Source organism: Panthera pardus, unplaced genomic scaffold (genome assembly GCF_024362965.1).
Source record: "Panthera pardus isolate Hobbes unplaced genomic scaffold, ASM2436296v1 HiC_scaffold_6, whole genome shotgun sequence".
NCBI classification, from domain to species: Eukaryota; Metazoa; Chordata; class Mammalia; order Carnivora; family Felidae; genus Panthera; species Panthera pardus.
Genome location: NW_026526991.1, coordinates 132,708,363 through 132,780,451, shown reverse-complemented (window position 1 = coordinate 132,780,451; position 72,089 = coordinate 132,708,363).

The window sequence follows — 72,089 nt, the reverse complement described above, 5'->3', positions numbered from 1 at the left end:
TCTGCCCCCACCCCTGCTCTCTCTCTCTCTCTCTTTCTGTAAAATTAAAAAAAAGAAAGAATGAAAGAAAATGTATTGTTATCTTAGCTGCCTTGACATTGCATATTGGGTGCTTGCATGCACTTTCCTAGGATCTCACATAAAAAAAAATATATGTTATTTAGTATGGTTGTCCTTTACACTGCAAATTACTTCAATGATTCAAAAAACAATGCAATATAACATGGCAGAAATGATGTCTCCTTAGAACTTCAGTCCATGTAATGCCATGAACAGACATGTTATCCATAAACAGAAATGTTCCCCATACTCCAACCCCATTGTTATGATACAGGTTTGTGTCTAAAGCCAGCTTTCTTTTAATTAGATCAATGATAGTGTGCCCAGGAATCTGATATGTTCAGTAAACTGATTCTGGATTAGAACATACATGTACTAACACTATTTGATAATAAATTGCTAGATTGCCATAGAAAACATGGAATGTGTTTGGAAAATCGGAGTTCGATCACCTGGAAAAACTCAGGAAGTCTGAATGCTTTGATCTATATACTACAGTCACTTTTCCTTCAAAGACCTAATTAATTTTATTATTTAATTGAAGGACTAAGTTGTTAATAAAGAAATGTGATAATGTTAACTGTATACTATCAAGCTAGAATCTATAGAGGACTATTTTTTTTTTACCCCACCATTTGGATTTAAGTTGCTTTTACTTGAGGATACGTCCCACACATGAATTCCTGGCTCTTTTAAACTGGTGGTCAGTCTGAGAAATCTCAGTGAAATATTGTAAAACTTTGCATGCATAAAGTGCTTTTTCTGTAAGTCCACACTCTTAAATCATAACTTCTCAGAATAGGAAGGAAAAGGAAGTTACAAGGAATAGTGTTAGAGAGTAGACAGAAGGGCCAAGAGGAGAGAACAGACTCCCTGAATTGTAAAACAGTGGAAGGTCTGGGGACCCCTTGTGTGACAGAATTTGCCCCCATGACTCGGCCAGGATTGCAAGGCAGTAGCCAGAAGGTGTAGCCAGAAGAATACGAGATCATAAATTGTCTCTCTGAAGTGACCTTGACTTCTGAGAGAAACAGTGAACGAAAGCTTTTCTCAGAATTAAAGGGGATGGCCCGTAGGGGACTACTGGGCTCACGGAGGGCAGGCCTCTCCAGAGGAGCGATTTTCTATTATTGAAGAGAATGCTTTCTCTGCTTTTCACTCTCATTTCCCTCATTTGTTATTCAAGATCCAGTATCTTGTTGATATGTGGGTTTGAGGTAAGGTTCCCAGAGTGGTGGTCACACAGCGGAATCATATTACCACAGGAGAGATAAGGATCTCTCGAAGCCTGTGTGTCAGCTTCTGTAGTTCTGTTATCTTTTTAACTGTGGAAAGGTGTGTTAGACCCACACAAATAGAGTCAACGAGAAAAAAAAATCATTTAATGTTAGGAATTTGCCAACTCTCGGGATCGCTCAAGTGGAATAAGCAAAAGATTATAGTCCTAATTCAAATTCTCCCTGCAGTTTAATAAAATAAATAAATAAAAAAACTTGTATGTAGGGAAATACACATGTGGGAAGGTATTAGAAATTTTCAGAGTTTCACTTCATTTTCTGATAGAAGAATTAAGATTTTGAATTCCACTTTCATGAAGACCTCCTCTTGACCTAGGGAAAGTCACTTAAATTCTTGTTGCTTTAGGACTACCAGTTCTAAATTAGACATTATAAGGATTCAGACATTAAAATAATGAATTATGTGAAACCTGCATAGTAACAGATGCATAGTCACAGTTGAACGTAGAAATAAATGCATAGTAACAGTTTTATAAACTACTGTGTCCAAGAGTATAGACTCTGGCAGTCAGAATTCATAATGCAGGCTGGTAATAAACCCAAACTTGTCTGATGCATATGCCCATCATAATTTACTTCTCCAAGACAACAGACCACACAGTATGCAAAATCTCATTGACAGAGAGGAAAAGTGGGGGTTGGGTACAGGAAACCTCTTTTTTCCTTCCTACTTGACCTTATAATTTAACAGAAAGGGCTTTGAATCAGCATAGTTATAAAGCATATAACTATGCCTTACTAACTCAGAGATTAGGGAGTTTATACAAATTAATTACTTTGACCTGATCAGTATTATCATTAAAAAAGAAAAGAAAAGGGGTGCCTGGGTGGCTTAGTCAGCTAAGCATCTGACTCTTGGTTTCGGCTCAGCTCATGATCCCATGGTTTGTGAGGTGGAGCCCCACATCGGGCTCTGTGCTGACAGTGGAGGCTGCTTGGGATTCTCTCTCTCCTCTCTGTCCCTCCCTGGCTCATGCATGCGCGCTCTCTCTCTCTCTCTCTCTCTCAGAATAGATAATAAACATTAACAAAACAAGAAAAGAAAAAAAAGAGGAAAAAAATTAAAAGATATGGATAGATATTCAATAAAGAATAAAACTTATGCAGCGAGAAGTAGGAATTACTTTCTTGGGTTTTTAGCAAGTATTTCCTCTGTGTTTTGGCACTTCTTGCAATTTATTATAACTATTTCCTCCTGTGTACTATCTAGCAGACTGGAGGCCAGCAGCATATTCTTTTCGGCACTCCTGTCACCTTGCATGGTATCTAGTATATAATAGACACTCATTTAACACTGAATGGGTGAAGAGATAAAATAAGAAATAAAGAACAAGCCCACTTAAGTCGTTTTCTTCTGATTCTTAAATAATGCCAAACTGTCAGTTAAGGAAAAAAACATATTTCTACATGTCAGTGACTTCCTAGTTTCAGAAGTAGATATATCAAGATACTAGGTGAAAGGCCATTCTCAGAGTAAATTCTGCTTTGTGCATGTCAGAAAGGAAATAACAATCTTCCAGAGAGCCTGCTCTATCAAGATTTCTAAGCTAACTTGTAGGGCAAAGTGGCTGGGTGTATTTAGATAAATCTTTGGCAGGCATACCAACTACTGGAGGTTTGACCTGACAATTGTTGTTTAAGGCTGTGTGCTAGCTAGCACTGGGCTCGGTATCCTTAAGATCCCCAACACTTTAGCCACATCACTGGAGGAAGGTCAGAGTTATTGGACCCCAAGTGTATGAGTGCTCTGTGCAAACCCCATGGAAGGGAAAAAAATTATAGTTTTACCCTTGAAGAAGCAGGTAGCTCCACAGAGTCAGCAGAAGCACCCAGAGTTAACCCTTAGCTATTTGCTGAGCTATTTGCTTCAAATAAATCCAGATTTCTTATCTTCATACTCAAGAAGTTTTAGAATCTCACCCATTCTGAGTTACCCCATGCTATCCCCTTACTCTCCCTTTACTAAGACCTAATCCTCAAAACAAATTATTTGCTGTTCTGGTAGCTAAATGTCTAAGCTTAGGGCTACTTCTGCTTTATCTGTTTGACACCTGATTTTTAAATATTTCTATATGACCAAATTCTTGTTCTTCTCTATCAGATTATAAGTCAAAGCCACTTATATCCTGCTTACCTCAACACAAGGAATTGTATTCCCTTCTGAATATACAGAATATTTCATATATTCCTCTACGTTAGCATAAACCTAGTCCATATTGTATTATTACCTTCCTAATCCAGACTGTGTGTCTTCCTCCACAGGCAGTAACACTCTGAGGTGATAGTAGCTATTTCTGAATCATCCCATTGCCTCCCAAAGTGGGGTGTTTTATGTATGTGGGTAATGAATGGAAGTATTATTAGAGATGCCAGAAATATTCATGGAATACAAGAATGAACTTACATTAAAAATTAAGATGGAATGATAAAATTATAGGATTTAAAACTGTATGTAAAACATTAAAAGTCCAGATATATAATTTTTGGTGTGTGTCAACAGAAATATATATAAGTTACAAAATGAAGATGCTAATAAGTAAATATCAGGAAAGGATTATTCATCATATATCTGGGGATGAATATAAGTGTTCAGAAGGTCTTTAGGGAAGAGATAATTCTTCAGTGACTTTGAAAGCAGACAAGTATCATGTTTCATATATATACAGTACTCACCATCATCAGAGTTTTTACAAACTTCTAGAACACTCTAAGTAGATATTAGATTACTGACAGTTTTATCACACAAAGGACTAAACTGATTGGCAGATTAAAATTTTTAGTATAATTAGCTTTTCTAAAGACAGAATATTACTTGTTCTTGTTCTTGCATTTGGTCCCTGATACCTGCTGAGAATTACAGACTTCTCATTACATACCATTCCTTAAGTATTGGTACCTTAATGTATATAGTTTTGTGATACTTACCTTTTTTTTTTTATTATAATGTACTCAATATTCATGGCACTAAAATTAACCAGATTTTTTTAGAGAGAAAAAAAACAATGTAAAATAGTTGTATGATATTTTTATAGCTATGCTTTATGCCAAATCACTAAGATAAATTAAGTTTTTTGAAGGGAGGTGAGATTATAAGATAGCAAACAAGAAAAGTCAACAACTTATAAATGGTTTCTCAGTTATAGAAAATTCAAGTCTCTTTAGCTAACGTTATAGGGGTTACAGAAGAAATTCCAGTTATGTACTAAGGTTTACATACTTTCAAATGTAAAGTAAAGATGAATGCTATTAATAAATGTACTTTATCTTGTACCATCAGAAAGAAAATAAATGTCTTATCATAGAAACCATGTTAAAAACTCGTAAAATGTTATGCTTTTTTTTTTTTTTTCACAATATTCAGCTAGGTCACAATTAACAAAAAAAACCACAAAGCTTTAAGGTTTGTCTTTTAAAAAGATGCAGATTGGTAATTTGCTCAAACAATTTAATTCTTAGTTTTCCAGAAAATAATGATATATTTAATCATGTTCATCGGAAATCATTAAGCAATCTCAACTATGTAAATCTGGTGCCACACAAATATTACTATGTCTGTTACGTATAAATCTACATGAAGCAAAAAATAAAGTGGAAGTGGACCATCATGTAGGAAATATCGATAATAGGTGGTCAGCTTACTTCGTATGTAAAAATCTACGAAAACTGACTCAGCAGTTGCATGTTTTCCAAACACCTGTCCGATACTTAAACAGTGCACTTTGTTTAATTTTTTTGTTTTATTTATTATTTAAGTGGAGTCGACACACAATGTAACGTTAGTTTCAGGTACACAACATAAACAAGCTTGTATGTTATGCCATGCTCTCTGCAAAAGCAGCTTCGCCATTCGCCACCATGCGAGGCTATCACAGTATCGTTGACTACACTCCCTATGCTGTGTCTTGTATTCCCATGACTTACTCATTCCGCCTGTATCTTCCACTCCCCTCTCTTCTGGCAACCATCGGTTTGTTCTCTATATTCATGGGTCTGTTTCTGCTCTTGGTTTGTTTATTCGTTTTTTTAAAAATCCCACATATAGATGTGATCATATGGTATTTGTCTTTCCTGTCTATACCTATATGTCTTTAATGTATATACCATGTTGTTTTTTTTTTTAAATTTTTATCCATGCGTTTATCGATGGACACTTGGGTTGTTTCCATACCTTGGCTACTGTAAATACTGCTGCTGTAACATAAGGGTGCATATATCTTTTCAAATTACTGTTTCTGTTTTCTTTGGATAAATACCTAATAGCGGAATTACTGGATCATATGGTATATCTATTGAATTTTTTGAGGAACCTCCATACTGTTTTTCAAAGTGGCTGCACCGATTTGCATTCCCACCAACAGCACACCCTTTCCACAACCTCGCCAACACTTGTTATTTCTTGTCTTCTGTATTCTCACCATTCTGAGGCGATACTTCATTTGCATGTTGTTTTGAATTGTCTTTCCCTGGTGATGAGAGATGATGAGTATGTTTCCGTGTATCTGTTGGCCATCTGTATGTCTTCTATGGAGAAATATCTATTCAGGTCCTCTGCCCACTTTAATCAGATGACGATGATGATGATGGTCTTTGGTGTTGAGTTGTATAAGTTCTTTATATATTTTTATATTCACCCTTTATGGGATGTCATTTGCAAATATCTTCTCCCATTCCATAGGTTGCCTTTTTGTTTTCTTGATGGTTTCCTTCTCTGTGCAAAACCTTGTTATTTTGGTGTGGTCCCAATGGTTTACTTTTGCTTTTGTTTGCCTTGCTCCAGGAGACATACCTAGGAAAAATGTTTCCACAGCTGATGTGAAAGAAACCATTGCCTATATTTTCTTCTAGAAGTTTTATGGTGTCACGTTTTACATTTAGCTCTTCAATCCACCTTGAGTTTATTTTTATGTGTGGTGTGAGAAATTGGTCCAGTTTCCTTCTTTTGCATGTAGCTGTTTCATTTTCTCTGCATCATTTATTGAAGAGACTGTTTTTCCCCATTGTATATTCTTCATCATAAATCAACTGACCATATAATTTTGGTTTATTTCTGGGCATTTAAAAATATATTTAAATAATGGCCTACGGGTCCAGTTTGAAGTCAGGTATATGAAAATATAAGAATTGTATTTACTTATGGCTTTGTTCATTCCTGCCATAGCAGACTCCTTTGTATATAAATAGTTACCCCTTAAGAAAGCTTAAGAAACCCAGGGGGAACCTGGGTGGCTCAGTCTGTTAAGCATCCGACTTTGGTTCAGGTCATGTTTTCATAGTTTATGGGTTCAAGCCCCATGTGGGGCTCTGTGATGACAGCTCAGGGCCCAGATCCTGGTTCGGATTCTGTGCTTTGTTTCCCTCTGTCTCTCAAAAGTAAATAGACGTTAACAAAAAAAGAAAGCTAAAAGTTAGGAAGTTGATAATGGAATTCATCAAAGCCTCTTAAGATGTCCTAATGGAATGAACTTTAAAATTAGTAATTGCAGGGGTGCCTGGGTGGCTCAGTCAGTTAAGTGTCCGACTTTAGCTCAGGTCATGATCTCCTGGTTTGTGAGTTTGAACCCTGCTTGGGATTCTCTGTCTCCCTCTCTCTCTGGCCCTCCCCCAGTTGCTCTTTCTCTTTCTCTCTCTCTCTCTCTCAAAATAAATAAGTTAACTTAAAAAAAATTAGTAATTGCAGTTGATAAGTAACACCTGAAATGTTTTTCTTCATGCCTTTGGCCTAATAAATCTGTAATCTCTGATTAAAGATAGCAGTTTCTTTGGATTATTTTGAAAACATACAACAGAATCTTACTTACAAAGAAAAAGAGAGGAGAGTGGGATGGAGAGTCCAGTGGGTGACATGTGGGGTTTATACTACATCACAAGGCCATGACATGCTGCAGGCATTTGAATAGCAGACACACTGACTCACCCAGAATATTTGCCTCAAATTAAAATCTATATGGTGAATTTTGAAAAATATTCTATGCTATTAGTAGGTAGGAAATAATTTTCCTTAAATTCCACATCTGAAATATGTGACAGAGTTAAAGAAAGAAGAGACGCAACTCTTTAAGTGATATAAAAATTATTTGCCTCAATGGGGTTTAGTAGAGGAGTGAAACATGAGAGCCAAGGGGACATCGCATGTTCCTGAATTTGCGGGATTTAGATTGTGTTTCAAACAGAAAACTAGACTCTCGTGTTTCCGGGGTGAATTCAGAGTTTCTGTGAAGTTTGCAATGTGGAATAGTAATTGAAGTAAATCATACAGGGAGAAAAATGGACTAGGTTGAGACATGGGGTTGCTCATTGCCTTAGCTTTTACTTCTCTGACCCATGGAAACCATGAGAGTGTGCATTAAAGCAGTCATGTGAGAATGTAGGAACAACAGAAGCACACACCTAACATGAGCCACAGTCATACTGTCTAGAAATCTTTGTGCATCTTTCTCCATCTTTCCATATTGTACATATTCAAATTTCTCTCCATCCATCCATGTATCCAAGAACTATCTCTGCCACAATAAAAGGTCACAGGGAAGCACGCCTTTAAAACTCTGGGATATTAGGCCAATTTTCCTCTTTGTGGGAAATCTCTTGGAACTGTGAGGAAAGATATTTTCAACACTGAATGGGAATGCAAAGAATACCAACAGTATTGGAGATATATCCTAAGTGGGCAGAGAAATCACCTTGAGTTGGAATTAAATACAAAACTGTTTAACGGCTGGATAAGAGGGAAGCTTTTTATTGAGCGCGACTCACCCACTGGGCACTTTGTCGTTAGTATCATGTGGATAGTAATTCCTAGCTGCAGTAGAATTGTTACCATTAGAAGAGATGGTGTGTGTAGAATATATGAGATCAGCAAACACAAGGCCAGAGGGCAAAGTGAAGAGTCAAACTCTGCTGGACGAAGGTCCTCAGTGGAATATGTTATCTTGGGACTCCCCACCCCTTTTGTCCTCCGAAACCCTGTACTTACTCCTAAGATCTTCACAGTGCATTTTCACGTAAAAGCATCGCTGTATGTGGCTATCTGAGTCTACATTTGGCCACATAAGATTTAACATATATTGATGACACATCAATTATATTTCAAGCTGGGAAGATTTCAAAGACGGATGAATGCAACATAGTTTCTGCCCTCCCAAAAGGACACACTCAGAGTCTGTTCTGTAGATGCGTAGACTGGAGAGGGGATGGGTGTGCCGGGACAGCCAAGAGGGAAGGAAGGTGGGGGAGACAAGCAGTGCGACTTGTTTACACAGATAAAATTGATATCTCTAGGCTGCTATTGACTGAAACACAAAGGTCTAACACACTCTGTAAGCAACGTGCTCTTTCTAAATGTACTCGCTTATTTTAGGACACAATTTCTGCAGAGATAGACATGATGGTGGCCTTATTGTGTTCTTACAACTCCCAGGGAAGAAAATCCTCTCACCATCCTCATCACTGGGCTTTGCCTACGAATGAAAAAAAATGAAATGATATCCAAGTGAATTACATAGCTCTGAGAAAAGCCACTTAGCCATTCCAGACATAGAGTTAGAATTATCTGGTAAATGACTAAATTGCCCCCATCTCTGGCGCCAAAATTCCCCTTTTCTTGCTCTCTCTCTCTCCCCTCTCTCTCCTGCACACACACACCAACAGGTAAACTGTCTCTCTTTTCATATATATACATACATGAATACCTATATGTGGGTCTATGAATGGATGAATGGTTATTTATGTCAAAGCAAGAACTGGAAAAACATAACTCCTCTAAAGTCTCTAAAGAGAACCCATGGGGCTCAAGTATAAAGCTGGGGAAAGAGAGAGATGTAAGTGATTTCATTTGACTATTGACCTTGAACAAGATTGTTTCCTAGGATATGTAAACATGTGAGTACCATTTAGTTTTTTCAAGTTATTTATTTACTTACTTATTTATTTATTTATTTATTTATTTATTTATTTATTTATTTATTTATTTATTTTAGAGAGAGAGAGACAGCATGAGTGGGACAGGGCAGAGAGGGAGAAAAAGAATCCCAAACAGGTTCTGCACTGTCAGCATAGAGACCGATGCGGGGCTCAAACCCACAAAACCGTGAGATCATGACCTGAGCTGAAACCAAGAAACCAAAAGTCGGACACTTAACTGACTGAGCCACCCAGGTGTCCCTATTTTTTTTTTTTTTATGGCATGAGGAGAAAAGGACAAAAGTTCAGAACTAACCTGAAGACATATATGGCAAGTGGATGGGGCTGGGATGTAGGAGAACAGCAATTAACAGGGAGTGCCACAGTTAACGGGGTGGCTTAGGATGAAGACTGTCACAGGATCTGAGCCACTGATTAAGACCACAGTCACTATACACTGGTTTTTCTTCTCTAATTTCTGCAAGAAGAGGAAGAGGCAAGAACTCAAATCTACACATCTGGCCAGTGTTTCCTTTATTTTAGACAAGAAGCTTGGGGGGGGGGGACATTCCTTGCACTTTGGCCTTCTGAAGTCTTACAGAAATTTGCTATTTGCTGATTTGGTCGTGACTCGGTGTTACTGAAGGTAGTCCAAATGCCTCCCTCTGACTCTCTTTCTTTCCCACTCAGTTCTTCCTTCTATTATTTCAGATACATTAAATTTGTCTCTTCAAATAACTTACAAACACTCTGAAACTCAGGGTCATATCTTAAATACCTGTTTTTACAATGCAGTTTGGCAACTTACTGAATGGATACTCATGGAGTAGTCTTGTAATTGGTGCTCTAGCAAAGAGCACAAGATAAGAAAGACATTGCTGTTTCCCCATAAGGCCTAGCATATTGATTCTCTATTGTTTGTTATTCTGCAAATGGATTGGAGAGAAATATTTGGCTAATTGGTAGGGCACCTTTCTGATGGTTCAATAATCAATCTTTGATGGGCCATAATAAAATACACTCTGAAGAAGCTTCCCAAGATAAGTGATAATGATACGAGTGACCTTAACTCTCAAGATATTCTTGAATGTCTTGAATCTAATAGGAGTATCTGCAGGGTACATTAGGAAATTAATATAGATTAGCCTCATGGTTCCAGATTTGTGTCTATACAACTAAGAGGGCCCTGTTTCTAAGCATACGAGTAATTGCTGTTATATTTTGTATGAAGCATTTTCCTCTTTACAACAGTATTTTCTGCACAAATTAAACTATGGGTTTTCCAAGCTTCTGTTTTATTTTTCTAAGTACAGGTAAAGATTCTGATATCATGTATAGATTCATCAGAAACAAAATTATTAATCTTTAAGTTAGTAACCAAGTTAGGAAATCCATCTTCATATTAAAGATGGTCTTAAGCATCCAATTAATGAGTGGTGAGATGCAAACAAAAAAGCCATTCAACGTTAGCCAGAACTGTTTTCTTGGAAAGCAGTTAAACCGTGTTTCTATCCAACAAGTGTGTGTCTATCTTCTCTGAAAAATTGATACTAGCTAATACCTACATGTTAAAAGGATCTACCTATGTGTCAAGGCATAGAAGAAAGATTATATAGTGTTCTGGATAACAGCAAGGAATGGTAGCCAGATAGTTTGGGTTTAAATCCAGACTGTCACTTACTTGCTGTGTGACACTGAGAAGACTGTTTAACCTCTCTGTCTCATCTTGCCTCACTTGTAAGAAACTTCAGGAAGATTAAATTAATAAATGTGCATAGAATGCTCACAACTGTGCCCGGCTCATAGTAAGTGCTACAAAAGCATTTACTATTATTATTGTCATTAACGTATTTATTAAAGTGTTTTCCTGATATAGATTATTAACAGAGCTTCTCAAGGAAGCTGCCGAGGAAGTAGATTTGCCTTGACCTCAAGTGTAGAAATTCACAACCTATTTGTTGACTAGCCGCCTATCACATACTGGTTTACAATATGTCTGATTTTCAGTGATGAGCAACTCATTACTTTGTCAGTAACTCAGTCAGCAGGACGATACGCTTGCTATGTGATCTCCCAAGCCTACTGAGTTTCTTATACAGGATAGAGCTAAACTGATGATTTTGGGATCCCTCAAAGGAAGCACTTCTTTATGCTCTTGCACAGGCTTTAAAATTTTTCAAAACAAACCTAAGAATGTAAGAATGATATTAGCTGATTGACATTGATAGAACCTGTTTTGATATTTGCATGAACATATAAGTGTGGTTAAACCATGTAATTATGTCTCTGGAGGGTAAACCAGATTCTTAAGAGTGACATACAAATGTTCTTGCAATGTAGCATAGCTCCAATTTTATATACATGCATACACGTGTGTGTGTTTGTAAGCTGCTACCTACATAAATACATATATATTTCTTCCACAAAACACAACATTGCTGACACTAATTAATAGTACATCTAGAGCAAATATGTCTTTTTCTTAAATCTTACTTCCTGAGCCAAAGTTTCCCAGGTAAATATAGGCATTAATACATTAGGGGGCTGTTATATAAATCAGTAATGTCTGCCTTATGCACATGAAAATGACCCTGACTTGTTATGGACACAGCTGTAGCCTCTTAATTGTACTAAGGTCTATACATTCCCTGACATTTACATATATCTTATCACTTACTCCTTTGTGTCTCCATGGCCTACATATGTTAGATAAGGTGTGAAATCTTTAAGTATCACGAATAATGAGAAAACAGATTGTAGTTTCTCTAGCATGCAAGCTGACGCTGATGAGTTTGGCCTCACTTGCTCGTATTTATAATGTATTATCTCATTTCTATGTGTGTGTTGGTGTGTATGTTACATGTAGTTAAATGCATTTTTTTCAGCTGTACTCTTAATTGACTATATTCTCTGCGTGTTTGTCTTCACATTTCTTGAAATTCTAGGACATGTGCTCTTAACCTTCACTAGAACAATATGACATTGAGATTAAATAATGTGTTCACGGTCATATGCGCAGGTAAGTAATGGGCAGAACTATGAAAAAAAAATCCACTTCAACAGGGTTTCAGGTCTTATTAAAAGGAGCCGGTCCACATCTTTCACCTGTGCCACTAGGAAATCTATACTAGGTGAGTCATAAAGAATAGAATTTTGCTTTACTCATTGATAATGCTAGTAGAGTAGGTAACAGAGAATTTAAGTTGCTATAAATTTATAGCACATTTAAACATATTTAACGTGAAATTTTATCTCATTTCAAAATACATACTTTATCCAATTAAAAAATATATATATTTGTTGATTCAACAGTTAAATATTTATATAAAAGATGTTCATTTTAGTTTTGATCTTGAGTAAAAAGTTATATAGCTATTTTAAAAACTGAAATAGATCTATAGGTCATGACATATAAATGCATAAATTATAAACAGAAATTATATTTGCAGACCAGCATGCACAATACTACTTTATTATTTTATTAGAAGAAAAGGTATATAAATCATACATGAATATTTATACATTCGTGTGCGCACTCACGCATGTGTGTGTGAAGGATTCATGCCAAACCTTTAACAGTAAACATCTAGGAGTCAATTACTGGTAGAAGATGGAGGAAGGAGAAAACCAGTAATTTTCGGCTTATGTATTTTAAACTTCGGATTTTCACAAATATCATGCAGTAATTTTAATGCAAACAGAAATCAAAATTCAAGTGCATAAAAATGTTGGATGTATTGGTCAACATGTGGTCTTTAGGGTTGTAATAATCTCTCAGAGTGACTTTTCTCATGTGAGTATCCAGCTTACTATACGAAGGCAGCTCTGACCAGCATAGGCTAAAATACTACAACTGATGAAAACAAATATTACATTCCACAGACAAGGTGAAAAAGGAAGTCAGAGCATTTAGGAAATAACGCCAAATCTCACCAATCACCCAAACCCAGGTTCATTTCCTTCTCAGAATTTCACCCACACTTGCCTGAGATTTTAAACTGAATAAATGGCCTGTGTGGGGAGGAAATGCATGCGATTCTTTTATACTTTTTAAATAGCAATGCAATCTGGGGAGACCCCCGGTGATGGAGCAGGGAGCTGGGCAACAGAGGGGGAATAGGTGTTGTGTGAGATAGGGCTTAATGAGATAAGGGAATATGTATTTTTGTGAGGGGAGAAAACTTCATAACATTTTTCATATGAAACATACACAAGAATAATGGAATAGATTCTATCTTATGAAATGTGGCCCACAGTAAGTTACCGCCGCATGTCTCCCTTCCACAGCAAAGAATGAATTGGAGACATTCACTTATAATGAAAATTGTCTGTATTTTTCTCAATTGAGAGAGTTCATTGAGACTTCATAGAGCAGGTTTATTATATATTACATGGGAAGGGAAAAACACATTTTTTTTTTGTTCCAATAACAACCTTTTATCAGACGCCACAATACACCTTCGCTGCAGGTGTATCAAGAAAAGAAGCATGTGGCAGATTGAAATAGTCAAAGTGGAGTTTCTGTTCCAAATGTCCCTCAACTGCAGCTTCCAGCAAATGAAGGGAAAGGCTATATACATATACATATACATATACATATACATATACATATACATATACATATACACATATGTATATGTATATATATATAAATACACATACACACATATATGTATATAGTGTATATACATATATGTATGTGTGTGTGTGTATAAATAGTGTGTGTGGGGGGCTGGGGAATGGTAGCATCTCCTCCTTCCACCGCCTCCCATGGTGCAGATTCTCTTGTCTGTTTCTTGTTATTGTCCCCCGCTCCCCCACACCCCCCACCCCACTGTTCATTAAAAAGAAGGAAAAAGGAGAAAGAAAAAGATTGTGAACACTCTCCTATCTGGTGGTCATGCTCCAGAGGCTTTGAAAAAATAGCAGTCAGCAGATGCAGAGAGATAGACAACCTTGCACATGAACTGTGTTCTGTCGTTCCGAGAATCCTGGGATCTAACATTTTACTGTGACCTGTCATCCCACCCACATTTCCAAGGTGGCCTCAGGCCTTCCAGGTTCTTCTCCAACAGTTCTCATGTTTCTTCTTTTGAGCTGTTTCAAACACTTCTGAGTACGGCTTTAAAATCTGGGTTTTTCCCTGGAACTTGTCCTTGACAACTTTCCCTACAATATTCCTCCTTGAACAATACCAAGTGACAGAACTGTCACTAAACAACCCCTTCACTGATGTCCGAACTTCGTTTACATCAATTCCTCTGGTGACACTGACGTGCCACAGACTTCATTTATTTGCACGCTCTTGTTCGATGCCAAGATTGGTGTGAAGTGTTCTTTTCCCATTATGTTCTCTGGAAAAATATCCTGTGATTTTGTGATTTTCTCTTTGTCCAGGGATACTTCGGAGAGCTGGTTCAAATCCAAGCAGTGAGGAAGTTTTAAGTTATTTTTGTTGTGTATTTCTAGTATCTGGGATTACATTCATGCCATGTGGGGTCTTTCTTAAACACTCTACTTGGTGGAATTTAAGTTTTCTTGCAGGCTGAGTACATGAGCAATTCTTGCAAGTCTTCCATTTGCTCTAAGAAAAGAATACCTATTCTTTCTTGGCATGTTACATTGTCTTCTATGTAAATATTTATTATGTTGAGCTTGTTGGTAATATTATTTAAATCTCTCATTTTTTAAATCTGTTCATTCGAAAAGAAAAACATTACAATCTTTCTCTATACTTTTATAGTTAAAGTTTCCATCATTCTTTAGGATTACTTTCCATATGTATTTTCCTTTGTTGTTTGGTGCACAAAAATTTGTGATTTCATTGTCATGGTGAGTGGTGGTAATTATCATATGTGATTGTCTTCTTGGTCCCATTTAATGCTTCTGAGAATGGATTCTATTTCCTGGCTTTTCATATTCTGCCACTCCATATGTCTTTTCTCATTTATATTTCCCAATATAATCTATTCCAATCCTTATTTAAAAATTTGGGGGTATCAGTCTTCAGTTACAGAAAATTGGCTTAATTTTTATCTTCGGTTCATGGCACACTGACATTGTCTATTTAAAAAATAATAATAATAAAGAAACAAGAACTTGCAAAACTACTATGAAAAATAAAAGCTGAGATCTTGGTGCTAATGTGTTTTTAACAATATTATTCTTCTATCCACCCAATCTCCCTTCTTCTCTCCCTCCAAGGCAGCATGATCTTTTTTAAAAAAAATGTTTTTAATTTCTATTTTTTAACATGTATTTATTTTTGAGAGAGAGAGTGAGCAGGGGAGGGGAAGAGGGAGAGGGAGACAAAGAATCCAAAGCAGGCTCCAGGACCTGAGCTGTCAGCACAGAGCCCAATGCAGGGCTCAGACTCACAAACTGTGAGATCATGACCTGAGCCAAAGTCGGACACTTAACCAACTGAGCCCCCTGGGCGCCCCTCAAGGCAGCATGATCTTAAACCTGTGTTCATTTTTTTCTTGATTTCCTTTTTATAAACTTTTATTGTATTAATATACATTACTTTATATATATGCACACATATATGCATATATATGTATACACAAAATGTAAAAACACAAAATGTTAAGTGTATATACATTTTGTGTTTTTACATTTTGTGTATACATATATATGCATATATGTGTGCATATATATAAAGTATATATATATTTATATATATATATTAATATATATATATTAAGTGTATATATATATATATATATATACACACTTAACATTTTGTGTTTTTCCACATTTGTAAAAAGGATGTCATATGTATGTAGAAACCTGTGGCTTCTATAGCTTGTATTACTTAAATTGTTATGTTGCTCTAGTTCATTTATTCTGACTCCTGTATAATATTTCATTTAGGAAAAATTTCAGGTTGTTCACTACTCTCCTATAACGGCATTAGTGCTGTTTCCATGCTTTTAGTTCCAAATATTTATTTATTTATTTATTTATTTATTTATTTATTTATTTATTTATTTTGCTGAAGGCATATCATAACTTTGACTCCAGTAGTTCACTTCCTTTTCTTTACGAAACCCTCACTCCTATGCTGCACTTCCTGGTTCTATCTTCCAAGTCGCTTACCTTTTTCCCATATACTTCCCCTCTCTTTTGCCTCTTGTTTGTTTGCTTTGTATTGTGAAGATTTATTTTACTTTATGTCGTAACTTCACAGGCATCATTTTTTTTTCATTTCCTCTACTGACTTTTTTTTAAAGTTTATTTTGAGAGAGAGAGTGTGTATGCACAACAGCAAGAGAGAGAGAAAGAGCATGCATGTGCATGACCAGGGGAAGGGACAAGGAGAGACAGAATCCCAAGCAGGCTGTGTACTGTCAACATGGAGCCTGATGCAAAGCCTGACACAGGGCTCAATCCCATGAACCATGAGATCATGACCTGAGCTGAAACCAACAGTTGGATGCTCAACCTACTGAGCCACCCAGGTACCTGTCTCTACTGATTTTTTCAACTTGAAAATGTCTCTTTACTTTTCCAAGAAGTAGTTGTGTGTGTGAGTGTGTGAGTGTGTGTGAGTGTGTGAGTGTGTGTGTGCGGGGGACAGGGGAGGTAAATGTATCTATTTGATCGGTCTCATTATGAATTCCTTTTGTCAAAGTTACCATATGACTCTTTATTCTACTCTAGTTGGATCTACCAGCCACCTTAGGTCATGGAAACCCTTAACCAGGTTGTAATTTTCCTTTGACTATGCACTGTTCCCAACTCACTCACACCCCGTACTGGGCAGGCCATTCACCTTTCTCAGGCAGTGGAATGGCATCAAATGATAGAAAGTATAACAGTTTTGATCCGTGTAGATGGAGGAGGAACTAACTGGAAAAACATTTCCTCAGCGCTATAATGTGGAAATGAGGATCCTTACTTCCAGTTTCTCCTAGAGCGAGAAGTGTCTGCCTTCTCCCGAGTAAAAACGAACAAACAACAACAAAAACCGTGAGGGCAATTTAATGCACCAGCATTAACTCTCCTGTAGTTCCTCAGCAGTCAGGATGATCATAGCATCACACTCAAGACAAGACACGACTCATATGTTGGGAAGATGAGACCTTTCCCTAAAGGGACTAGAGACTTTGTAGGTAGCTGTAAAATCCCAGAAAGTGAAACTCTCTTTGCTGTCACTGATCACTTGCTGGCGAGGGGGCAGGAAAAAAGATCACAGTGTTCCTAAGAAGATCATGGAAAACCTTAGAACTTAGTTGGGAGGATTAAACATTAGATTTTCATGACGAAAGGAAAACATTAGTGCCTTCCTATCATGCCAACTCAGGAAACATTTTCACTTTGATGTCCAAGGCATTCCAGATCTGGTGTCTTGAGAATGCAAACTCTATTCTATCTCTGTCTTACCATGCCAACTCCTTAAGGCCAAGGGTTTTATCTTTGAGTATGTTCTCTACAAGACTAATCACAGGCCTAGAGCTAATTAGTGGTTTTATATCATCGCCATCATTACCATTTTAAGCGTAGGTGTGTATCAACTTGACAACTCCAGTTTATAGGATAGATAAATGGAGAACGTTGACTCATTTTACAAAAGAGGTCTGCCCAGGCCTTATTCAATCTCACAGTCCTTAACATTTTATCAATGTGGCATAGGACTTTTCAGGAACACACATAATTTTATAAAGCATAAAAGTGATCTGAATCAGAAAATAAATAAAAGCTTCCCTTTATGAGATGTATTCAAACAATGTGTCTGTGCTGCCTCTTGAGCTTTCACCCACCTTCAGAGTCAATGGACTGAGATAATTCTCTTATTAACACCAACATTCTGGGTCTCTAGTCTGCCCTCACTCTCCAATTTGTACCTTTCCTTTGCTGTGCATAATTGAAATTAAAATAAAATGTGCTCTTCAATGCTAATAATCTTATGGCTACAAATTATAGATTGAGAGACTATTTATAGGCACTCATCTTACTCAAATACTGCATCATTCTTTCAGCAAAATCCTTTCTCTTCTTACTTGATTTTCACTCCAAGGTTCACCAGGGTCTCTCGTTTAGACCCATTGTTCTAAGAGTTCCTTGATTCTTCTCTACTGGGTCTAGGTATGTCACCTGTGATTTTTTTTTTTTTTTATGCTTTAGTTTCTTTTTCTTTCTTTTTCTTTCTTTCTTTCTTTCTTTCTTTCTTTCTTTCTTTCTTTCTTTCTTTCTTTCCTTCCTTCCTTCCTTCTCTCCCCTCTCCCTTCCTCCCTCCCTTCCTTCCTCCCTCCATCTCTCCCTCTTTCCTTCTTCCTTCCTTCCTTTCCTTCCTTCCTTTTCTTTTTTTGTTCTTTCCTTAATAGCAGGCACCTGACAATCACTTGATCAAATTTTAGACATCTTCTATTGCAGCAAACACAATTATATTTTGTTACTAAGAAAGTAAAAACAACACAAATTATAAATGTGAGATACCCTGATTCTGAGATGTACTCTCATTTCAAAGATGTTAAAATGTGAAAGCATCGGTGACATATAAGCGATGAAATGTGGCAGCAAATATTTTCTGGCTTGCAGTGCAGAAACCCTAGGATTCCTTTTACGCTTGTAGGGTACTGAGCCTTGGATCAGCTTGATGCCTGACATGTTTATTAGCAGATTCTCCTAATTTTTAAAGCAATCTTATCCCAACTGGGAGTACATAATGATTCCTGTTCTTGCTGCTTGTGGGGTCCTTGTAAATCTGGTTTCCTTAAACAAGGCTAATCCCAGGAATCTTCATCCTGAGAGGTCACTGTTTTCCCTTACTGATCATAGCGCTGGCTCTTTCTGAACAACTTTACCTCTGTGTGTTTTCCCACTTGGCATGCCAGCCTCTTACTGGATCTAGGATTGGGAAAGTCTAGACTGGTGTCCTAGTTTGTTCAGGCTGTTCTAACAAAAATACCATACACGGAGTGGCTTATAAACATCAGACATTTCTCTCTCCCAGCTCTGGAGTCTGGAAGTCCTAGATCAATGGGTCAGCATAGTTGGGTTCTTGGGAAGGCCCTCTTTCATGTTTCAGACTGCCAGATTCTTCTTGTATCCTCCCATGGCAGGCAGCAGAGAGAGAGAGAGAGAGGCAGTTCCATAGTAACTCTTCTAAGGCACCAATTTCATCTTGAGGGCTGCACCCTCATAACCTCACCCTAACTCGAATTACCTCCTCAGGGCCCCACCTCCTAATATCATCACAATGTGGGGTAGGGTTTCCACATATGAATTTTGGGAGACACGGCATTCAGTCCATAACAACTAGCTTAATGGGAAATCTGGAATTCCTGTGGCTCTTGCTCATTCTTTCAGCCAGAGGGCTGGAAAGAATTCTGCATTTTACCTAGGCTGCTCCGATGAGGACCACTTTGTTGCCCCTGTGCCTCTATTTCCTGTTCCCCTCATCTAACTCCCTACAGATCAGCACTTCTTGGAATCAAAGCTGTGACTGATCTGCCTCCTCAGTTCCTACACTGTTCGGCTGGATTCCCACGCTAGGGGTCAACTCTTCTCCAGAGCAGCCCTTGAAACTTGAAATACTCCCAGCAAGGTTAGGCTGTGCTTTTCTAGTTTTAAAACAATCTGCCTCTTGGGGGGGAGCTGGAGAGCTGATGGCTGGCATGACCAGAATAATGTCTCTCCCAACCCATCCACATGAGTTTCGGAACTCATGACCAAGACTCAATGTCAATAAGATAAACAAAAAGCTTATCTGTCCTGCACGCTTTCAGACTCTCAGGACAAGTTTCCTCTTGTTAATGGTATAACGTTTCTGTTGAGTGTGGATTCTAAACTCAGCGGCCAACACAAAATTCTCTTGCATCAGCTTAGCCTGGCGTGGTGTGTGGACAAAACTGTCGTCATCTAACTGGGCTCGCGGTGGTCCCTTCTCCCCATTTGCAGCCTGGCCCCCGAGATGCCTGAACCCCAGCCAATGCCTTGCTAAGCCTCTATGAGAGAAGAAAGAAAGAAAGGAAAACAGAGCACCTAGAAGAGTCCTTCTCTGTTTCTCATCCCAGGCTCAATAGAATGGGAGACACAGTGAATCAGTTTTGTTTAAATGATGCTCGTCACTCTCATTTAGAGCCGGCCAGAATGTAGAAAGAATGCACAATTTGGCACTGGAAGACGTGGGCTGGCATTGTTATTTGCCAGCTGAGAGACTCGTCTTCCAGTCTCTCAGAGACTCAGTTTCCCCCGTAAACAAGGGGCCAGTACCTGCCCGGTGTGCATCCTCCGCACGTGACAAAGGCTCCAAACCAAAATGACACAACAAACACGAAATAACTTTGCAAACTTTAAATGCTACACACCAGAGCAGGAAAAGGAATGATCGTTCCAATGAAAAATGTCTTCGTTGCATGGTGTCCACTCCCCGTCCCCATTCTTTCCTATGCTGGCAGCAACGCTCTGAGCACCTCTGGCTGTGTCTGGATTTGCCGACCTTGCCTCTGGGTGGTGGTGCATGGGGCACAGGCTGGACTCGCGCACCAACAGTTGCCCCTGAGGAGCTAATTTTAGGTGAGAAATGGATTTAAAAAAAATGGTGGCTCTGCCTGGTTGTAGAGTGCGGACTTCAGCTCTGCGTGCCAGCTCCAGACAGAGAGTAAACGCGGTGTCCTTGATTGGCACACCCTGACCCGCCACACTTAATTTTTACATGCACTTCAATCCCATGCTACTCTGCAACCTGAAAAACAAAACCACGCTGTTCGTGCACAAAGCATTTTCACATCTAAGAAAAAGGCCTACTGTATGCTTTTTGTTCATTTTTATCCACTTTTTTTCCATAAAATCTCTTTGTGTGTAGGAAATGCCCACTTTTCAGACTGTTTCATTGAGTGATCTTTAAGCAATGGTCAATCCTATTTGTGTTACGTTTGCAGAAATCCTTAAATTTCCCAAACTAAAGAGGAGAATCTGCTGCTTAGCTAAGAAATCTGTTCAACTTAATACAGATTTTATACTTCCTTTTAAATCCCAGACTGAGCTCTCTCTCTCTCTTTTTTTTTTTCAGTTTTCCAGAAACCAAGAAGCACTTATTTCTAACAAACCTGTGAAAGCAGCATATATCTCTATCATTAAAGGCAAAGAGCATCTTTCTTATATAATGGGAATATGAGTCATCAACCCTAAATCTGATCTGGTCCTAATTCAATTAAATCATTACATTCTTGTCTCTGCTGATATCCCTGCATACAGAAAACCATGCAATGAATGTGTTAAATGGCCATTTTTAAATAGTATGTGCATTCAAAGAGAGGGGGAAAAAAACCACAATTTAATGCTAAAAAGGGGAATAAATTGCTGATCTTTTTTTTTTTTTTTTTTAACAAATGGCTGGGAGGGTTATAATGTATTAGATTTTTTTTTCCAGAGGTAATCTTAGATGTGGAGTGAATGAAGTGAAGTCTGTTATCAATCCATAACATCTGCTGCAACGTCAACTGATGCAATGGGTGACTCCAGAGCCCAAGACAGCTGGGACGGCTTTCTTAATGCAGGAGGGTATTGTGCAAACAAACAGACACTGATACTGTCTATGGTTGTCACAATTATTCAGGCTGGTGATGCATCTTTCCGTATTAGCTGCTTGAGCAGTCTTATTTCTTTCAAAAGTAAGCTACTGTATAACAATCACCATCCTGGCCTGTGAGTCAGTGGGTACAGATACAATAAATACCCTGGAAGTAAACAATAAATATAAATTAAAATCTAGCACCAGAGCAATAAACTGGAAGAAAACCACAACAACAACAACAAGAAAACAGATGCATGATGAAACAAAATAAGACAAAACATGTCGAACAAAAAGTGGGAGGCAGAGTAAGCTAAAAAAAGACAAAAAAAGCAAAAACGGAGCAAAGCATCCCATTACTTAAAAATACAACTATGAATTAGTAACAATCGTCTTTAAGATTTGTAGTGTTAGGGGTTCATGTGCATTTTAAGGTGAAGATATTAGAAACCCTATTAGAGGCGGCTAATTTTAATTTATGCCTCTTCTGAGGTTTGTGACAACCTTGCAGGGATGCTCATTAAAAATGATACACCTAAATTTTAAGCACGGGTAAGGGTTCTCGAAAATTAAGAAAAGTAATAATTCTGTAATTTATTATTTACATAAATATGTATGTAAAGGAGTTACTAAATTTAATTACAAATGGAAGTTTGATTTCATCTAGACAAGCTTCCTGGTGGAGACGAAAAGGCTCGGATTCTAATTGGAAATTTTACAGCCTGCACATAACTTTTACTTCAAATATATAATGCGTTCTCAAAACAGACAACCTAGCTTTTGGATAAACAACCTAGAAAGCACTGTGAGGATTATCGTACGTTCAATCTCTCTGTGCCCTGGGCACTAAGAATCATCAAAAGCAAGACTGTTCTCACGAGACCTTAAAGCTCATCTAGTCTCATCTAATAATTGTGTGGATGTGAAAAGTGATGTCAAGGGGGCAAAGATTTTTCACGCAGGCCATTTACTTTTGGCTCCACGTGTATTCTATCATGTTAAGCTGCCTCTCCCTCCGTTAACATTATACCTATGGTGGAATCAAAAGTAAAAAAAAAAAAAAAAAAAAAAAAAAAAAAAAGCACTATTTTCACTCTCTCTTAATAAGATGGACACCTGAGAACCAAATAAAGTTTAATTCCAGGTTACTAACTCGGTATCGGTTCCTAAAAAGCAGGATAACAAACCCTAAGTGTGCATTCAGAAATTTTTATTTTAAATTTTACTAAGTCTACGCTGGTATGGATTTTGTACTGTCCATTTTCTAGCATGTACTCATTCATGGTTAAGTCAAGGCCAAGTGTCAGGAAGGCTCTAAAATGTTTCAATTGGTGCTTCTGTAAAGAATAGATCCTACCTTGCTCATCATTGTATCTTTCTCACCACATCACACAATGCTTGGCAAATGTTAGATATTCCTTAAATGCTGATTCAATGGATGTAATTTTTGTTGGTTATATAGAAGCCAAAATAAACTCAATTATCTCAGAAATTAGGTATAAATATTATGAAAATACTTCCTTCTGACAATGGGACATTCTCATTCATTCATTCATTCATTCAAGAATTACTTGCTGTGAGCTTCGTATATACTGTATGTACAATTCAACATGTTGAGGAGAAAACGGTGAAACAGGGAACAAGACAGAAACAGCTCTTAGGAGGCCCTTAGGAAGCTTCCTGTCTCTCAGAAAAGACTGAACTCAGCCTATATTGAGAGGAAGGAAGAACCATGGAGTCACGGATGATTTCCCAAGGAACTGTCCTCTAATATAAGGTCCCCAGAAGAAGTAGGAGTTAGACACGCAAAGAAGTGGATCACAAGGATGTAATGCTCGACAGAGAAAAAGGCATAAGCAAGGAAGAGCATAGTGAACTCCCAAACCAAACGGAAGCAGGTATAACTGAGGAATATAGAAAGGAGAAGAAGGAGGCAAGGTTCACAGAGACAGGGTGGTTATGCAAGATCAAGCTGCAAAGACAGACCTGATCATATTGTACAGGGACTTCAAAATGGAATATTATCCGAAGTATATAGCAATCGCTAAAGCACAGGCACCAGTTGTTCAGAAAAGAGTCCCTGTCCTTAACCTCAAAACTTAACCTTAAAACTCAAAACTTAACCTTAAAAAGATCTGGTTAACAGTGGTTGCACACATGAATGTGTAGTGCAGAACAAAAGACTGGGTCTCCAAATGATGGCCTGTAGCCAAGCAGGCTGGCTGGCCTGAACTTAATACCTCAGAATGTTATGTGTGTGAAAAATAAATATTATATTATCTAAATCCCTATAGGTGCGCTCTTTCCTCAGATATATAGCATGTTAATGACAGCACAATATATAGCATGCTTATATACATATACATATATATATATATACACATATATACACACATATATATAGCATGTACATATATAGAGAATATAGCATGATATATAGCATGTTAAGATAAATGATACATACATATATAGAAAAAATATAGCATGATATATAACACGTTAATATATATATAGCATATACATATGTAGAGAGAATATAGCATGATATATAGCATGTCAATATATATATATTATACATAGGAAATATAGCATGATGTATGACATGTTAACATATATAGCATATACACATATAGAGAGAATATAGCATGACATATAACATGCTTATATATAGCATATGCATATATATAATATAGCATGATATACAACATGTTAATGACAGCATGATATATAACATGTTAATATATATAGCATATACAGATATAGAGAGAATATATCATATGTACATATATCATGCTTATATATAGCATATACATATATGTGTGTGTGTGTATATGTATGTATACACATATATACAGAATATAGCATGATATATATCATGTTAATGACATGTAGCATGATGACAGCTTAGCTCTCTGAGTTTTATAGCATGTTCATATCAGAGATGGAATTACAGCATCTAGTAAGGACTACCTGTCCAAACATTTTGAATAGCATGTCCTTGTTTCTAGAGGTACAGTAGTTGCAGTAAGGGAAGAGTTTATGTGAAATAAGAGCGTATTCATTTGTTAAGAGCAGTCACAATTACTTATTTGACCTAAGATAAGCATAGAGTAGAGGTTTTAGAACCCTAGGACCATCATGTGACCGTTGCCAATGAATCCTCCCAAATTGCCACCACCTCTCACATCTAGAGAAAAGTGAAAAACATTTAATGTGGTCTACATTAGAGCTGATCTTCAGCACATACGTATCAGTTGTTTTATATCTGTACCTGCTGTGATTGGTTTGAAAAGCCTTTGCACAAATGGCACCTTCCCTAGAAAGCTACCCCACCCCCAGCGGCATGGCCCGTTCCCACTTTGCAGTGCTGCTGCTTCTTCCCATAGCACTTTCTTCTTATATCATACTTTGTAGCTTCCTAATTGACCATCCCGCCTGTTTGCTGTCTGTATTTCCACACTGGAATACAAGCTACATAAACGAAAGGCTCTTCATCTGTTTTATTTTGTTGATGTATTCTGAACACCTAGAATAGTACTTGGCATATAGGAGGCACTGTAAATAATTCTTAATTTGAACTTAAGTGAAATGGCTGGTTTTGCTCCTTAATTGAGTGATGCATCGCTGTTGTCGGCTTGGTCAATCTTGCTTGCTGCAGGCTGTCTATTCCAGCTGGTGGAAGAGATATGCCCATCCTAAGACCCTGGGCTGGAAACGGCACACATCTCTTGCACTCATGCTCCATTGGCAAGAGCTCCATCACATGCCCACACTTAAACCGCAAGTGAGGCTAGAAAATGTAATCTAGGAGAAAAAACATCCTCCCTAAGACAAAGGGAGAGTGTATTTTGGTGGACAACTGACAGTTTCCCCTGCTCTGACCCTGAATGAATCACTGAAGGAGTAGGTCTTCTCCTTTGAAATGGGGTTGATGCGATTACCCAAGGCGGAGGTGTTTGTGAGAAAGAAAAATAAAATATGTATTGTATTTCCTTTGCCAACAGGAAAGGAAAACTGAAAGCATTCTCTAGAGATGCTTTCTAAGTATTACAGGAGCAAAACTATGGAAGAGTGAGGTGTTGGCTTCATTAGAATATGTCATTAATTATACGTCATAAATTTAATTAAGCTTTAAATACCTAGAACACTTATTTTTCCCCTGAGATCCATAAAAGAGTAAATAAATTGTTTGACTTAATCTTAATTATTAGGGTTAACCTAAATTAATTTAAAAAATTACAAATGTCAAAACAACACATCCAGGAATTTACATGAAAAAAATAAAAATCTAATTTCTTTTTCAGTGAATCAGTAAATATTTTTGGTAAATATTCCTTTATCTGAGTTATAGAAATTAGTATTGTAACTAAATTTGATATCTTTGTAGTTTATAGAACGAACAAGCTATTACTTTTTATATGTCCTGAATAACTATGAGAGTATTTCTCATCCCCTGGATTTGGAAGGAAATTCACAATAAATAAGTGACAAATGTGTACCAGCAAATTATATGCTGGTTAATTTTCCAAGTAATGTTGTAAAGTTAAGTATCATTGTTAGTTTCCACGTATTTTAATAGTGTTTCCAGCTTCACCCAGCTTATAAATGGCATGTCCAGTATTTGAATCTAGGTCAGTCCAAATCCCAAAATCAAAGAAAACTGTTCTAAATAGCCCCACAATTCATTAATGAATTCATTTTTTCAAATCTAGATATTCATGTATAAATGTAAGTGATAAGGCCAGAGCCCTTATCTGTCTTGTTTACAGTGATATTCTCAGTGCTGTAAACATTGCCAATAGGGTTGAACATTCAGTAAAACTTTGTTGAATAAATGCTTAATGGCTGGAAATCTATTTGTGCAAAACACTTCTGGATCTTATTGGGCTACAACCTTGAGGATATTATATGAGGTTCCTTAAGTCTTAAATCCTTAGACTCTAAGATGGAAAATGAATATTGCACAAATAGTGCCACAACAGTAGTCAAAGGACAATTATAGAATGCTTTCAGTACAGAGGAAGAGGAGGAGGAGGAGGAGGAGGAGGAAGAAGCAGCAGCCATCCAGGTGACAAATACACACCACTCTTCTTGGAAGATGTAACAACTGAGCTGAATATTGCAGAATAGATTGAAAGTCACCAAGTTCAGGAGTTGAGAGGAAATTTATGACTGACCAACAAGACCACATATTCAAAGATGCTGAGCTAGAAATACAAGGTCAACACATTCAGAGAATAGTAGTACTCTTGAAAAGTGTTAATCTTTCGAAGAAACAGCTGTTATGGATGTATCTATATCATCTGTAATATAGCTACTTCAATGTCTCCATTATGTGGACAACCATGCATGAGAGTCCACTGAATCTACCAGGAAAATCTTTATTCTTGAAATCCTTTCTGATGATAATACTATGAGGTGATGAAACTTCTCAATTCAGCATCTTTCTTAATGATTTAAAAAGAAAAAAAAATAGTTTCAAAGACTTTTGTAGGGACATCCTGTAGATACAGCTGAGCATGACGTCAGAAAGCCAGGTGCTCGGGTATTTTGTTGTTCTAATTTTAAAAAATTGTAATTAACTTAACCAAGTAACTAAATCTATAGTGTTGGGATGGCTACGGTTTATGATCTTCCTGAATACCAACCCATGAGTTTGCTGCCCTGTTGTTTTTTAGAATACAGGTGATGGTAAGATGATAAGTGCAACAGATTCATCCATTCGACAAACTTCTGTTGAGTAGCTAGGATGTGAGAGGCCCAGTGCCCAGTGATGCTGATACAAACATACATAAAATATAACCCTGGACCCTGAAAAATCATCATCTGTTAGGGCAATCTTCCAACCAGATCAATAAGTACTTACTTATTTACTGAGCTATTCATGTACAAGTCAGTACAAAGGCATCTTTTGTTCAAGAAATACCTAGAATGAACCAAAACTTTTGAGATTAATTTAGAAATTTCTAGATCAGAATTGTTACATTTGTTTTATGAGCTCTTAAAAGAGGTAGATTTTACAGAATTTGGGGAAAAAAATCTTTCGTACATTAACAGCAAATACTGGCAATTGGTGTATCTGTGTGTATGAGTTGTGTGTGTGTGTGTGTGTGTGTGTGTGTGTGTGTGTGTGTGTGTGTGTCTGTGTCTCCCTGTGCTTCTCTGTCTCTTATCCTTTGAATCCAATACTTCTCTTATGGCAAGGCAAACTGATATTTTTGAAAAACAGCTTCTCAGGACCTAAATATTCAGGAAGTTTCTAACATTTTCTAGAAAAAATATTTTGTTTCTGTACATAATGTGTACCTCAGTTAAAAAATATCTCCTGAGGAGCTCCTGGCTGGCTCAGTTGGTTGAGCATCCGACTTCGGCTCAGGTCGTGATCTCACAGTTCATGGGTTCGAGCCCCGCGTCGGGCTCTGTGCTGACAGCTCAGAGCCTGGAGCCTGCTTCAGGTTCTGTTTCCCTCTCTCTGCCCCTTCCCCACTCATGCTCTCTCTCTGTCTCTCAAAAATGAATAAACGTTAAAAAAAATTAAAAAAAATAAATAAAAGTAAATAAATAAATTATATATATAATTTCAGGAGATATATATATATATATATATATATATATATCTCCTGAAATGGACTCAATAAAAATGGAATATTGTACTTCAAGTTATCACAACCAAGCCTGATTATTTTTAAAAGACAAACTTGCTTGTTTACCTTGGTTTTTGCATCACCCAACTTCTGCAGCTGAAAATGTATTTGTATGGGCTTGAGAAGATATGTCTCCAGTTGCTGTTTCAAATTGTGACGGAGAATCATTAATGAGTGGTTAAATCAACTTAGTAGGTAAAAACTATTTTTCCAATGGAAGATAGCATATTAGAATAAACTACAACAGATGTTTAAAAATATCAGACAGTGTCATGCAGAAAAAGTATAAGCTTTGTTTTGTGAAACATTTTTTTAAGAGAGAGACGGAGAGCGCATGCCAAGTGGGGGAGAATGGCACAGGAAGAGAGAATCTTAGGCTCCATGATCAGCATGGAGACTGACGTGGGGCTCAATCCCAAACCCTGGGATCATGACCTGAGCCCAAATCAAGAGTCAGACACTCAAACAACTGAGCCACCCAGGCACCCTTATGAGACATTTAATGTGAATATGTATGTTGAGTTTAATTCTTAATTTGGGAAAACAGAATAATTTGAAATAAAAGAAAAAGCTTCATTTAGGCATTGATGTTGGTAGTTGGAGAGAAGGATTCTTTTTCTTCTAAGTAGTTAGGACAATAGTGCTACAGGCCATGGAGGTCAGTCATTTGGTAAAGATCTCTTCCTGGGTGTGGAATGATAATGGAAGTCCCACAGTAAGTGGTATTTTTTTAACGTTTATTTATTTTTGAGAGAGAGAGAGAGAGCATGAGCAGGGGAGGGGCAGAGAGAGAGGAAGACACAGAATCAAAGCAGGCTCCAGGATCTGAGCTGTCAGCACAGAGCCCGACACGGAGCTCGAACTCCTGGACCATGAGATCATGACCTGAGCCAAAGTCAGACGGTTAACCAACTGATATTTTTTGAAATGGCTCCTGCAGATGACTTCTTCACAAACTTTTTTTTCATATATCACTGAGTCTGCCACTATCTTTCCAAAACCAGAAATATATTTCTTGCTTGAAACTAAGCATAAATTTGGCTTCTCTTTCCTCAAGGAAAAAAGAGACCAAACTGTATTGGTACAGTATGTTTTGTACCATCTGTTGGTTTGAAAGATTTTATGGCGCCATCTACATTGGTTACCCTTCCAGCCTTTTATCATGGACATCAACATCAACAACTGATTATTTCAGGACTTTTAGCTTTTGCCGAATTTGCAAAATTACTCTGTGTTAACCACCTGTTTCAAACACCGAGGTTGAAAATCTACACACAGACAAGCAGGTTCTCCCCTCCATATGCTGTTCTTTTCTTTTTTAGTTGGTTTTTACTGAAAAGGAAAATTTCTTTAACCATCTTCTCATTTGTTCTGAATCTATTTGGTGCTTGAAATGCACTATGTCTATTTCAAAAGTTATTTTGAGGCAGAAAAGAAATGAGATTTCTTTTTCCTCAATCTCACCAGTTGCCCTTCTATTTCATTGCTAGACATAATTATTACATCATTTGGGTCTCAATACAATGCCCACGTTGCTAAATTGTGATAGCAAGCTGCTGATAAAGTCTTTTGATTAGTCACAGACAGCTTTTGTAGATGTCAGCTGGTATTCACTGCTGGTATCTTTTAAGCAAGCCAGTTCTTCAGGAACTTTGTGTACATCTTCAGTTAATTACTGCCCGGGCAATCTGGGGATTGAGTTGAGCTGATGGATGTCAGTACCCTTTCAGGATGCTAAATAGATGATTCCACAAATTCTTAACGTGCCCGCAATGCGGCTAACAGAATTATCTATAGCTATTTTCTCATTGGCACAGGGAAGTCCTGGTAGTCTCACACCTTCTACCTTGTTTTGAGACACCCCCCCCCCCATGCCTTTTGCCAAAAACTTTGTCCCCACTAGCCTGACATGGTTCTCAGTGTGACTGTATTAGAAATTTCCTCCTACGAGTCAGCCATTTTTTCCCCAGTTATCACCTAATAGAATACAATTGTTCCCCAAATATTAGCAATTTACAAAGCATTATCATCTCAAGCAGAACGTGCTTGTTTCGTTATTTCCTAGAAGGGAGCAACGGTTTTGTGGAATAAGAACATGCTTTTAGAGAGAAAGGTTTCAGCTGTCATTCTAGATCTACCATTTTCTAGCTATGGCACAGGCAAAACTACCTCACCCCTCTGTCAGGAAATAAACCTGACTTGCTTGTCTGATCCACCTTCCTCACAGGGCAGTTGAATGGATTAAATAAGTGAGAATGGGTGCACAGGAAGAGAAAGACTATCATGTGCCACCAAGGCCAGCCGCCCTGGAGCCAGAGTGCCTGGGTTCGGATCCCAGCAAGTCATTGACAGCTCACTGAGCGATCCGTCTGTGCTCAGCCACCTCATCAGGAAAATGCAGATAATAATAGTAACTGACAATGCACAGACGATCATGACGGGTAAGTGAATTAACATGTGTGAGGCCCTTACAGCAGTGCCTGGCACATTTCAAGCACAACAAAATTGCTGGTTGTTCCTGAGTATGCTTGGGAAGCTGAAAGTAAAAACCATGGAGAAGACCCTGTGATCATTGGGCATTCACAGACCCCTGAGGAGGTGAAACAATCCTCATACATTTTGATAGAACAAGTGTAAAGGGAAGAGGTCGAAAGCATGGAAAGCAGATGCGGGTCAAGTTCTGGAACGGACGCTCTGGGTCCTGGTGAGCGACAAGAAAATAATTTAGGAAAGAGAAAGTAGATTTGGAACACAATGGAAATCGGAGAGGCTTGGCAGAAGGTTGCAAAGGCATACACTTAACGATTTTGTTTTACTTCTTGCTTTCTCATAAGCGATGGAAAATGCATCAGGCCGTGATGAGAAAGTTTTTGGAGATTAAAAGAACGTCAACACGTCACATGTGTATTTATCCTCTCATGTCGCATTTTAGCCTAGCCCATCCTACCAGGAATAATTCTGATAAAAGAAGCTTAAAAGTGATATGTATTAGGAAAAAAAATAACCTACCAGAAATTACACAAATAAATGTTAGTTGTACTTCAAAGTAAGTCTCCTCATTCATTTATAATAACCAAATGAAAACTTACCATACTTGTAATAAATACAAACTTATCATACATATAATTATTAATATGAGCATAAATAAATGCAAAAAAGGTAATAAATGACATGTTCAGTTATTCCAATAATACTGCCATGACTCAAAATATTTTTAGAACTCTTTCTTAAATCGCTTTCGGAGTCAGTTTTGAGCCATGACTCATGATGACATCAGTCAAATTAATGGAATAGGTGCACTCACTAATTCATAGCCTTTTTTATTCATCAGTTTTCCTCTTTTGACGTTTTCGAGTTGGATAAAGGCTTCCAACCTAGTGACTTTTTTCCTGTGTCTTTTGTTCTCACAAATTCATTTAATCCAACAACCAGACAACTTTTTCTGTATGGACCCAGATTACTACTTGAGGTTTTGTGGGCCATCCTGTCTCTGTCACAATTACTCAACTCACCTGTTAGAGCTTAAAAGCAGTCAGAGACAATATGGAAATGAACGGGCATGACAATATTCCAATAAAACTTTATTTACAAAAATAAGCTTTGGGTCTGATTTGGTCTATCGCTAGCCACCTTCTGTCTCAACCCCTGAAATACCGGGGAGAATCATTTGCCTTCCGTTCAGAATAAGGATTAAATGATGATGCGGCATGGCACCTGACACATCACAGGCACTCCCTACATGTCTTTCTTTCCCTCCCAGCAGCTGTAATGTAGCAGAAATCACCCGAATTTGGATCTGGAAGACTGTCCAAGTTCTGGTACCAATTAGCTGTACAATTCTCTGAGCTTCAGATCTCTCATCTGTAAAATGGGAATGACTTTCGTCACCTTATGGGGCTCTGATGAAACTTAAATATGAGGGAGGATGCAAAATTTCTGCTTGGAGGGGAGCCTGGGTGGCTTGGTTGGTTACGCATCTGACTCTTGATTGTGGCTCATGTCATGATCTTGCGGTTCGTGGGTTTGAGCGCTGTGTGGGGCTTTCCGCTGATGGTGAGGAGCCTGCTTGAGAGTCTCTCTACCCCTCTCTTTCTGCCACTTTTCCACTCGTGCTCTCTCTCTCTCTCAAGTAAATAGACTTAAAAAATTCTTCTTGGAGAAGCTACAAAGAAACATCTGTTTGAAACTGTCTTCTGAGGATTCCCATATCAAAGGGCTGTCTGAAATCTTCCTATTCCAAAGGCAAATAAATCACCCTCATTATTTCTCATCAACAACAGCAGATTTTGGTATTCCCAATTATTCTTTTGCTAGAAATCAGGTTCCAGAAGAGAGAAATTAAGATGCCTTGTCCTCAGGTCTTGTAGAACCAAAAGCTGACCGTGAAGATCAGCTTACCCTTCTCACTTTACAGGTAAAGAAACTGAGACTCTTAGAGATTAAATGGCATGCCAGAGTCACTCAGCAACTCGGGGGAAGGGTTCAGACCAGGACTCCGTGCTCCTGATTCCCAGTCCGGAAGTTTCATGCTCTAACATACCGTCACCCTGTCTCCGTGGTTTGCACACTGAGTGAGGCTTGAAGCAGATTCTGCTCTGGCCATTCGGTCATACCCATTAGAGTTGGCAAATGTGAATCATTTAACCCATGTGCACGGCAAAGGAATTGGCTTTGGCCGGCTGCAGAGAAGGAAGTTCAGCAAACGCGGAGGATTTCGCATGGCGCCCTCACCGTATCAAGGGAGGCGTTCAGCAGACGGAGGCTGACATCCGCTTGAGATAGGGTTTCAGTGCCATCACTGTATGTGTGCACTTGCCTTCCACAGGATCACACCCTGTAGGGCCCATGACACTCTACACACCGTCCTTTCCTGCTGATATAACTTAGAAAATGTCACTGCACACACCACGAGGCATATATGGCATTTTGAGCACACTGAACAATGGCATGACATTTGGAGCTGCTGAAAGCAGGGCCACATGGTGTCTCCACTGTGCACATCCTAAATGACACCCTCTCTTGCTCTGCCCTTCCTTTTCCTTTCTGCTCTCAATCATTCTTACTTCTGTTAGTGACCAAAGTCTCTATTTCGCCTCTTCATAAGCTCAACTTTATTGGCGCGTCAATAATGTGAAATTCTCACAGTCTTTTATAGCATTTGAAGACATTTTATTTTGCTTCTCTCTCTCTCTCTCTCTCTCTCTCTTTCTTTTTTTTTTTTGTTACTTTTCCTATTAACAGACACCTAGGAATTGAGATGCTCTTCAAGTAATCTTCCAAACAAAAAAAGACCTTTGTGGTTGCTTTTGAGATTTAGAGTCATTTTGTTTGAGTGGCAAGTGTACAGATACATAAGAATGTATTAGTCATATTTTGTCATAACCAGTGGACCCCAGTGCTTCTGTTATCTCCTGCCCATACGAAGGGCCATCTATGGAAGTAAGAGTTTTTAGGAGTATAATTTTTAAAAATATTGAGCCTGAACACTTTCTGGTTATTGAAAGACGCCTCTCAAATTTCATTAAGCTCATAAAATTTAGTTTCCATGCTTGAAATGGCTGATGTGAACATGCACTATTAAAATGTACCTATTTTACATGGATATATCTTACACACCGCTTGACTTTTTCTGCTTTCTTCCAGGCCATTTTTGTTCCTTTGGATTAAAATAGTCTAGCAATCGCATCCGCAACAAAAATCAAATGTACTGCCATGTCTATTTGCGAGGAGAGCAGTGAATATACCTTCCTTTTCTCACGCATGCTTTCAAAAAGTCTATTGTATTCGAAACACAAATGTTAATTGATATGTGGTTGAGGATATATGGATTTCCTTCCATATGAAAAAAATCTGTCTGAAATTTTCCCGTGAGAAGGCACACGGATGATATTCAATGACTCGCGGCATAGCCAAGCTGCCACTTCCATCGCGAACTCTCATCCAAGCCCCACATTTTCCATTAGGATGTTTCCATCAGGATCAAGTTCCTCTTCGGGGATAAGAGCTGCTCATCTTCTCTTCCTGCTCTTCATACAGGCAGCTTGAGAAAGCCCATAATCAGCAGAGTTATCAGTAGCTGATTTAGTTCCTCCTAAATGTATTGGTAAAGAAAGATCTGCGGGTCATTTTGCCACTCATTCCTCATGCCTCCCTGTCTCAATGGCCTCTCCCCATGTCTCTCTACTAATGCATTTAATGTTCATAATATCGGGTATGAGTTCAATGCCACTGAGAGGTTTCATGATTATGCTCTTGCCCTATCATTCTAATTCAGGATTTTAACTACATTTATCAGAGCACGGAATGAAAGAACAGAGCATTTACTGACATAAATCAAAACAAAACTAAAAAGAAATACCACTTTAAGCATCTAAATAATGAAATGGGAACATTTGGGGTTTCTTTGATTTAAGTAATATTCTCAACAATTCATTTTCATTTGACTGTGTAAACAAGATTTCAAGGAAAGAAAGAACAAAATATAGGGATGATTAATTCTTAGGGATCAATCCATTATCAAAAATTATTCTTTTTGCCTCATCGCACCCCAAGCTATAATCTTAACCTTGTCTGTAACGCGAACCCATAAAACACTAGCAATTTTAGCATCAGTTATCTACATTTTAACACTTGCTTGGGTCAAATAATATTGACTCTTGATCTAAAGTTAAAGAAGACACATTTGTTATGCTAAATCTGGTATTGCGTTGGAACACAACCAGAAAGACAAGAGATTTGAAAACAGGAGATTTTGGAAAATAGATCTTAGAGTTCATGAAAGCCCGCATCGAATACTATAAAGGATGAGGACGAATGGTGAAGGCAGGTACGGATCACAATTTAAAATTATATTTCCATTAGTACTGGTAAAGAAGCTTGTTTTTATCCGTCTCGGTAATAAGAACAAAGTTTCTGAAGAGGCAGGCTCTGAAAATATTTGGGAGCACAATAAGGAAATTAAAGAAAAAAAAAAGAACAATCTGAAAGCCAATCGGTGCTAAAAAGAAAAAAAAAAAAAGAACATTATAAAACACCTTTTCAAAGGTCCCCTAATGTACAATATTTAAATACAAACAGTAACTAGTGTTACACCAGCTGCTCTCAGGTTTGCAAAATATATCAAAGTACAGCATATTGGAATGAGTCCTGAGTTTCCATTTACTTTATCTATCCAGACACATCAATTCTTTTTACTCCAGCCCGATAAAGTGGAACTGCAGCAGACAAATGAGCTAGCAGAGCTGACGGCATGTGTTTGTCACAAAGAAGCGCTGGAGAAAAAAAGCATGACTTTGATCCTCAATGAGGTTACTATTTTACGGTACCACGAATTTAATTCTAACTTGATGCCTTAAGTCACCGTTCACTGTTTATTGGCCAAAGTTTATTCCCATTTCATCTTTAACCCTTAAAAGGTTAACTCCTGCAGTCCTTACACAAGTGAAACTCTTCCCCGCCCCCCAAAAGATGGACATTTACATGCAAAGAGTTGATTAATGATCTTTACAGCATGATAAAAACTACCTTGAGTTGGTGACTAAAGATAAGCTAGCAAGTTGATGACTACTTTTTACAAATTATAAAGGGTGTAATTTTAAAGGAAGGTTGGTTTGTATTTAAATGATGATACATGCTAGATGATTGCCAGGGAATTAGGTAGTCTCTGAATGTATATATGATCTATCTATCTATCTATCTATCTATCTCATCTATCATCTATCTAGACAAGAGATAGAAACAGAGAGGGAAAAAGAGACAGGAAAGAGGGAGAGAGAATAAGCATTTCAGATACAAAAAAAAAAAAAAAAGCAAAAACAAAACACCTATTCTTTCTTTTCATAAAAACTTGAAAAATTTTGAAAATAAAGGTTTTCATTTTAGTTATGAATGACATGAAACATTTGCCTATTTCCCCACTGGGCTCCTTTATCCAAGTAATTTAATTCCATGTTTTTTTTTTCTTTAGTTCATCAGACAAATAAAAATGCCAGAGGTGAGATCTGCCACCGTTGAACAGACATAGGGAAGCAAAAACAATGGGCTCCTACGACCAACCCTCCAAGCAGATGAGTAAACAGTGCTGCAAACAATTATAATAAAGAATTAACAATTCTTTCTCGGGATACTTGGTCTTGGAGCCTCACAGCTTTTTTCTTTTCTATTTTTTTTAATAGTTTGTGGGTCATTAGCCCAACAAATGAAGAAGTGGAATGTGATAAATTAAAATTAGTACTGTGAATCCAAATCAATAAATTAATCCCAGTCTGGCCATAAAGCACATGTTAACATAATGGGATACAAATAGGAGAAAAATATTGTCCCTGCCAGCAACCTTGAACAATTAAAATATATCTCTCCAATCAAATGTTTGGCTGAAATATACTAAAGAAGTTATAATGCTGTCATATTCTAATGTTATGTTTGTACTCTACACAGGGTTAGATATGGTTTACTAAAATAATTCAAATAGCATGCCTGCTCATGCTCTCTTAAATAATCTTTTGTGGTTTATCTTTTGGATCAACTATTAATGATGGACAGCACCATTTACAACACACATCTCTATCTCTTTTCACAATATCTTGAATTATAGCTGTATTTTGGCCATCCAAAAACCTCTCCATAGCCTCTGCAAATCCACCGGCGGTCTCAGTCTCTCCTTACGGGGCAAATCAGAGATAAACAGGGTCCGTAGTGCTTAAAGAGAAGTTAGACTTACCATGTAAAGGGGACTTGAGTGCTCCAAGCTAAGAAAGTGGGGCCACATACAAAAGGTCACTACCTTCCTAGTTTTCTCCGTATCAATGGGTAAGATTTGCTTAGCTGATAATTACAGTGAAATCTGTCTGCCTCACGAATGCAGAGGAGCAAGATTCATTTGATCTAATTTTTGAAGCAAGATTAGATAATAAGAAATGAGAGCTGGAAGTCAATGGGAAGACGATCCCCTCAGATTTCTAAGAAATGTAAATGCAGACATTGTTGTCTGTGGGTGTCTAAATTCTTTCAGGATATAGGGGATGTCCCTATTCCCCACAGATGTTACCTATTTCTTGCAGACTGACGCCGAGGATCAAGGTGATCATTAACTGGCACACATCTGGCCGTCCCAGTGCAAACCCACCATGACACCAAGATGGACGGCAGTGCTAGGCAGGTACAAAATATTTGAGCCTACTGTTAGCCTGGCAGAAGAACTGACCAAAGGTATTCTGATTGCCCGTGGGGAAGAGCAACGAAACAATAAAGGCAGTACGTGCCGAAGCAGGAGGAAAGATGACTCAGGGCCAATGAGGCAACAAGCCGTGTGCCAAACTCACGCTCTAGGGTACTGTGCTAATGCCCAACTCTCTATCTGGTTCAGTGAGCTGGGCCTAGAAAATGGATTACTTCCAGCTTCATCTCTGTCCCTATCAAGTAGCAACAACATCCTGTTGGTAAAGGCTACGGTCAGTGGATAAAGCTTCTCTGGACTGGATTTGAGAGGGTAGCTGATGGAAAAATGAACGTGCTGTTCCTAAAATTTTACCACAACTCTTTAACGCTGGCCATCAGCTGGCAACACTAAAATCCTACCCTGCCAGCTTTACGAAACTGCCATGAAATCAGCTGATATTATTTTAATTTTACAAAATTCGGAATTGAGGTCAAGAGAGAATGTACAACCGCTTTTAAGTCACTCAGCTGGGAGGTGGCAGAACAGCGATTTGCACTGAGGTCTGGTACAGCTAGTTCCCTTTTGGGTCCAGCATCCCCCATTGTCCCTGCTCTATCAGATCCCTTGGTCTTCAGCCAAAACAAATTATGGACATGGGATTAAGGAAGATCAAAGAGCACGAACAACAGAAAGAACTGGGAACAATAGGGAAATTCAGTCCTCTTTAGGATGACCCTAGTGTTGAGACAAGCAATGAGTCAAAGAACAGATTTCACATGTGAAGAGTGAGGAGGGGTTATTTGCTCGTTTTACGCATTTTCTTTAATGGAGAAATATTAACATTAATAGAAAAGTCATCTAAAAGTAAGTGAGAAAGTATGTGGGCATATCAAACCAGAATACAAAATCTATGTTCTTTTTCAATTTATCTATACATTCATTGAAAAATATAATTAAACTCAGGTGAAATTAATAGCCCTCCAGAAGATAACACGATATAAAACTACTTGCCTATTATAACTTCAAATCCAGGGAAATGTGAGGTAAATAAATGTCACTTTGAACTCACGGAGCTATTTCAGTGTGAAGTCTGACATCCTGTGGTTTCCCCAAATACTACATGTTTATTTGAAAATACAGATTTTTAATTCGATTGTCATGCTTGAGTTGCCAATTCTCCACATATGATTAGCAAACATTTCACAGCATCTGATCACAGTAGTTAGCAATCGCAGGGATGGATGTGTTGAATCTTTATTCTAGGAGTCAGATTATATTGATAATCTGAGTTTATCAAGGAAATTAGAAGTAAGATCCTTTTTCTAAGAGTAGCCACCAAATCTATGCTAAGGGAATGCTTTACAGATAGAATTGTCACACAGCGCAATAGTTTATTATATCAATTACTACGTGGGTTTACGAGTTTCATTCTGGGGTACATGGTAATGTGAACCATTCCAATGAGGTTTCACCATTGCAGTGCAGGTTCCTAAACCACAAGAGACGGTACACTTTAGTTCTGGTGCTAATGAGGCATAAATGATGAGAAGGGCCTTGTAAACAAAGGCACAGAAGTTGTATCAATCCCAGGAAAAGGCCAAGTCTGCAGATCCCTCGGTCTTACATAAACAGATTGAAATGTCAGATGCCTTTCTAAGCACCCAGGTGATGTTAAACATTAAAGGACCATCTGCATTTAGCCAGAACTTTCTGCCTTGTCATTTTAGACCCATCACAAGATATAGGAAATATCTGGTCCAGATTTCCTTGAAGGTAATGTGTTATGCTACAACAAAAATTATTTTTAGCCTCTTAAATATTACTCCTCGTTTGATACGATCATTTTCTTAGGATTCTATCATAAAGTTATATAGCAGAAACATTTTACATTAAAATATCAGTAGATAGGTTAAAAACAATGTTTAGAATGATCATGAAATACGCATATTTACCTTTAAAATACGCTAATTTTACATGGGATTTTACTGAAGACATAAATGATAACAGAGGGTTTAGTTCCAGATGTTCTTAAGTCTATTTAACTTAGGGCATGTTATCCTAAAGCCCAAGAGGAAAAGTAACCAAGGCTGTGGATTGTAAAACAAATTGTGGCAGACAGTGACATCTTGTGGATAAAAGGGTCAGGAACTTAATTAAAAATTTCCAAAAATGCATATACAAGTAAACTACACAGCTTACGTGTATTCGGTTAACAATGTTTATTTGTAAATTGGTTATTTGGGATTTGGAATATGGTGTGTGCACAGAAATAATGTGTATGTGGAGGTTAAGTTCCAAGGCAAGCTCACAAAAATCCTAACCTGCAATGAGATTATGAAATGTGGTCTACTTTCAAAAACCTTCATCGGCATTTTATAGAACCATTCTAAAACCACGTTACAGATGAGGAAACCGATGCCTCAAGCAATTAGGTCTCTTCACGCAGTCAGGGCTGAATAATGATAATTTAAGGCTACAGTGAATATCTCAGATTCTTTTGGTCACATCCTATTGCCTGATGAATCCTGCAGCATTTTGTTATTATATGGAGTCTAAACCACACAGATAGCAATGCTCTTCTGCAGAAATGAAATCAAATTTTCAAAGTATAATACCAAGAATCTGTGTCTGTAGTGTTTTCTGGCACTACATTCTGAGTAGAGAGATCACAGCTCTCTGACCACTTTTACTAAAGTTCATAAAAACTTCCATTTCTAATTCGCTGGTGGTGCCTCCCTTGGAAAACGGCTCAAACTGAGTGGAGACTGGAGAAATTTAAAAGGAAAGACTGAATTCATTAATGTGTTTCCCTGAGGAAGTGTTAACTGAGGCTCATCTAGTCGGAAGCCGCACAGACTATTTTTGCTGTCTGCCCATTTGTTCTGCTATGATGCCCACTCCCGACCCCACCAAAAAACAAAACAAAACAAACAAAACAAAAACCCCATAAAATTTGGAAGGCATTGATTGTTGATTGCTCCATTAGGACACTTGGCAATGTTATAAACAGATGCCAAAGTTTCTTTGGCTGGCCTATTGAGACCCACACACTCTAACAAGTTGTTGGGTGCCGAAAGGATTGTCCGCTAATGTTAACCATTCTCTTCTTTCCCTATGTCTCCACTGTATTTCTACAACCCATTTTATCCTGACTTGGACTTTACCAACCTAGCATAATTTCTTTCACCAAGATTCTCTTACTTGTCAAATTCAGGGGTTGAATCCATTTATAGGTCTGTCCTCTGTCTTCTGAAAATGGCACTGCCCTTTTTACACAATGGCTTGTAGTTTTCTATCTAAAAGATCTCCTGGGGTTGTGTCCCTACTGGGCAATTCACGTACGCTGACTGAATGGAAAGGAGAAGGACAAAGTTCTGACCATTGTGGCTTGTTGTGTGACAACTCTAATGGATGCCTTTTTCCAGAGTTCTCCACTGGGTTAGCCAAGACTTCCTAGAGTCTGTATCCTAGTTCAACCCTTCCCTTTCCCCAATCCTATCTCCTCCTCTCCTTTTCACAGGTGTTAATACCAATTAAATATCTGTGGATTATTCCAATCCACAGTTAAGACTGAAGAGAAATCATAGAGGAACTATTAAAACCTGATTTAAGTTCACCTGTAGTGGTCTGTATACCTGTCTACCTGGAACAACTCATCTTTGCATGTTTAGACTTTCTGCATACTCTAAATTCAATCTTATTCTCATGCAGAAGGAATTTACATTTAGATAGTTCAGTTTCTGGTCACTCTTACTCTTTACCAGTGTGGCTCTGATCTTTACATGAAATTTGAATAATTGAATGCATCCTTTTCTTTCTGTAGCAGCATCTTAACTTCTATAGAATGAGGGAAATACTGATGCCCCTGATTTGCTCCTACGTGACTGATTATTACCTTGAAACATCTTGATACCCCAGTTCCTTTGGTATTGCTGTCCTGCATGTTTCATGTTGCTATTCCTTGGGACATAATTACTGTAGCTGAACTCCAGCTTGGTAGCTGGAGATCTACAAACCTGGCACCGGGCATCCCCACAGGCAACTCTCTGGCTAATCTGACATTGTTTGTTTCCAACTCAGATTCCCCGTTATTCTGATGCATTCCATTGGACTTCCCTGAGCTAAGGACATTCCTCACTCTGAGCGTCACTTAAGTCCTCCCACCAAATGCAGCTACATTTGCTCCCCCGTCCCCACCTTGTCTATGGGCGCATATGGGCACATCTTTTACCAGAACCTGCCACTCTCTCCTAAAATCTGGCATGAGCTCTCCCTTCACTTTTATTCTTCTCTTCCTATCATTCAAACCTACACTTCCCTCTTCTCATACATACTTGGTGACCACACTACAATTTTGGCCAGTGCACTTGTTTCAAAGGCTTTTTGTTTTGTTTCATTCTGCTTTGCCCTAAAGAAACATTTACATAGAGCAGCAGAGACCTCTACTGGTTATTCAGGTTAACTTCGTAAAATGCTCTCATTTGCTGTTAAATGTTGACTTTCTTTATTTCTCTGTTGGTAGTAAATGCAAGCTTAGATTTCTGGATGTCTTACGGGAAAAATAGAGTTTACTGTGAGCACTGAGCTGCAGAAGTAAATGTCCACAGCAAAGCAAAGGAAATTAAAGTAAGAGGAGATCACAGATAAAATGACAAGTTTCCAGATAATATAGGCAAAGCCAGTGTGACACTCCATCTGGACAATTCAAGAAGGATAGATGATTCCACACAAGGTGCCATCCAGTAGAAAAGTGGATTTGCCCTCGGATATCATGAACGTTTGCCTGATTACTGTTTGAATTACTGATCATCCAGTAGAAAAGTGGATTTACCCTCAAATATCACGAACGTTTGTCCGATTACTGTTTGAATTACTGACCATTTATTATCAGTGAACACACCGATGTTCAGCAGATGGCTATGCATAACTAGTAACAATTTTAATGAACAAAATGTACTTCTGTCAGCAGAACTACTTGGGTACTCTAGTAAGCTGAGTTATTATTTGGGATATATGTGCTGGTAGTTTTTACAAAATGAATAAAGATAGAAAAAAATAGCCTTTGGATCTATGGCTATGTCAGACTTTGACACAAACTGTGTGGGCGACATTGTAAGATCCTGGGCACAAGGAATCACCTCATGAAGAGGGGAGAGAGAAAGGGAAAGAAAGAGAGAGAATGAGGGATAGTGAGAGAGGGAGAGAGAGAGAGAGAGAGAGAGAGAGAGTGAGAGAGTTACCTGTTTCAAAAGCTATAAGAAGAAAGGACAGAGGGAATATAAAACATGTTGAATGGAATTTTCAAGACCCATATAGTTTGATTAAAGTTGGTTAGCGTACCTTTTGAAATTTTTGATGGAAGGATTTGTGTTTTCTGTGGTCAGTGATACAATCTGATATTTCATGTAGTGGTCCCTACTAAACTTTGAGTAATCTCACTCTGTTTCCTACTATGGACAGCTGGATAACTTAAAAATTAGAATTTTTACAGATCCTTAAGGATCCTGGGATGGAGAAAGCTTCTCCTGAGCTGTAACCAAACACTGACATTTGTTTCTGCATAGCCTGTCTTCATGTGCCTCCCTGAAAATGTGCAGCCCTATTTTGTCGCTAGATCACATTCTGAGCAGAAAGGAGACGAACTAAGGCATTCCATCACTGCAAATGGCCAGCGTTCACTGTACAATGGAAGATGGCTCATCATGACGTGTGACCGGAAAATGCTTCCTGTTTTAGCGCCCATCACGGTCACCACTGAGGTCGGCACTACTGTGATTTTAACAGGGCACTATTATCAAGGAGCAGATGCCATACTGGGAAAGGTACAAGCTCGGGCACTACCTTCCTTCTGCCTCTTACTTGCTGGATGGTGTCTTTGGTGTCTCTTCATCCATAGACTAGGAAACGTGGGTGGTAAATAGCACAAGCCACGATGGACGTGGAAGGAAGATAAACACTTATTTATTTACAGCCAATAAAATAATATTTTAAAAAGAATATTCAAGTTTTTCTCATGAGCCAGCTGGGGTTAGCACAATACAGGAAGGAACAAGATATATTTTGATCTGGCCAAATTACTAAACTGCTGTTTATTTACCTGAGCAAAGGGTGATTTGGCTTTCATTGTTGCCCAGGGCAAGGAGATAAGCTAGTTCTGTGGCGTAATTTGTGCTTGTGGGTCACACTCACTGCTAAAATTGATTTTGTCCGAAAATTTGAACAGGCCAGCAAAGCAAAGGGAAATGGATGAGAGGTTACAGTCCTTAATAATGAATGACAAGTACCAACGGAACTTTCGTGAGCGGGCTCCCGTGCTATTTTCACACCAAGGCGTTCATGAAAACAAAATGGATTCTGGTCTATTTCAAAGAGCAATGACACCAACAATTCTCATAAAAATTGTTGTATAAAGCTTATCTATTAATAAGCATTCGTATCCACAAAATTTTATAATCTTGAGAGCGCTCCCACTTGGCTATCATAATGTATCCACATAACAATCTGTGAATTTTGCAAAAACAAAATTATTATTCACGCAACACAGGGAGGATGCTGGGCCTAGGGCTGGGGCGTATGTACTCCTACTGTGTCTCCTTCTGCTGCACACAAGGCTTCACTCAACAGACAGACACTTCTGTATGGCCACCATATTGGGGACCATGTCCCTGAACGTTAGGGTGCTCCACAGGCCGATCAGCAAATAGCCAGTGGCTCACTCTGTTGGTTACATCAACTCTAGCACCAGAGTAAAAATATAGCGAGAACAATCCTGGTGGAAAGAATGGGGAGGTGCAAAACTGCCAACAGGAGGTAAAAACCAGGGATAATTGCTTTTATATTGACTAGAAATATACTTACTTTGACATCTTCCTGATTGTGTCAAGATGAGGATTTGCCGCTGAACTTGGGATTGACTAGTCACAGGATGATTTTCAGAGCCTCTGTCCCCATCAGTAGATTATTTCTTGGCGTGCCAATATTTATTCTATTGCTGGAGGAACTTCTTGTAGCTGGTTGTCTCCGTTTGATGCTTATCAGGAAGGATTTGGGCCAGCCTTGTACTTGCAGGGCTCAGGAGAGTAACTTTCATCTTTCTGCTCTCAGACAGGCCATCACGGGAAACATCGAAGCTGCTCATTGCATTGGTTTCCGTTCTTCACACCGTCTCATTTTTGGCAGTTGAGATATATCCTGCAAGGGAAACTCAAAAGCTTATTTGAAGACATCAATGTTCTCTAATATTGAGGTATTTACTGTTTAAACCTCATAATCTTGTGGAAAGAGAGTGGACTGTCCTGACTTTGACACATTTAACTCCTTCAAGGCTGAATGTGCACATACTGACAAACAGTCTACCCCACTTCCTAAGCAGGTGCAAAACTGGAACGTTAGAACAGAACTCAGTAAAGGTCTCTGACTGGGGAGTCTTGGGTCACTCCAGAACCCAAACCCCAAATGACAAAATGTGAAAGTGGTTGCTTGTCATTAATCCAGACAGAAATCCCATCACATCTCCAAAACCATTGAGTCATAGAGAGAATCTAAGATCGTTAGTGGTAGCATGGTACAGTGACAACAAGAGACCAAAAATGTTTGGATCTGGTTCAGTACCTGCTACTTATTAAATATATGCCCTCTGAACTTCAGTTCATGTATCTGTAAATTGAAATAGAGTGGTAGTACTATAAGCAAAGGTCCTTGTCTTTAATAGTCTTACATTATATTTAAGAGGAAATAACTAAATGTTGTGAATACGGGTCCACTTTTGATAAAAGGATATGATGAGAGATGTCAATTCAAAAGTCATCCTCACGTAAATGTTGGCTGAACACTTACTCAGGTAAGCACTGCACTTGGCTCTCAGATACTTTGAGAGAATAGAACGAATCTCTGACTTCATGAAGCTTAAAGTGTGTGGGGTGAAAGAGAAGTCAGCTTAAGAGAGAAATCTGTTGAGTCCCAGGCAAACAAAGAGTCTGTTTACAAAGACTGTTTCTTTGTTTTCAATGGTTCTCAATCTGGGCCTCACCTTAGGACATGGGAGGACATTTTGAATTTTCTAAGGCTTAGGCTGCACTTAATCCATGGGGATGCACCCATGCCCTGCATTTTTTAAAAAAATCATTCCGGGGCACCTGGGTGGCTCAGTCGGTTAAGCGTCCGACTTCAGCTCAGGTCACAATCCCGCGGTCCGTGAGTTCGAGCCCCGCGTCGGGCTCTGTGCTGACTGCTCAGAGCCTGGAGCCTGTTTCAGATTCTGTGTCTCCCTCTCTCTCTGACCCTCCCCCGTTCATGCTCTGTCTCTCTCTGTCTCAAAAATAAATAAACGTTAAAAAAAAATCATTCCAGGTTATTCCAAAGTGCAGCTATGGTTGAGAACTAATCATCTGTAGCTTAGTTCAGTATCGGCACCATAGCAGGAATTCAGTATTAGAGTAAATTATCGTTGAAAGTCTTAAAACTGAAAACTTTTCCATGTATTTCTACCCAAAGGCAGCTGGTTCTTTCTGTCCGTGCTCTATTTGTACAAGTTAAAAAGTAAACCTCTCATACATGATAGTTAAAACAGAAAACGAAAATTTCAGTTGAACACAAATGCAGACACTCACACACAACACTCACCAACAAAACCTTGGTCTTTATTATTCATTAATCATGCATTGTCAGTTAAATTTATGGAAAATGAAGGAACTGCGTTCTTGAGGCTCAGGAAAAAGAAAATGTTCAAGGGGGAAGCTTTCATTTTTCTCTCCCGCCTAACTATCCGTGTCCTGCATGGAGATCATCAAGGAAAGGCTGATTATGCAATGAGCTATTCCCTGGGCCACTGTTTAAAGCTGTAATGCAAAGCTCCCTCAGACTTTACTTTTGGCCTTGGTGCCACGATATTACACTGGATTCAATACAATTTTGGTGTCAGCTACTATGTGCTTAACTTCACGTGAACATCCCTGGAAAAGTGGGCAAGGAGGATGCTTTAATGTCCGAATAGTTTTTCAAACATGAAGTGCCAGCAAAATTATTTCTCATTCACTCATATTTTTAAATACAAGATATTCAACAATGGTACTGTGAGTGTATAGTTTTAAAAACCTGCTGCCTGGATAGCTCAGTCATTAAGCATCTGACTTTGGCTCAGGCCACGATCTCACAGTTTGTGAGTTCTAGTCCCATATCAGGTGAGCACGAGCCCTGCTTCAGGTGAACCCCACTTCTCTCTCTCTCTCTCTCCGCCCCTTGGAGGATTCTATCTCTCTCTCTCTCTCTGCCCATTCCTCACTTGCACCCCCACTCTCTCTCAAAAAAAAAAAAAACACAAAAAAACACCTGTAAAATTGAAGCCATGTAGTTGAGGACACTGTGTGCTCATTAGCTAGAAGGATATATGTACAGTAAGACATGATAGGTTTAGTTATATCAGGATGGGAGATTGGGGCTGGGAGAAATGAGGTTTTTCTTTTTTGTTTTTGTTTTTTTTAGATTTGTGGGGAGGGACAGAGGAAGAGGGAAAGAGAGAATCCTAAGCAGGCGCCATGCCCAGTGACCCAGTGCAGAGCCTGAGGCAGAGCTTAGTCTCACAACTGTGAGATCATGACCTGAGCCGAAATCAAGAGTTGGATGCTTAACTGACTGAGCTACCCAGGTGCCCAGAAATACGTTCTTATGTAAAACAAAGTATGGAAGCTATGTTTATTTTGAACAGCTGTTTATGGTCATTATGCTTTTGTTTCTTCTGTAAGAGTAGAGAAGGAGGAGACTTAACTTTTTCTCATGCCTTTAAAATACGTGTCCTTTGGTTTACTTTAGGAAATAAGAGCTTAAACTGAAATGTCTTAGTGGCAGTGTTACAGGGGCATGACTAATACAATAGTTGGCATCACACTTTTGCCAGAAAGAACCTAATAAATATTTATGACATGTGCATTGTTTTCTTAAATTAGTACCATCTTGGTCTTAGGAATTTAAACTGGTTAATAATTCTATAATAATCACAAGGGTCTGGATTATGTGCCCATTAATTTTCTCACTTCCCCGAAAGCTAGTGAATTTTAGAAATATTATTATATTGTACTGTTATTTATTTAAAATAATTTCAGATGTCATAGTATTTTATTTTAGGGATTTGTTTCTTAGGGGAGGAAGGATCGTATATTCCACTGGCATGGCCAACACTGCCTTGTCTAAGTTATCCACCACCTGCCTAGACCTTCTGATTTTTCACTTTCTTCATCTGCAAAACAGGCATGATATTATTTATTTTAAATAATGTCACAAGATATAATTTAATGAATGAGTTCATTAGTACCCTATAATGACTACTTTCTCAATAACAGTCTTTTAAATTATGGCTTTTTAATTATGGACAAATCTCATTTTAATGGTGCGAGAAAATATGAAAGAGGGGTTGATTACATGCAAAAATATATTAAGGATAGTGGACATTGGATGTCTTACCGTCAATAGAGTTACAAATAAAGAAAGGAGGAAAATTAAAATAAATCTATGAGGTTCAATGGGAATTCATATCACAATGTGATCCATACTTTTTAGTACATATGGATAGATAAATAAATATGATTTAAACACATACATACATTGATACATTTGTATAGTGTGTGTGTGTGTGTGTGTGTGTGTGTGTGTGTGTGTGAGTTAAGTGGAGAAAAGGCATAGCAATATATTAGTTATTAGTACGATAGAGGGGTAATTAATAATATGTCTTTCCCAAGCTCAAATTTTGAACCACCTTTGAGGGACAATGTTTGACAAATGGAAATTAACATGCCATCTTTGCTTCTATAAAGCCATTGAAGAATGAGCCTTACATGTGTGACAATGATACTGTAACTCACCGAAAGATGAACCCTCCCACTCAACTGTAACATAGACTAGGGGCCTTTGCCAACCCCTCATTGCTGGGCAGTGAGGAGGCTACAGCTGTACTTTCCTAAAGGAGACAAACTCCAAACAGAAAAGCTGAAGGGAACGATTTGGAAAAAAGGGACAATTCCTTATCCCAACTCACTGATCAGAGAAGTCCTTCATTCTCGGGAGACATTTTGAAGCCAGGCTGTTAACTTTATATAGATAACCCAGGACATTATAAACCTAGGAAGGGAAAAGGAATTGACTGAAAGGAAGCTACAAATACATCACTGAAAACAGTCCTGGGGAAAATAAAATGAAGGTGGATAGGACATTACTGACTCATTTTAAGGAAGGAGCAAGAGAAACTCAAAGAATTGGGTTTCTCCTGTAGCCCAGCAAAGTGCCTAGGATTTTGAACTCGTGACATATAAATTAGAGAAGTTTAATAGACTTAATGTAACAAAGAAAATTTGATATAAGCTGAGAGGGGAAATATCTGATGCTTCAAAGGAGAAAGGACATAATGAATTTAGCAGCTTTACTTTTTAAATTCTTTAGAATAAATATATTTACATATTGTACTAACTGAAATGTGTAATAAAAAATCTTATTTAAAATACACGCAATTTAAGTAGCCACTCTATAATCTGAAGGGGAGCATTGATAGATGCTCTGGAATTCAGAATGGTATGTCAAGGAAAATCTGACCAGTTGACCAATTCTGCTACACCCAAAGCAGCACAATGTGCCTAGGAGTGGTTTTCTGAATTTCAAGCAGGCTCTCTGGTAATGTAAATGTTTCAACGAAGTTGCCTTGCAAACACAAAACCTGCTAGATAAAGGACAAATATATTCACTGTGAATATAGATAAATAAAAAGAAAACCAAATGAAAACTTCGTATCGGCTCAAAATTTCCTTTCATTTAATTTTGATAACAAGGCAAAAAATGTATTTAAACCTTAAAAAAAAAAAAAACTCTTGGGTCAATTTTTCTCCCCCTAATATTCTTTCCAGTGCTTTTGGCAGAGTCTACGGTATGTAACCAAGAGCTCAGTCTTGATTGAAAATGTCTCTGGCTTCTTTTTGCGTTGAACTAAAAAAAAAAAAAAAATTTGCATGTGAATCATTCAGAGATACTGACGCAGTCCTGCAGAAGACCTTTTTATAACTATATCTTGCCATGACTTCTATGGAATAAAGAAAGTTATAAAAATCATATTCCAAGGAAATCAATGAATTATTTTCCAGACAGCTATTCACCATTGAAAAGATCTTCTTTTTAGTCAAACTTAATAATCATTCTTTTTTATCTCCTTTCTTACTTTCCCTATGAGTCTATGCATTTCGATTGTTAGGCATGGCTGAGGTCAGGAGAGATGGAAGAAACCCGCTCGGAGTAATTCTTGGTTCCTCCAATGCTTCTGATTTCCTTTGTTAAAATCTAAAGGATGCTTTATCAAAAGAAAGGAGTTGTGGATTTTCCCTTTACATTTATGTGAATTGGTCGTAATAATTCTCTGCTGAGAATAAACACTCCTGGCTATTCTGGGCCACGGGAACATGTATATGTGCAACGTGTGTTATTTACTCTATAGTCAATGTGTATGTTTTATTCTGTGAAATACAGGCTATGCTTGTACTCTCTCTTGAAAAATATTGCTCTTGGATGTTTAGATCTAAGGAAAACTTTGTTTGCTTGAAAATGCACCCTTACTGCTCTATGAGTTATACCGTGAAACGTGGGAGGCTAATAACAACTGCCCTTTAACTCATTACTTAAGCAACTAAAGTATTTTGTGCTCAGTCTGTCTTAGCAGGTACAGACATTCTTGCCAGGGCTCCCTAGAGGAAGTAGAACCTTCCTACCTCCAAATCTTTGCATATGTGACTTCTTCACTTAAATGTGTTGGTCTGTATTTTTAACAAAAACAGCATTTTGACCTAAAATTTTTCTTAATGTTTATTTATTTTTGAGAGAGAGAAAGAAAGAGTAGGGGAGAGGAACAGAGAGAGAGGCGGGGCGGGGGGGGGAGGGGAGACACAGAATCCGAAGCAGGCTCCAGGCTCCAGGCTGTAGCACAGAGCCTGATGCGGGGCTCGAACTCATGAACCACGAGATCATGACCTGAGCCGAAGTTGGACGCTTAACCGACCGAGCCACCCAGGTGCCCCCCCCGCTGCCGCCCATTTTGACTGTTAAAATTCTATATTCCATCAATAAGAAGAAGGAGGAATAAATAAAGTTGGAGCTGATGGAGAGCATCTGGATTATTCAAAAAAGGGATGGGCCAGAACATATTTGATGTGTGGTATATATGCTGTCTCCAAAATGTACAGAGACTTCTCTTAGTGGCAGGAGATGTGGGGGGCTATTACTTGTCCATTGTCTTATAGGTGATATGCATCTAACCACTGGACTCTTAAAACTTTCATTAACTGACAAGACTTGAATTTCTGTCCATGTGTCTCTGCCACCTTCTGACATATATCTGCTACCTTAGGTCCTCTAGGGTACCCATCACTTCCTCTTTACCAAGTCCAACCGGCATGATATCACGGGCAGAGAGGGCCAGTGTGGTATTCTTCAGAATGTTAAGATAAGATGCTCAAGGTTCCCAAAACCACAGGATGGCAGAACGTGCAAAGGTTAACCTAGTTGAGAGGGAAGAGGGTTAACTGGCACTGCTCTGTAAAGTCTGATTTTTGTTCTTTCCTGAAGGTGGGAATGAAGACTTCATTCACCAGATCAATAGCATACAAAGCACTATCGACTGTACTGATAGGCATTCGTAATGAGCTGTAATGAAGGAAACCACCTGGAGTAACTTCCGGCAGCCCGCCATCATTTAACATGTTCTGAGCGGTTTTATTCATGGTCTAGATAGGTATAGAATGGAGATATTAAGAGGACCACTGTGCCAGCTTCTGTCAATTCTTTTGTAGTAGTGCTGAGCTCTGGTGCATATAACTAAGTCTTCTGAGACATAATATTGCTTCTGTTTAGGTGAGGTGCGTGGAAGGCTTTTTCACGGGCTTCCACTTGGCGGTATTAATGCCTCTTGCTCCATAGGTCACAGAACTACCATATGGTTCTGCAGGTGCTAAGTATGTCTGTCCCAACTTATACATTCAGGTTAGGATGAAATAACCACAAGTGAGTCTATGGACCTAGTATACTCACTGTGAGACAGACTTTAGCCAAATTCTGTTTTATCATTTCTGTCAGCCTACCCAACTTTTACCAGAAAACCATGAAGATATTTTCAGTGCTTTTCTTTCAGCTCAGGTCACGTATTTGACTTCCTTAAAAACCAGAGCACTCCTATTTTCATACTGCATGTTTATTCTGCAAATGGCTCGGATCCTATCAGTAAAATATCAAAGGAATATTTAACAAAGATACTGTGGTGACCTCCGTCAAGGTAACTGGCTTGTTCTTTAGTCAGTGGGTTACAGATGTGTCGATGAAATTAGATCTGGATATTGACCGAAAGATGGCAGTTTTCCATTGCAGCTCACCAGGTCTTGGTTTTAATTATACAGGTTAAGTGACCCTCTGGTCTACTGTCCATTTGTCTCATGCATAAGACCACCATGATGTATTAGCTTTCACCACAGATCTCTGCAGATCAAGACAGCCTCGGTACAAATCACATCTTTCTGCTCATGATGACACTTACAGCTACTTAGCCTCTGATAGTTAACTCTTGTCCTCTGATCCCTGCGGTGCAAGTATCCTATCATCTTCATTTCGGCCATCAAATCCAGCCTACAGAGGTCAGTCCTCTCTTAAAGATGGTAAGGGAAGCACTCTGCGTCCTCCAATAGGACACAGTACTGCAGTGTGTTTAAAGGTCTTAAGTTGATAAACCATTCTAACATACCCAGTTTCCCGAACTCTCTGACCCTTTCTTCAGTACTATGCTAAGGAAGTTCTGGTATCTTCACTTTATTTACCTAGGTCATCACCATATACAAGATTCAAGAAACTGTGGTAAATGTCCAACTTTGAATTGTCTCAGCTATTCTTATCAGAACACTAAATCTTATCATGGCTGAACACACCATGTCAACAAACTCTCCCCTATTTAGGATGATATTCTGCTCTGCTCTCTAGTTCAACAATGTTACGAATTGCTCTCAATAGGCTCTCTGGTTTCTTCTGTTTCTACAACTAAGGAATTCATTTGGCCTGTACATTATTTCCACTTTGAGCTTACATGGTCTGAGACATAACTCTGGCATTCGTAAATAGCATAAACTAGGTAATTACAAATAACAAATATTTAAATTGGATTAAACAGTTCAACTACAATTGAATACTATTTGGCAATAAAAAGAATCAGTACTGATATATGTTACAACAAGGATGAAGCTCAAAAAACTGTACTAAATGAAAGAAGCTTGCCACAAAAGACCATATTTGTGTGATTGCACTTATGAGAAATGTTTAGAATAGGGGACTCTGTGGAGGAAGAAAGTGGATTTGTGATTGTCGAGGGCTGGAAGAGAGAGGTGGGAAAGAGGGAATGACTGCTACTTGGCACTAGGTTTCTTTTTGGGGGGACGAAAACACTCTAAAATCAGAATATGGTGATGGCTGCCCCACTCTAAATATACTAAATACAACCAAACTGTATAGTTTTAAATGAGGGAATTTCATGGTATATAAATTATATGCCATTAAATCTGTCAAAATAGCAACTAATGGCTAACTTTAAGACGCTTTTACCAAGCCAAAGACACACACTAAGTAAAACAATACAGTTACTCAAGGGGTGCCCGGATGGCTCAGCTGGCTAAGTGTCAGACTCCCAATTGCAGCCCAGGTCATGATCTCACTGTTGGTTGAGTTTGAGCCCCATGTAGGGCTCTCCACCGATGGTGCAGAGCATTCTTGTGATTCTCTCTCTTTCTCTCTCTCTCTCCGCCCCTTCAGTACTTTCTCTCTCTCTCAAAATAAATAAATAGGCTAAAAAAAAAAAAGAATACAGTTATTGAAAATAGACCTGCAGTACAAAGATTATTAAGGCCAAAGAGTATTACTAATAGAAAAAAAATGAATCATTCACTAGGGCCAAATAATTATTCTATATATTTATAGATATATTAACACAGCCTCTATATATACCAAAATAGAAATTAACAGGAAGTGAAGGAAACTCTCCATGTGAGTGGGAAATTTTAACCCAAATATCTCATAATAGATATTCAATGACTATATATGAATCTGTACATATATAGTATATATGGTATATAGACAAATATGCAATATGACATATATACAAAATGTGTATATAATATGTGTGAAACATATATGTGTATATGCATATATACTACATATATATATATATACATATTATATATATATATGCATATATATACTATATTAGTATATTAAGGGATATAGGAAAGAATTGAGGACACTCTGTTTTAAGGTACTATACTATACACGAAGAGGTAGAGGGTTATTTGATGTAAACTTATTAGCTTAAAAATTGTTATCCGTATCTATACTGTAAGTTACTACCCGTACATGTATTTACTTGCTCCATCAGCTGAGAGGACCTTGAAGCAATGATACCCCGCAGCAATAAGCATATGCAGGTTTCTCATACCATCCACCAAGAAGACCCATGGCTCCTTGGAAAAATGGTTAACTCCATGGCTGCAACATGAATATATGAAATGCTCCTGGAACATCATATAGTTCCAGTAGGTAGGGATGTACTCAGAAACAAAACAAAACTAAAAGCCCACAGCAATGGGGTTATATCAAGGGGACACAATGTCAACTAAAGGAGTTTCCAAGGATCAAAGGTGGAAAAATCTGAGCGACAAAATAAAGCATTACTGGATTTAACCTAAAACATAAAATTGTATCATTATTCCATCCATACTTAAATCAATTCATGATTTAAAATATAAATTTAAATGAGATGCATATACAAATCTCCCATAGAGCATAATTACAAATAATTTATGTAGATACTTCACTCTCAAGGAGGTGAAACATAACTCTATCTCTCTAAATGTAGGTTGTACATAGAGACTTCTGTCCCAAGAATATGGTAGGAAAGGGAAGGGGAAGTAGAGTAGAGAAAGGTCAGTCATATGATCAAAGTTAGCATCAACAGTGGTGAGTCAGTTTGACAGTAGGTACACATGATATCTTGTGAAAATGGCACTTCACCCTGTGGTCCTCTTTCCTCAAACACACAACTCTACTCTAATTATGAGGCAAACATCAGACAAATTCCAATTGGGGGACAATCTACAAATACATGAACAGTATCCCTCAAATGTCAACGTTGTCGAAAACAAAAACAAAAACAAATCTAAGAAACTGCCATGGCCAATAGGAACCTAAGGAGATAGGAGGATTAATTATAATGTAGAATTCCAGTTGGGATCCTACAATTAAACAAGGTAAATAGGTATAAAAAAAAAAAAAAAGCAAACAAGCAAAAAACCTAAGGAAATCTGAATGAAGTATAGACTTTAGTTAATAATAATGTGTGAATATTAGTTCATTAGTTGTGACAAATGTACCATACTAACGTAAACTGAAAATAATAAGGAAATGGGTTTGGAGTACACAGATTTTTCTTTCTATTATCTTTGCTACTGTTATATAAATATAAAAGTAGCCCAAAGTTAGAAGTTCATTTTAAAAATCATTTGGCTTCTATTTACTAGCAATGAACAATCCAACAGTCAAATTAGGAAAGCTATTCTATTTAAAACAGCATCGAAAAGAATACAAGAGTTGGGAATAAGTTTAACAGGACACATATTGATTTGTACATTAAAAACTGCCAAATATTTCCGAGAGAAATTGAAGAAGATCTAAATAAATGGAGAGATATTCCATGTTTGTGGACTGGAAGTCTTAACATGGTTAAGATGTTAATTCTCCCCAAATTGATTTAGAAATTCAACATAATCTCTATCAAAATCCCAGTAGACCTTTGCACAGAAACTGACAAACTAAAATTGACACAGACATACCAAGAATGTGGATTGTCAAACTAAGTTTGTCAAAGGAGAATATGCAATTTCAAAACTTACAGTAATCAAGACAATGTGGTACTGACTGAAAGATAGGCATAGAAATCAATGGAACCAGAGTACAAAAATAAGCCCTTACGTTTATGATTAACTGGCATTCAATCAGGTGCCAAGACACTTCAATGGTAGGGCGGGGGGGATATACAGTTTTTTCAAGTAGTGCAGGACTAGTAATTAGATAGCTGTGTGCAGACAAATAAACCCTGATCTCACAACATACACAAAATTAACTCAAATGGATCTTAGTCTTAAATTTAAGAGCTAAACCTGTTAAATTTCTAGAAGTCACAGGAGAAATCCTTGGGTTAAACTGGTGTTTTCTCAACCTTGTTTTCATTCTTACCCCTCCTAAAAGAGATTTTTAAACATGTTTGTCTAACAGTATAAAATATAAAATTCTAATTGAAATTTTAATATAATAGACATGGCTTCTTTGAAATTTTAATGTGATAGATTTAGGTTCTTCCTCTCTCCCTCCCTCTATTCCTCCTTCCCTTCTTCCCCCCTTCCTTCCTCCTTTCCTTCCTTCCTTCTTTTTCCTCCCCTCCTTTCTTTTCTCTTTCTTCCTTCCTTCCTTTCCTTCTTCCTTCCTCTCTCCTTCCTTCCTTCCGTCCTTTCCTTTTCTTTCTTTCTTTCTTTCTTTCTTTCTTTCTTTCTTTCTTTCTATTCTTTCTTTCTTTCTTTCTCTTCCTTCCATCCTTCCTTCTTTTCCCTCTCTCCTTTCTTTCCTCTCTCTTTCTTCCTTCCTTCCTTCTTTCACTTTTTCACTGATGCAGAAGAACCCATACGTATGCCCTTGAAACTGATATGCCTAATTGAAAATGTGCAGATTTGGTGAAGGGTTTTTAGGTGTGCTGCCAAAGTATGAGCTAGACAAGGAAAATTGGTAAACTGGACTTCACCAAAATTTAAAATTTTGTGCTTCAAAAGACACTGATAAGAAGATTAACATACTACTCATAGACTAAGAGAAGCTATTTGCAAACCACATATCTGATAAAGGACTTGCAGCTAGAATATGTAAGGAATTTTATGACTGAATAATATAAAGATGAACATCTTAGTTAAAAAATGGGCAAAACAGGGACACCTGGGTGGCTCAATTGGTTAAGTATCTGACTTCAGCTCAGGTCACGATCTCACTGTTTTGTGAGTTTGAGCCCCACGTTGGGCTCTATGCTGACAGCTCAGAGCCGTGAGTCTGCTTTGGATTCTGTGTCTCCCTCTCTTTCTGCCCTTCTCCTGCTCGCTCGCTCTCTCTCTCTCTCAAAAATAAATAAACATTAAAAAAAGAAGTGTATAAAAAATGGGCAAAACAAAGCACTTAAATAGACATTTCATTAAAGAGATATATGAATTAAGATGTGCTCAACATCATACATTATTAGATAAGGGCGAATGAAAAAGGCAATGAGATACCATACAGAGCCATTCAAATTGCTATAATATGAGGAAAACAGACAAAACCAAGTGTTTTGTGTAGATTTGAAAAAATGGAATCCCTCACATATTAGACAATGATACAACCACTTTGGTAAACAGTCTGACAATTTCTTAAAAGATTAAACTTAAACTTATCATAAAACTCGGCAATTCCACCTTAGGTAGGAATCTACCTAAGAGAAATGAAAATATATGTCCACTTGTGTCCATACTGCAAATGTTCACAGAAGCATTATATATAATAGTGTCAAAATGGGAAAAATCCAAGTATCCATCAACTGGTGTATAGGTAAACAAAGGTAGTGAGTGTATGTATGTATATATTCGTATATATATATGCGATACATATTTATGTAATATATACTTTATATATTATATGTTTTTACATATAAAATTTCCATTAAAAGTAATATGACTCAGTAATGAGAAGGAATAAAAGTATTGAATCATGCTACAACATAGTTGAACCTCAAAAACTTTAAGTGAAAAAAAGCCATGTACAAAGACCACATAGTGTATAATTTCATGAAATATCCAGAAAAAGGCAATTTTTAGAGATGATAGTTTTCTGAGGCTGGGGATGCTTGTGGGTACTGACTTGACAATAAAGCACTGGACTCCTGGGATTTTTTGGGTGATGAACATGTTCTAAAATCAGATTGTAGTCATAGGGCCACAACTCTACAAGTTTACTAAAAATCATTGATTGTACACTTACCATGACTCACATTTATGGTGATACATTTTATTCAATAAAGCTTATTAAGTATTCTGCTTAATAGTGTTCTAAATATTTATGGCCTTGCAAAGATTGGAGTTTTAACTAAAAAGGATAAAGACTGGCATAAAACAATGACGAATTATGTCAGAAAGCTTGGTCAAAAGGGAGTTACACTTGAGCAAAAAATATAGTTTAAGATCAACTTTAAAGGATGATTTGGAATTCAGAAGCAATGTAGAGACTCAAACATAGAAAATGGTTACGGCTGACCAAACTCACGTGGGCACTGTTATAACTTATGTTTAAACCCCTATGATGGGCCAGGGGTAAGGGGAAGATGAAAAATGGTAGGACAGGAGTCAGGAGTACGCACCCCTAATGTTGTTAAAAGGCAACCCTCAAGGAGCAAGACTGCAAACATAATTTCAGGTCAGCATCAGGGTTCTGTGAAGATACAGCAAAAGCTGCTTCCTGACTAGAATCATGGACGAATGGAGAAGAGCCTAGAGTCAGGTCACAAGTCAGGTATACAGTTCAGAAGGTAGATGCTTGGGGCCTTGGGTGTATTGTTGAAGCTGAGGCAAAGAGTAGGAGAGAAAAACTCTCGGGAGGTGTGTGTGTGTGTGTGTGTGTGTGTGTGTGTGTGTGTGTGTGTGTGTACGCATGCGTGTGTGGGGAGGGTGAGTAGAATATATGTTGCCAACAGGTGTAAGAGAGTCTTTGAGTGAAAATTAGCATATCTTAGTGTATCTTAGATCTAAAATAATGATGGTCCTATTCTTTTTTTTATTAAACAGAGAGATTTTTCCCATTAAGAGCAAATCTTTACATTAAAGAGGTATTTTTCTTTTCATAAGAATTGACTTCTTGTTTCAAATGATACATGTTCACACAACAGTCTGCTGGACCTTTTTTTTGCCCCCATTCAGGAGCGATATAATCTCTTCTTCTTGAATATAATCAAGAGAATGCAAAAAGCATTAATGGCAGGTCCAGATATACCTCGTTAACTTCTTTATTCCAAAAGACATTTGACAAGTCAGAGAAAACTCTCTATGGAGAAAATAAGCTTGACATGTCATTGACTGACAGCAGTACATGCTTATTAAATAGAATTTCACAAAAATAATGATTTGATGGTTCCCTAATATCATGAAATTCCTTATTTCCTATGAACTTCTTTATCTCTTTATTTTTTCCAGAAAATAGAGAAACTAATCTTTTCTTTTCTTTTCTTTTCCTTTTCTTTTCTTTTCTTTTCCTTTCTTTTCTTTTCTTTCCTTTTCTTTTCTGCAAGTGTGTTTGTGGTTGATCATCCAGCTCAGGAACCCATACTATAAAAGCAATCAGTTACTTAGAAGATTTTGTAAATTAAGCCCCTTTGTACCTTGGAGAATATGTGATTTAGGTCGCTTACAGAGCAAGCTAAAATACAAAGAAAAATAGCACTGGCCTTTTCAAGTGCAGCTTCACTGAACATCCTATTTTCTGCTATGAACCACACGAGTCTGGGAGCACAGACTTGGAGAAAGCAGGTCTTCACAAAGAGATGTCTCTAGTAGCAGTATCTCTTTTATTAGATTATCCTGGTCCAGGTTCCGTATGCGTGGCTCCAAATAATAGAAGCAGAATAGCCCTTCCCCAGGCAGAGTGAATAAAAGTACCTAATATTCAATGTGCACAGTTTCCAGAGGGTCTTGGCGAAGTGGATGGTTATGTTTACACTGTTGACATTAACATCATAGTTCCAATACGAGAAAAGTCAATGTGATAACTAAAAATTAGTGCTGCATGTATACTTTTGATCCTTTGGTGACATAGTAAAGGCTGGTGATATCAGCCTCCACTAAGTAAAATCTCCTTATGTCAATTTTCAATATTCCAGTATCATTATTTAAATGTTTTATCCTACAAATAGAATGTGGCTGGATGTATTTTACTCAATCTGAGAATCTCTTCCTTAAGGTAGGAATATAACCCTTTCCAAGTATTTGGATTTCTCATAGGTTTGTACTTCTTCCCCATCAATTTACTTTTACTTTTTTATTTATCGTGATTTGTCAACCATCTATGAAATGGGATATTAATAGAAAATAGTTCATGGCAATACTGTGAGTAGTAAATGAACAGTGCTTGGAACATAAAGTTAACAATATATAACTGTCGGGTACAACATAAAGGACATTTTGTTTCTTTATTTTCCTCTAGTGGTTATATGTACCTGATCACATCTAATGTGTGTTTTCACATTTGTTTAAGAATCATAGTAAAATAATGAGTATGCATAGACTTCCTACCTTGAAGAAAACAGGATATTTGAATACTGTCTCACCCCAACTTTCATTAACCATTTATTGTTTTATTTAAAAAAAAAATGTTTGTTGTTTTAATACTGTGAAATTCTACTTGCAATTTTTTTGCATCAGAAAGCAATTCTTTCTGAACAATTTCAGTAATCTTCACTTTTATATTGTAAATACATTTTAAGATTTCACAATCGATTTCACTATTTATGGACTCTCTCATTTCTTAAATTCTACTTCTTCTCTCTCATGTTTTATTTTTCTGCAGTGGATCCTAGATACTTATTTTTCTATGTAAGCTTTGTTGCTGGCAGCATTTTTGAGACCTAACATGTTCTGTGATACCTCTGTTTTCATACTTCATTGATAATTTGGACGGATAGCAAACCTAACTCATTTTTTCCCTCAGAATTAAACAGTTAAAAAAAAAAGCTAATAACATTTTGACAGCTAGATTTTCAATTGAGAAATGTGATGCTGTTCTGATTTTTTTCACCCTACTTTTTTTGAGTTCAGAAGCTACAGAAATATGTTTCTGTAAGGGTCCCTTCGATGTTTTCTCTTCATTGCTGCCCAAAGGGCCCCTTTAATCCTAAAACTTGTTCTGTTTTTCAGTTTATAGAGGTTCTTCTTTAACAAATTATTGATTGAGTCAAATCATTACTCCTCTCCCCACATTGTCAGATCCCCGTTTAATCTTTCTTTTTTTCCTTCTTTTCCTAGGACCTTGGTTACTTGGATGCTGGATCTGCTCCATCTGGTCTCCCCCATTCTTAACTTTCCTCTCATTTGTTCTTTATCTTCTTTTCTGTGTCCTGGGGGATTTCTTTGGTTCTGTCCTGCAGAATGCTAATCCAGTCTTTCAGCTCTGGAAGAGAGCCCCCTGCTGAGCCTCCTGCTCCTGGGTGGAAGATCTGGACAGTCAGCTTTCCCCTGGTGATGTCTGGGAGCAGGGGAGGGATCTGGGGAAATGCGCAATTGCAAAAACTTTGCATTCATTGCGGAGAATTTTAACGTATGTCATTAATAGCCAGGGTTGTCTTCCTGTTTTCCTTCTCTGTACTGATTTTCAGAATTTTTTTTATCTATGACTTTTTTTAAATGTTTATTTATTTATTTTGAGAGAGAGAGAACACAAGCAGAGGAGGGTACAGAGTGGAAAGCGAGAAAGAGAGACAGAGAGAGAGACACACACAGACAGACAGAAAGAGAATCCCAAGCAGGCTCTGCATTGTCAGGGTGGAGCCTGATTCAGGGCTTGAATGCACAAACAGTGAGATCATGACCTGAGCCAAAATCAAAGAGGTGGATGCTCAACCACCAACTGAGCCACCCAGGCATCCCCATCTATGACCTCTTTTTGGTTCCTACTCCCAGGCCTACTCTAAAGACTCCTCACCCTCCCACAAGTCAAAGCTGAAAGAGCATTTTCAGTGCTTTTGTCTGAGGACAAGTCCACAGCCACCATTTTGTACACACAGAAACAAGGCTGAACACGGCAGGTAGTTCTTTCAATGATAATCCCTTTACCTACCCTGTCGGCCAGCTCCAATTCTTTGTATCTGCTTTGCGTTACTTGAAGGGACTCCAAGGCTTGCGAGCTCCTTGTGAAGAAAGGCTCTTCTCACCACGGCAGCCTTTTTCTATGCATTGCGCTGTTCTTACTACTCTGGTTTCTGACTCATTCCAGTCTTCTCTGTTTCCTGTGGTCCATCGATCCCTCCGGATGCACTCTAGGATCTTTCTCCTCTCCTCCTCCCCCTTCTTCCAGCTGTATTACTGACATATGTGTTTCCTTACAGTTTTTGTTTTAGCTTTTTTTTTTTTTTTTACTAGAATCTTGGGAAAAGGGGAGACAAACACTTCTGTTCTTTCTACCATGTTGAAGAGTAACTTTGGTAGACTGTTTGGATTGGCTGAATCAACTTCAATTACAAGCTTCTTCATCCTCCATTTCTATTATTGAAGTTATGAAATCTAGAAACTGGTGTCATGAGTCTCCTTGAAAGCCAGAAGTGGCTACATGACTTGGTTTTGGACAATGACATGTAGGCACCTATCTTGGGGGGAGGGTTTCTTTCATGAATAAAAAGTAAACACCATTTACCTTTTTTGTCCTTTACATTTTTTTTCCTTTTTCCTTTCATCTGACAATCTTTAGAGAATGAGCATGGGATTCAAGCCTACACCCTAAAGACAGTGGAGCATAAAGAAAGAAATCTTGGTTTCTGATAGTATAGATGAAGGGCTGAACCAGCATAAGCAGTATTTTTCCCAGGTTGTTTTTGTTTGTTTGTTTGTTTGTTTGTTTGCGGGGAGAAGAACGCTATTTTTTAAAGTTACTCTTATTTATTTATTTTTTTTTAGTTTAGTTTTGTTTTTCTTTTCTATCAGCTAAAGTTTAATGCAAACTGACTAAAGCTTATTTCTGTCTTGGTAAGCCCCAATATGTTACTACAGCAGAGGACTCTGCATCTTTCAGTGAATTACTAGTAAAACATCATTTCTGATTACAGGTTTTAGGACTACATAATATGTCACTGAAATGAATTCCATTAATCATTATTAATTATCAATATTATTAACTTAATTTTGTTAACACGGCAATATTCCCCCATTGGTCTATAGATTGAACATGATCTCTACCAAACCTCCTTCTAACTTCAGTGAAGAAATTGAAAAGCTGGCTAAAATTCATATGGAAATGAAAACGATCCAGAATAGCCAAAAAAAAATGTCAAAGAGAAAAAACGACATTGGAAGACATCTGCTTCTCGGTTTCATAACTTACGGCACAACTAATTTAGAGAGCATGCTGTTGGCCAAAGGACAGATAAATAAATCAATTATTGATATAATCATGACATATTGGTTTAATATAACTGGAATTCATTAACACAATTAAATATAAATGATGAAAGTCTAGCGAGTCAGGATTTATTTAGTAAAATTTGAACACTAGCTTGGGGAAGAAACCATTTTATTTTTTTTCTGTTTGTAAGCTGGAGTTTTACTTCATTATATTGTCAAGGTGATATGCCAGTTGCAAAACAGTTTACATGTCAAAGATGAGAGTGTCAAAATTCTTTCCGGGGAACTTTTCATGAAAGTGAACATGTAAACATTGTAACAGACATGTACCAAATAACCACACAAGTCATGATGCTGAACTTGAAACTTGACTTCAAAACCACTTTGGAGGATAGCTGAATTATTGCTAGATGGCTTGGATGCATAGTAACAGAATCTGAGGTTTATATAATCGGCAGAAAGAAGATTGCGTAGAAAGTCAAGAAATGATAGAGTATAGGCTACCTTTAAAGTGCCTGTTATTTTGGGAAAATATAATAGTAATTAGAAAAGCCGTAGTCAAGAGAGAAGAAGCAGGCAAATGGCACATTTATCCAGAATGGTTGTTCAGTTTTCCACATGTCTGGGAGTGAGGGTTTAGGACCTCACTGGATATACATTTTTTGTAGTGTTTATTTACTTAATTTGAAAGAGAGAGGGAGAGAGCGCACGGGTTCACCTGCACGTGAGTGGGGGAGGGACAGAGAGAGAGAGAGAGATAGAATCCCAAGCAGGCTCCATACCCTCAGCACAGAGCTCAATGCTGGGCTTGATCTCACCAACTATGAGATCATGACCTGAGCCAAAATTAAGGGTCTGACTCTTAACTGACTGAGCCACCCAGGAGCCCCTGGATGTACATTTTGGAACAAGGGACCTCGTTGGATATTTGAGACGTCTCTCTTCTCTTGGCATGGTGGTAGGGGCCTGTAAGCCTTACCTCACCTAGGTTGTGCAAGGTTACTTTACATGATCTCTGTTTGGGGTCGTAAAGAATGATTTATGGATATGGAGGAAGAGCAGAAAATCCTCGGTGTTTGAGAATAAATCTCAAATAGCACTGTTTGTTGAGGAGAGTATCGATGCCAAGATAAAAATTATGTTTTTGCAGGTAGATATCACTTCTCCATGGAATGTTCCTGGAATTTATGTTAGAAAGCCTAATGATAATAATAATGAAAGTATACTTCTAGGAGAGTGTGGTTGGTGGAAACAGCACAAGATTTGTCACCAGAAGAGCTGTGTGCACATCTCAGCTTCAAACTTCACTCATTAGTTCGCCAATGTAGTCAAGCCATTGTTCCGTTTAATCATTGCATCTGAAGGAATATTTTGATCGCAAGCCCAGAGAAACCCAATTTGTTGGCTCTTAAGGAAAAACTAAATTTATTGGCCAGGTACCACAGAGCAGGAATGATAAGCACAGTGTTTGTCTCAGGAGAAGCTCTAGGATCCTAAAATTGGATTCCAGGAATGTTTGTACTGGCTGTGTCTTTTCTCTGATTTTCTCTGCAGGATGGTTATATTGTCTAATATTAGCTTTACCATCTAGAAGGATGCATGTCCATGGACAGCTCTGGATTGACATATAAACAGCTTATGATTTAAGTGGGCAAGGGCCTTCTGTTAATTATATATGTTTGAATATGTCAGCAGAGCTGCTGACCAGGGCAGTTTGGGTCACATGGCCAACCTGTGAACCACAGCTCTTGCCAGTCATCTGAGGCAAGTAGATCAGGGTATTTAGGTGTCCCAAGCTGACTCCTTTGACTAGAAAGTCAGCTTTCTGTGATTATCATACTCAACAACAACAAAAAAAAAGGTAATAATGTGAGATAGCCAGATACTAGGGAGACAAATCAACGGGTAAATATTACATATATGATATATTACTATTTTCCACTGATGAGGGAGCATAAGGCAAGCTGACAGGCCGCAAACCCCGCCCGTTTCCCCCTCCCCACCAAGTGGGATATGTGTGATATTCCTCAGGCATTCCTGGCTGCCCAAAAACAAGGAAAGGAAATAAACCCATGGCTAACTGATAGAGGTCATAGTCCTGTAGGACCTAAGTCTCCATCACCCTTCCATAGTGATATGGGAAACAAAGGCAGAAGGAAATGGCAGATAGAACTAAATTTCCTTATAACCTGCAGCCCAGGGACAGATACTTGAGCCTGGCAGAGTAAAATGTTTCTCCAGGAACTCCTTAGCTCTTAATGTTAATGCTTTGCTAGAGGGAAAAACCACCTTAGCTTGATAATATCTCTGCCTCCAATATCCCAGGAGTTTTCTTTAGCATATGAAAATCTCACTGGAAACTTCCCCTGGACTTCACCTCACCCCCAACCCCACAGTATACAACCAGTCTCTCCTCATGGTCCTGGGGCAGCTCTTCCTGCCCACGGGTCCTGTTCCAGTGCTTTAATAAAATCACCTTTTTGCACCAAAGACGTCTTCAAGAATTCTTTCTTGGTCGTTGACTCCAGACCCCACGGATCTCACTATCACCCCCCCCAAAAAACCTCATCATCCACTATGCGTGTAATAAGTATATGGTTCTCAAAGCAGTTTTGTGAGAGCTGAGTAAGGTAAACCACGTGAAGAGTTTTGAAATCTGTAATGCAGCCCTAGTCCATGAGATGGTCATTCCAGTGTGGTTACATGTACTGAAAATAAAGCAGTTACCTTTTTTACCACTAGATGACAGTCAAGTATAATTAGCCTATCAAAATGTTCACCTTACACAATTACTAAAAATAAGCCTAGAACTAAGTCAGTATTTTTTTTTTAAGTGGCCTTCAAAGAGCCAGAAGGAAAATAGTAGATAGGTCCGCCTATCCCTTGGAGAGAACATAATGCTTCTTAGTTTTAGTTATTTCTCAAATTCATTCATTCATTCACTCCTTCAAAAACATGTTTGCTAGATGCCCAATGTTTTAAATTTAGTCTTCTATTTATAAAGCAACATTATTGATTTATAATGTACCTATCTTGAAGTACACCCATTTAAAGCATGCAATTCAATGAGTTTTAGTTTATTTACAGAGTTGTGCATTTATTACCATAATCTAATTTTATAACATTTTTCTCACCCCTAAAAGGATCCTTGTACCAAATAGCAATCACTTGCTATTATTGGCTGGCCATCTTCCCCTCCCCTGCCAGCCTTGGCAACTAACTGACTTTCTCTGTTGATTCTCCTATTTTAGACATGGGTCTAATTTTTAACCAGAGCATCTGGAGTTGAAGTTGTTTTTCAGAGAAATCAACACATGGCCAATATTTTCTCACAGAGTGATGTCATCAATGCCGCTTACTCACTCACTCATTCTGTGTACCTATAGCACATATTACTGTACTGATTCCTTCCCAAAGTGGTAGAGTTTGTGCCCTACTGGAAGCTCACTATGGATCCCTTTAAGTTGTATAGAGAAGAAATCAAAGAGCTACATCTAGATCCTCGTTAGTTATGTGGTCCAGGCAGAGAGACTCCATTTGTCCGCCAAATAACAACACTGATATCAGTCAGTATTTGTGGAAAATGTACTATTTGCAGTATTCTAAGAACTTTACATCTATAAATATATTTAAATTTGTAACCAAATTTCAATAGGGTGGAATGTCAATTTGAGAAAGCTTCTTTAAATGAGGTGAAGAACACGAAAACTCTAATAATCCACAATACATTACACGATTACTCTAAATTCACTATGCGTGTTCCTACTCTATAACTTTAGAAATGATAAAGCCGAGGTACCAGTTGACATAGCTTAGAAATATAAGAATCCCTATTCAAACTCAGGTAACTTGTTTATAAGCACCAAACACAATATAAACTCATGAAAATTCATGGAGTGTATGGTGTGTTGTTTTTATTAAATGTTGTAATTTCAGTTCTGGAACACTATCCGAAATATAACAGAGACTCAATACCTATCTTTAGAATAAATGTATATTTTTCTTTCCTAAATTTTTAATTGGACGAATGCTGTAATTTACCCACTTTTTAATCTCTTTTACTTCCCATAGTAGTCTTTTAAGGAATACGTGGCAACTGGGTGAAAAACAGCATAGCTGTCTTAAATGAAAAAGTTCAACAAGTTACCCCATATTGAAATTCCTTGAGAGAAAATAAAACTAGAATTTTTTATGTAAAAAAAATATATTGCAAAAAATGACTATTTACCAGTTGTTATAACCAAGATATTTACTTCTGAGATAGTCAAGATGTACCTTAGGGCTCAAAGTGGATGAGGGAAAGAGAACTGAAAAGAGACAGTTTCAACACAGTGTGTTGCTTGAGGAACTTAGAGAGGGAAGGTCTTCAAGGGAGGGAGAGTCTGAATTATAGGATGCAGACTGGGAGAGTTCTTCTGGAAAGAGTGGCACCTGAACAGAATTTTGAAAGGCAAAAACATTTAGTTACAGATGGAAGGAGATTTCAAGGTCACTCCGAATTACAACATTTATAAAGACTCAAGAATGGTTAAAGCATAAGGCCTGTTGGAGAGTAGGCTGTGGTGAAGGGCAGAGATGGAAATGAGAAAGGCAAGAGAACCGAGGTCATGAAGGGCTTTGCATGCTATGACTTCAGCAACCATGAGAATCCACGTAAGGACTTTTCAGGCAGCTTTGGTGGCAGTATGGAGAATACAACTGAAAGAACTTGATGGAGGTAGAATGACCAATTAAGATATTGCTATAATAGTTCAAGAGAGAAAATGTGAAGAACTTGAACCAAAACAGAAGAACAGACTGCATGCCTTAGAAGAAATAACAAAAGTAGAATTGGCTAAGAGATTTGAGATGTAAAAGAAAATGGATTCAAAGCTAATATCCAACAGTTTTGTTTGTTCAGCTGGGAAGAAGGTGATGGCATTTTTACTGATGTGGAGAAAACCAGAGAAGAAACGGAGACTGGGTAGAGACACTGGACAGAGGAAACGTGAGGTTCCACTGGGACATCCAAATAGATAGTCCAATGTCTATTGGCAATCTGACATAAGAGTGCTGAGGCAGCAGATACACCAGGGCTGAAGATACACTTTTCAGAGATGTTAGCATGTGGATGATAGCTATTTGTCCCTGGCCAACTCCACGTCATTCTCTAAGTCTTGGTTCTGTTGCTCTCTTTTGTGTAAAGTCTTCCCTGTCTCTTTCAGGCAGGTACGGGTCCCAATGTACATGTGGTGTCTGTGCATGGCCACGCGCCATCCGAGCCATCATCAACTGGGACTGAAGTTGTTTGTTTGTCTGAGTGTCTAGCTTTTCATATTTTTACTCCCGAGTGTTTTCAAGCCTAGCAAAGTTTCTGGCACATAAAGCGTGTTCAGAAGTAGACCCAGACTTAATCTTTCCGAACCGAAACTAAATGATTTTCAAATCCTTATTAGGATTAGAAAATGTGGGGCGCCTGGGTGGCTCAGTCGGTCAAGTGTGGGAGTCTTGGTTTTAGCTCAGGGCATGATCTCATGGTTTGTGGGATCGAGCCCTGCATCGGCCCCACGCTGACAGTACCTGCTTGGGATTCTCTCTCTCCCTCTCTTTCTCTGCCCCTCCCCTGCCTCTCTCTCTTTGTCTCTCTGTCTCTCTCTCTCTTTCCCCCCCCTCTCAAAAATAAATAAATACACTTGAAAAAATAAAGCAATACAAAATGTGACACTGTGAAAGGTAAAGTCCATATTCTAGACTTTGGCACATAAACTTGTCTGGTGCCATATATTTTGGTGTAAGAGGTCTTGTTTTAAAATCAATAGTGCTGAAAATCCTTAAATTTCTAAACTGTTAAAGGGAGTCAGATGCTTTTAAATGTTTAATGAACATGTTTATGTACACCAATTGTGATTTGCTTACTTGGCCTTTTACATTCGGTTTATCGTAGATCGTTAAATGGATCTTGAGCAATGGTTTCAGTCGCTCTAAATGCTATCAGTATAATAACTTAGATCATTATTTACTCTGATATCTTGCCGTTGAGAAATCTTTGTTATAAACTGAGTTTTTAAAATAAAATATTGCTAGCTGGTCAAGCAATATAGCACTTAAGATGGCTCATGACATACTAACTGCTTTTCCTTCCTTTGGTTACTGGCAAGAATGCACAATGAACTAGAGGCAATTTTAAAACGGACTGAGAAACCTGATCATTTTTATTTGTGGCATTAACAAAGACTAATGAGTATGAACTGACCTGACAACCGTGATATGTAACAAAGCAAGCATTATAAGAATGATTTAAAAATTCCCTTAAAACATAAGGCAGTCTCTGTAGTTACATAAGGAGTCTGTTTTGAGTCTAGAGGCCCAGATTTGGTCCGATGCTCTTGTCATTTGCATTGAAAAGCTGCTTTGAAATTCTTGGATGAAAATGTTTAAGTTATAAAGTTAAGATACTTCATAACTGAGGAACTATATGGTATGTTTCTTTTAGCAATGGTCCTTTTCTTTTTTTAATTTTAATTTTAGAGAGAGAGAGCATGAGTGGGGGAGAGGAGCAGAGGGGGAGAGATAGAGAATCTTAATTAGGCTCCATGATCAGCCCAGAGCCCGATATGGGGCTTGATCCCGCAACCCTGGAATCATGACCTAAACCAAAATTAAGAGTCAGATATTCAGTGGACTGAGCCACCCAGGCGCCCCAGCAATGGTCCTTTAAACTCACCGGGAAGATTATTTGTAATGTAGTTACTTGGTCTTGTCTTGTCCTCGTAGGGTAGGGAGAGTATGAAATAAACCTAATTCCATCACTTGCTACCTTTCTCTGTACTACTAACACAGCAGCTCTGCACGATGGCGGGGTTCTGTGTATTTTCTCAATTTGCAGTCAGGTTCATACTTTCAAATCACTCCCATCTCATCTGTTCTTAACACTTCCCCTACATAGTCATCCTAGCACAGGCTGGGTGATCAGGAATAATGTCCAAAACCTTTATGCATTCCTGATATGTTAGCCTGATATGATGTGTTAGGCCAAGCAAGAAGAGGGACTGTTCAACTGTGGTGGCTAAAGAGACCATCCTGAGGGGCGCCTGGGTGGCTCCGTCGGTTAAGCGTCCGACTTCGGCTCAGGTCATGATCTCGCGGTCTGTGAGTTCGAGCCCCGCGTCGGGCTCTGTGCTGACTGCTCAGAGCCTGGAGCCTGTTTCAGATTCTGTGTCTCCCTCTCTCTCTGACCCTCCCCCGTTCATGCTCTGTCTCTCTGTCTCAAAACTAAATAAGCATTAAAAAAATTTTTTAAAAAGAGACCATCCTGAAAATTCATTTGAAAAGAGGTGGGAAGGCTTTAAGGAAATCAGTTTGGGATGGTGCATCACCTTATTGCTAGTAATATCAGGGGGCTGGTCATTACCATGAGGCCTAAACATGAAGGTACAAGTTGAGGGAGGAGGACCTGTAGAAGATGGCCTCATTATAGAAGCCACGGCCTTGGTGGAGGAACACCAAACTGTGGCTCAGCTGCAAGGAAACTGGAGGGGCAATTACCTCAACTTCTTTCTCCTACCCTTGGGTCTTCTTCCAGCACCTACTCTGGGATTAATTCACCCTGAACACAGAGAATAAAGTAGCCTTATTGATGCAGACCACTGACGTTGGCCTCTTAAGGTCAGATCAGGTGGAAAAGGTACATGACAAAAAGCCAGCACACACGTTTATAGACATGTATGCACTCTAAGGTCCATTTCACCAAGGATTCAATGTGATTATATCCATCAGAATTCCACCAGAGAAAAAGACCTGGAAAAATGGATGGATGGTGAGATGGATGGATGGATGGATGGATGGATAGATTGATAGATAATTGGAAGAACTGGCTTACATGATTGTGAAGTTTAGCTAGGCAAGTCCAAAATCCAGAGGGCAGACTGTCAGAAAGGAAGAGTCAGAAATTCTTGGGCAGGAGATGAAGCTTCGAAGTCCACAAATGGAATTTCTCCTTTCTCATGGAAACCTCTGTTCTGTAATTAACTTCTTTCAACTTATTGGATCAGATCAAGTCAAATTCATGAGGATCACGTCCTTAGTTAAATAAAGTAGTTGCAGATGTTAATCACATCTATAAAACCCTTTCATAGCAGCGCCTAGATTCCTGTTTGGATGATTCACTGGGGACCACTGGCTGATCAGGTTGACACATTACATGGCCCATTACAATGTAGGGCCAAGGGCGAAGGATTGCCCTCAAATTGGTCTTCTCATAGAAGTTAATATCAGCGAACAAGGATAATTAAGAGAGAAGAAGATGTGGAAAAAAGGAAGTTCTTCAAACATAAAGGCTGCTCTTCAGGGGTGAAATGCGATCAACTGGAGATGCAAACACAGGGCAATGAGCCCAAGCAAAGGTTCCTTCTGATTGTACTGCTAACACGATACAAGTGCCATTACCGAAACATGGACATGGCAAGAAAAAGATCCCAGTAACTGAATGTGACTTAGTAGGTGTGTATGCTATGCTAGTCATTGGGGGGGAGAGATTTAGACACAATCTCTATTCTCAAGAAGGTTATCTTCTAATGGGAATATAGCAAAAGATTAAGAAAATATAACAGAGTGTGATTAGTGGCATGGCCTGGTATGCCATGGAAATACGGGGAATGGATAATTAAATTCAGCAGGAGTCTAGGCTTCTGGGAAGAACTGATATAAAAGTATTTGGGGGACAAAAGAGGAAGTGTGACCAAGAATAGCCTGATGTGTGAAGGGAGCAGCACACTGCTCGAGAGGACCTGCAGAGTGAGGTGGCTGCAGCCAGGCCCGACGGGGAGGTTCAGGATTCAGCTTGTGGGCCACAGGCAGAGGTCGTATTACGAGATACCTTCTTCTGCTGAACGTGGCACTCAGAGAGTCTCCTATACGATTTACATCTTATTCCTACTTTATTCTTCCTATAGAAAAGATTTCACATGTCCTTGCTTTCTTGTTTAGAATTCTGGGTTTCAGGGGCACCTGGGTGGCTCATTCACTTAAGTGTCCGACTCTTAGCTTCAGCTCAGGTTGTGATCTCATGGTTTGGTGAACTTGAGCCCTGCGTGTGGCTCTGTGCTAACAGCATGGAGCCTGCTTGGGATTCTCTGTCTCGTCTCTCTCTGCCCCTCCCCTACTCTCACTGTCTCGGTCTTTCTCAAAATAAATAGGAAAACTGAAAAAAAAAAAAAAAAGAGTTCTGAGTTTCATTCCTTACTGCTATGACTCATGATAGAGTTAACCAGTGAAAACTTGCATTGAAAAATGAAATTGTCCCCAAACCAAGAAGCA